Source organism: Bidens hawaiensis, unplaced genomic scaffold (assembly GCF_021521415.1).
Source record: "Bidens hawaiensis isolate Kalapana, Puna unplaced genomic scaffold, B.hawaiensis_p1.1 tig00419488_1, whole genome shotgun sequence".
In the NCBI taxonomy this organism is placed as follows: domain Eukaryota; kingdom Viridiplantae; phylum Streptophyta; class Magnoliopsida; order Asterales; family Asteraceae; genus Bidens; species Bidens hawaiensis.
In genome coordinates this window covers 176-62,925 of record NW_027504876.1, presented here as the reverse complement: position 1 = coordinate 62,925, position 62,750 = coordinate 176, and the positions used below count along the sequence as shown (strand labels likewise).

The following is a 62,750-nucleotide window of genomic DNA, read 5'->3' as shown; positions in this document are numbered from 1 at the left end:
TCAACCGAATGGCCGTAAGTTTAAATCATGCGTAATGCATGTGTGATGATTTTAGGATCGAGAAGAGCAAGTGTAGAATACATAGTGTGTACTTGTGTAGTTGTGTAGGTAATCGGTTCTTTCAATTAATTATGTCAAATCGAACGAACACTGCAATCGTTATTAGCAGAGTGAAACAACAAAACATCAATTGCCTACAACATCATTAAGGATAGATAGGTCGTTCAAGGAATGACCAATAAGTTAATGTCCGGTTCTATTATTTTTACCACAAACCAACAAAGTCTAAAAATAAATTAATAAATGATAAATCAAGTTAAGCAAACCTTGTTCAGTTTGTCCTTTCTAATGTGGTGTAGTGGTAGGAAGTTTGACTTTCTTAATAGAGACATAGGTTCAATTCTCACTGATAACACTTTGAGGGAACATTGGTGGCTTAATGAAGGACGGCTAGGATCTTTGTGATCTTCAGTTCGATCCTGAGGGCATCCGGGTTTTACCACCAGTGGGTCTTTGGGTGGGTGGGTTTTTCCCGGAACTGGATATAACTTGGAGACGCTTAAGGGCTCCGTACGGCTAGGTTGGGCCAGCTGACGGTGGCCTTTAGCCATTGAGTTACCCCGTACAAAATACCCAGACATTTTATGTTTGTTGGTCATTAAAAAAACAAACCTTATTCAGAAAAAGAAAAGAAAAAGAAATAAACAAAAATGGAAATCGGATAGACACGTGTTGATGTACTTATTTGCTATAGGTTGGACCCACCACACCCTAATAAAGGTACGGGGTAAGTTGGGTCAACACGGATGATGACGTGGAACGGACCCATTATTTCATTGGCCACTGGGACCCACTAAGTTCACTGTCACGGACTTGCCATCCTTATCAAAAGTTCAAAACCCTCAAGACATGAGTTGGCAATTGGCAATCTGCCTACAACCTTCTTTATTAAATAAAAAGTTATTTACTTCTTTTTAAGGAACATGTTTTTTTATCATTAACTATCATTTTTAAGTGTAGGAAACTTTTGTTACGAAGCGCTAGTGTCCTAACTTGTTGCATGTTTGTCTATACATGTTAGATCGCTCGCTATGGGGCGTCTAAGGGGGCAGTCTGGGGCGTGGTAGGAGGGGGCGTGGAAGGGAGGGGTGTGGATGGAACGGCTGGCGTGAAAGAGGGGAGAGTTGGTGGGCCACACTCCAACGGCTATTTTGACCGTGTATAAAAAAAATTCAATTTGACCATTTTCTATATAAATTCAAACAATTTTTCATTTTTACTCAAACAAATCTCAAATTTTCACACTATCATTTCACTCTCAAATTTCCACAACCATGAATCCGAGCTCACACTCAAACCCAAACCCGAAAACAAGCTCGAGCTCAAACCCGAACCCAAACCCAAACCCGAACCCGTGGGATCCGAGTCAAATGTGGTGGGCTAGTTTGCTCTCAACTACCAATGACCCTAATAACCCTTTCTATGCCAACCAACATCGATCCGTAATGCCTTCACCCATGCAACCGTTTACCCCTGACATGCTTTTTCGACCGCCAATGCCGTATATGTTTTTATTTTTATTTAAATTTAATTTAGTATTACTATATCATTATTTAATTTAATTTTTATTAAATTGTGATTGAGCTTCGATATCCCCACCATATAGGGGCGTTATAGATTTATAGGTTGGGGCTTCGATGCCCTCAGTGCCTACGTGACGCTGACGTGACACTGTGGAGGGGCTTTGATACCCCCCACCATAGTGAACAACCTTAAGAGATTTATATACTGTAATCAATATCATCAATATAAACTCATGTGGATTAGCATATACTTTTTTTTATAAGATCAATGAAGACTGATTATATTGTTAATTCGATAAAACATGACCAATAGTGTATGACTTGCTATTTTCTTAGATGTTTTATTCAAATTAAGTAATTTGAATATATTCATTCTAAAATAAGATAATATTGTGTTTAATGAATCATTCTATTTTATTATATTGTATCTTTATATAAAATAATTTTGTCACCGAATCATGTATAGAGATCCAACTACTTGCACTTTTTATTGAAACCCAATTTATTAACAGGATAGAGTGTAAACAAACACAGTTAAGTTAAGCAGAGTCTATGTGAAACTCGATTAGTTTAAAAGAGCTCAAACTCGACTTGTTAATAACGTTAATAACTTTTATTTAATAAATTTATCTATTGAGATACTATGCTCTTTTTATAAGTAGAAACTTCTAAAAGGAAGATTGAGATACAATTCTTGATATCTTGATGGCTTGATTGATCCTATATAGTTGTATTATTAGAAGAAGAAAAGGTAATCATGCCATATTTCCCAACCTAGGATTGTTGACAGAGTCTTTAATAATTGAAACATTTGAAGGGTTTTCAAAAGCTTGTCACAAAAAGATGGGCACCAATGCCCATGGTTGGGTGGTCTTTAAAGCACCTATGGTTTTTGAATTTTGGTAGGTCATTCAAGGTTGAGAACCATGTGTTTATATGGTCCTCAATGGGTTTGTAGCTTCCTACCAAGGACCATGTTTGTTTAGTAGGGAAACCTTTGAAACTTTTAACATGGATTAGGTTCTATTTATAGAATTCACAATTGTTGTACATTGCTAAATAATGAATCTAAAACTAAACTTAATTAATCAGACACATGTACCTTTGTAAATAAAGTTGTACCTTATCATACGAGAATACGAGATCGAACAATTAATAGATCAAAGCCTAAACAATCAAAATTAATAATATTGAAATTATATAATGTAATCAAATTTTTAAATATCCATGTAACACTAGAATTTTAACACTTTTGGTTTACTCGCGGCTGAAGCTATGAAGTTACTTAGCCGTGTTCAACGGGTCATGCATAGCAATGTTATGATTTCAAGATAAGCAAATGTAGTTTTTAAAATATTGAATTTTGCAATTCAAAAAGGGGTAGCGGCGCAGCTTGTTGCCTGCTTGCCTTCTGTTTCGATGTAATAAAAAACTTACGAATAAAATGGATGTATGTTTAAAACTAAAAAAAAAGATATAATATACTTTAAAAAAAGACATGATATACTTTAACAATAATGGTTAATAAACCCGTTAATTTAGTATGTAACTTTGGTTTTTCCCTTTCTGGTTAGAATTTTCTAACCGGTAAGAGTGTTTTTAATTCAAGTTGATGGTAAAAGAAAAAACGACAACTAGAGCAGCAACATCACGATATATTTAAGTAGCATTGTTTCTTTTTACCTATAAATTTGTCTTGTATATTGATAGGACTACACTTTCCAAATCACTTCTTTGCTCCACCATCTTTGCTACAATAATCCACCGGTAACAATTGCCATCACTCTACCAACATAAAGGTTATTCCAATTACCAAAAGAAACATTAAGCTTAGTCAAGTTTGTCTTTATACGATTAAGATACAGATAACCTATTATTTTAAATTTTATAGTATAAATATTTTACTATTTTGTTACTAACCTTTGACCTTGGGGCATAATTTGACTTGTGTTAAATTTCCGAAAAAATATATGTTTACGAATGATATTATGACATTAAGTTTTGGACCCACAGGTGATTAATAGTTGATTTGCCATTTTGTTATGTATTTTGAGACTTTTAGATTGTTTTATCTATTTCCATGTTTATTGTATTTCTTCTTAGGAATGCTAGTTATGTGTTGTTAGGTGTTTATATCGATTCTAGGAAATAACACATCGTCTAAGTCTATAGATAAGTTTGAAGATTATCTAAGTATGTAAGTATGCTTGTACATCCGGAGACGTATGGTTCTATCCTAGGAATCGGAATATCAACCAAGTACTTTCTTAGGTATCCTTACGAAACCATTTCTTTTTTATGATTTTATTAATTTTGTTTTTGATGCTATACTATTATGATATTTCTAGTTTCAAGTTATTCAAGTTTACATGAAAGGTACAAGTTACAAGTCTACATGTTAAGAGATATAACTTTATATGAATACAAGTTACAAATTTCTGGATTTTGTTATCGTTTCACTGAGCATCATACTCATACATGAGTTGGTTTTGGTGTTTCTGTGCATGTTAGGCTACCAAGACCATACTAGAGGGCTGCGAAGAGTGTTTGATAACTTGAGAGAGCCTTACATTCATTACTAAGTTAAGAGCATGCATTTGATTCAAATATTGTGAATTTGTGATGTTTTAATTATTAATGGAATGTCGTTTGATGTCTGATTTCAGTAGTAGTGATACATTAGCCCTAGCCGAGTTAGGGTATTACAATGCAATTCCTAAGTCCCTAACCGAACCATAATTTAAATCCAAGAAAAAGAAAATATAAAAAGGTGCAGAATAAATAATAAAAGTCAGTCATAATTCTCAAGTTTCGACAATGCTGAATACATCTAGTTATTTAATTACTAAGATGATGATGACGTCTCCTAATAGCATAATGTGTTTATTCCTACTAAAATTATGAGGATTCAAGCCCTATAAAGTTGACATTAGATTGATTTTACGAGTTATATATATATGTATCTTTGAAAGATTACGGATATACACATTTATAAGAAATAATTCCGTAATATTAAATTGATTTTACAACTTGTCTAACTAAGTTAAATGAAGTAAGAATTAAACCATGATTGAAACTTGAAAGCGATTGGAGTTCGATTGCTTTCATTTTAAGTTTGATATATCACATGACATGAGGATAAGAGAACTTGAACAATATTGGATGTCATATTCTTAAGATACAAAATGGAGTTGTATTCCACCATCCAAAGTGATAGGAATTTTTTGTGGGGTCTTATTTCTTTTAATTAATCTATTAGCATTATGTGTTTATCTAGGCCGACAAGTTAGTTCCCTTTTTTATTTTTAATAAACATTCCTTCACATAATAACATTCTTGTCTTTGAATTTTTAGAATGCTTTACATTTTACACACCAGTTATTCTGGAAGCTGTTGTATTTATGAAAAAAGTTCAATAGATTATGCATAATAACTTATCGACACTGAATAAAGCTTTGTTTTCACAGAACCGGTTTTGTCATTCATAAAGAGGTTGCGGCGCAATTTGTTGTCCGTTTATCTGTCTTATCTCCGTATTATAATTGGATCCTTGTGAAATATAAATAAAACTAGATTTTATCCCCCGTATTACGGGGGTTGTTTTACATTATTCGTTTTTAATATTTATATATGTATATTTAGATTTTAATTTTATTTATTATAAAAAAGTTAATAATTAATATACTTGAGGTTTGATGATAAAATTGTTTCACAAATAAATGATATGTTATAATCCGGTTTAAAAACTATCTAGGTTTGGTGATACCCATTACCCGTTTATTTTATTTATTATAAAATTGTTTATTAATTATAAATAATATATTTTTTAAATAAAATAGGATATTAATTTTTAGTAATCCCTATTTTATAGGATTTTCATATCAAATATTTGATGAGATTAATTTTTAATATAGTGAGATGTTATAACCAGTTTAAGAGCTATCTGGGTTTGGTGAGACCTTTACTCGTGAATTCGGGTCAAATGCGTGAAAAATCTTCATTTACAAATAAAACAATCTGATGGCTTGAGAGAATGGTTGTTTTACACTTTTTGTTTTTTAATATTTATTTTTTGGATTTTAATTTTCTTTATTGTAAGAAAGTTAATAATATACTAAGGGTTTGATGATAAAAGGGTTTCATAAATAAATGATATGCTATAACCCATTTAAAAGTTATCTGGAGTTTGTAACCCATGACCCGTTTATGTTTTTTACTATAAAATTGTTTATTAATTATAAATAATATCTTTTTCTTTTTAAATTGAATATTAAATTTTAATATATCTCTATTTTATAGGATTTTCATATCAAATAATTGGTAAGGTTAATTTTTAATTTAATGAGATGTTATAACCCGTTTAAGAGCTATTTGGTTTTGGTAAGACCCATACCCATGAATTTGGCTTAAATCAATGAGAGACCTTCATTTAGAAATCAAGCAATCTGGTGGCTTCCATAAAAGGATGAAATGACCACATCATGACACATAGGATTTTAGAATCTTCGTTTATATATATTATAGATATTATTCATTAAAGATGTATATCTTGAAATAAAATTTTCCGAGAAAATATAATTGTTTTAATTTTTATTAGAACATCAACTTAAATATTCATATGATCTACACATAATTCTATTCTATAGTCTATGATGTCACACCCTCAAAATCCACTAACGGAGTTTTACCGTCAGAGGGTGTGAACTAACAGGATCGGAATCATCAGTTATAATCAAACCATAAAACAAAGTTTCAAAACCATGAAAACGTTTACGAGTAATTAAATGCGGAAGCGTAAAACTATATAAAACAATGTTACGTCACGCCGGACGACTTAAAACCCAATGATCACAGTTTAAAATAAGTTTGCATAGTTAAAAATGTTTCAAGCAATGCATGTTCCTAAACCGCGCGCCCGCCTCGGCTACCTGAGAATAACATACTAAAAGTGTCAACACAAGGTTGGTGAGTTCACAAGTTTAAATAAAAATAAAGCGATTAGCGTTTGCGTTCAGCGTGTTGCGTTAAGCGTTTTGCGTTACAGCGTTTTGCGTTACAGCGTTTTGCGTTACAACGTTTTGCGTTACCAGATAGTGTTATGTCAATTATATATCTATAGGTAGCTAGCCTATAAAACAAGTATCACTAAGTGTTCGACACCGAAGCTGACTGTTTATCAATTTGCCTTGCCACCAGGTCATCCAGACCATGGTATGTGTTTAGCCAAGATTACACCCGCTCGACCTCCAGTCGAGTTTAGCGTTGGGTGGGGTTTGTCAAACCCAGTAGTACTACTCAACAGTGACTCGCTATTATCCAAATATTAACCGGTTCGATGTTATGAAGGACTTTAGTTTACGCGTTTGCCACTTAGTCTTTACAAGTGATATATAATCTATATTAACAAAATATTAAATGCGTTTTCGGAGTATGTTATCTCCTCCAAGTGAAAAACATTTAAAAACAGTTAAAAAGGGGAAAGTGAAACTCACCGTTTGCGAAGAAATTCCCAAATTAAATCACCAAGATGCGCGTCACAGAAAAACTCTCTCTAGCGTTCTAAAACAACAAAGAGATTTTTCTAAGTGTCGGAATATTATCGAGTCTCTAGACCCGGCACATAATACCTATGCACATAACATGTTTCGTGTTTCGTTTGTGGATCGTGTGTGACTTTAACAAGTGTAGTTGTGATACATTACATGTGTAAGCAAGTATTTTCGTGTAATGTATTCATAAAGTACATCACTAGCAATTACTCCCCGTAAGGGCAATTTGGTCAACACATAACAATTAACTAGTCATTATTCCCCACGAGGGTAATTTGGTCAAATCATGACAATCAATTAGCAATTATTCTCCGCAAGGGCAATTTGGTCAAAACATAACAATTATATAGCAAGTATCATGTTTCATGCATTTTCACCAAATTCAGCAGCTAGTTTCACCGAGACAGAAATTCTACTTGAAAGATTGTACTATCTCACCGATCATAGTATCACAATTAATTTACCAAAAATCATCACAAAAGCATATATGTCTTAGGTTTCCAGAGCATATTTTATTATATTTTTATTCCACATAGTTTTCTCACAATCATCAAATCATTACAGCAAACTCATAACAGTCAAATTCATGCGCAACAGAATGTTATTTGAAATTCCCGTTAAACAAAAAATCCAATAAATGCAAGACCACTTGGGTTAGGTTCCTAACTAAATAAGTCAACTTCCAGAAGTGGAACCAACCCAACTGGTCTTGTAGTTCATGAGATATAATATTTACAAAACAATCTAACAGCAGGTCTAACAGCTCAGCTTTGCACAACGTTTTTGTAAAATCATAAAAGTTAACTTTTACTTGTCCAAAAATTACAAATTTATATTCTTTAGAAACTAGACTCAACCTAGTTTACTGTAGTATCAATAACTTCAACCAATTTTCACATTTACACTTCGTTACAGTCACTTAAACATCAAATACACATTCTGTCCAGAAACTGTTTGCATCCAAACTCAACATATTAACTATCTATGAACTATCATGCATTCATATAACACCCTAGACTCCATAAACACCATCCATGCACATCAATTACACATTACATACATGATTAGGTTTTTTGTTTGAACTCAAATCATAGACACAACAATTAACGTGTAACAATATCAATACTAGTTATCATATCATTATCAAATCAACAACAATCATGTTAACTTCATACATACACATAATCGGCCATCTAGGGTTTGTGATTAACCCAACAAACATCAAAATCAAGTATAAAGGATGCATAAGATAATCGATTATACCTTCCTAGCACCTAATTCTTCAATCAAAAGCTTGAATTGATGGTTGTATGTGTGGTTATATGTGACGGCAGCCAATGGAAGATGGAGGGTGGGTTCCGATCGGGGTAGGAGGAAAAGAAAAGAAAAAGTGTGTTAGGGTTTGTTTATTGTTATTATTTATAGAATACTATGTTACACTTTGGCCCCTCCACTTCTAAGTATTACTTTTCCTAGCTTAAACTAACTTGTTTACATCTTGAGTTAACGTTTATAACCATGTTATCACATAACACATAAGTCTAACACATAATTATCACATAATTATTGTTTTGACATTTTTCGTTTATTCACCAATTGTTTGCGTCAACTCGTTTGCGTTTCGGTGCAATTCCCGAAAGACTACACATGTAGTAAGTGTTAAGCGTCATTTAAACTCTAGTTTAAATGTAATGAAGTGTGCGTTATAGATTCAGTGATCTTAAGTTTGAATTGACGGAGTTGAGTTAACGGAGTTAACCTGAAATTGACGATTGTCACATCATTCCCATGTTAAAGAATTTTTGTCCCGAAAATTTGAGTCAAGTCGTGATGAGTGTCTGAAAAAGTAAGAAAAATTTTCAGTTTGTCATATATGATGAGACTCGAACCCCCTCGACCTTAAGGAAGGGGTTAGGAATTGACACATCAGGATATCATTAGGCTAAATACTATTTGATTTTCATTTTATTCAAGAATGCAGATCTCTAGAAGACTGGTTGGTTAATAAGATTGTTAGAGGATTATAAGGATTTTCACAATCGCTAGTTACGTTTTACGGTGGGAAACAATGAACTAGCAAATGGTATTAGCGACTAATCTTACCAGCGACATTATAGGAATCTATTGGCTCATTGCATTTGAGGGCTGAGGCTGCCAAATATCATTTTCCACTTATGCATCTATGGAGTTTTTCTTTGAAAAACATAGGTTCATGCATCTCTTTAACGAAAAACATATCCACTGAATCTAGAAATTATTTATAAGATATAGGTCATAGGAAAATGGAAAATTGGATTTAATAATCCCAACTTTCTGTTATTGGCCGATAATAATTCCAATTTTGTTTATTCCCACCAGTGATCCCAAATTTAAAAATGTTAGCTCTCAATGGTCCCCCGTTAAAAAAAAACCTAACGGTATTAGATTTTTTTCGAATTTCAAACTGATTTTTTAGGAATTTTGATCGGAAGAATGATACGAGTCGATTGATGTAAAACTTATCTCGAAATGATACTCCAAACAACTTAATTTTTGTTAATTTTAAATTCACACACCCGATTTGAAGCACTAATCAAGCCATTTGAAGCATCATTTCGAGCTAAGTTTTACGTTAATCGACTCGTTCCTCCTTCCGATTAAAAGCCCTAATACATCAGTTTGAAATTCGGAAAAAACTTAACGGCGTTAGGTTTTTTTTAATGAGGGACCATTGAGAGCCAACTTTTTTAAATTTGGGACCACTGGTGGGAATAAACAAAGTTTGGATTATTATTAGCCAATAACAAAAAATTGGGATTATTAATAAGAAGATGAAACCGAACACAATGATATTATTATTATTATTTTTAATTTGCAGAAATGAGAAAGCCCAGCATCGAATTAATACATATGTGTGTATTTGTATAGATGTGTATAATATATTTTGTTTTTCCATTTTCAAATAGAAAACCCGATAAAACATAAATAATTATTTATTAAAACAAAATATTAGTAAGTCTTGAACTTATAAAACTATAAATCAAAAGATTGAGTGGCATTAAGTTAATCAAATCCACCATTTGCATCACACTCCACCCATTTTAGAAATACAATCAAATACTTTTGTTCGCTTGCCTTCTGTTTCAATGTAATCATAAACTAAAATCTTGATGCAACATCATTGTCTAATAATATAAAATTTTCTCACAATTTGACAAAAATATACACACGTATCATTCATTAAAATATTTAGCAATTATTTTCTTTTGGTTTTATTATACCAATTAATATGTTTACTAGAAAATGTCAAGTATTAAAAGTGAAATTTAGCTATATTCAAACTAAAACACACAACATTACATGAAATTTTCCCCATTTTGATGGATGTCACGAGAAAACTAATTAACTTTCAGTCTATAACTCTATTAACACAATCAAATTGAAAAATTTGTGTTAGTGAACCGAAGAGTAATTAACATCCAATATCAATGTTTATGCACCAAGTATCTCTAATCGGTGACCACATACGATTTAACCCGTTTTGGGGTTAATTAAAATTTTTGGCTTTCGCTAAGAGTATTATCAGCGTAAGAAATTTCTTTTACTTGATCGGAACCGACAACTAAATAAAATAAAGCCGGTGGAGTTATAAATAATTATATATATATATATATATATATATATATATATATATATATATATAAAACTAAAATTAAGACAGAAAAAGAATAGTTAGAAAACCATAAAACCAAACCCCATTATCTACGTTTAAGTGGATAGAATGCAAATGGGTAGTGTTTTAAAAAGTGGTATGTATCGGTCGGTTGAACCGGTTATATCGGATTCTGGTAAGGTAACCGATATTTAGAGCTTAATATTTTTGGACGGTTTGCTAGAATATCGTATCGTCATTTTTAAAAAAAAATACCGGTTTAAACCAGCAAACCAGTTTTAAACCAAGATATTTTTGATACTTTTTGGCGCCATATATTTTAATAATGATTTTTAACCTAGCGGATAAGGTTGAAACGAGTAATCATAGTAAACGACGAATCACTAATAAACAAATTTTGTATCCTGCAAATCCAAGATTGGTTTCTTTACATTGTTTGTAATTGATTAGGTTTCTATTTGACTTATAATTGTTCATGAGTGATATTTGATTCATGTTTGAGGTTTACTAATATACTTTTGAGTTAAGTCGTATTTATATGGAATTACAGGGTAAACTATTCAACCCGACTGAACCTCCCGGCACGTCTCGGTCCAACCGGTTATACCATTTTTAAACTATATCTGGTATGAGTAAAATTCCCGTTTTTAAAACATCTGGTTTAGCCCAACTTTTTGTATACTAAACCGTTTACTATAAAGCTCAAGCCCAGATTCAGTAAAACTCTTTAGGTAGCCCTTTTTGAATAAATTGAATGTTTGATGCATAATATTCACAAATTGCAGGGAATTAATACTTCAATTTTCATAAGTTAATGAATTATTTCAAAACTTTTTCTTAATATTTTGTCCTAAGCTTTTACCTGCTTATTAATTTTTCTATGTTTTAATCTTTTATCATCATGTTGTAAACCCCCTATGTTGAGATTATATACATCTTTTTAGTAGTTCGTTTTGTTTTATTTACAACTTACAAAACATAAATCCTACATTTTTGGTTCAAATGAAGAGGGTAAGATTTGAATCACGACACTTGGCCCTACTGGGTGTATAGTAGGTACTCCGCTCCCTTCATTGTAGGTCGAGGATTCAAATCATGTAGGAGGTATGCTAGGGGGATTTATGAGTAGTTTAATCGTTAAAAAAAGTTCCGAATTTATTACTTTATTTGCTACACATAGGAAGTATTTGCTAACATTTTTTAATAGTTTTCCCTTTTATTTCCATCGGTCGATTGAAAATATTTCTTTTGTCTCCTTGTGAGATTCACCTTAGATCTTCCCCGCATATAATATTTAAGGTTTTCTCCTTTAACCGAGTCAGGTTGCTTTAAATAATCCGGATCAATCGTCTTCAAATGTTAAGATGGAGAAGTTAAGGAAACAAGCACGTTTATGTTGGTCAAATGTTTTCTCTTTCTAATTATCTTGTTCTCTAATTTACTCATTATCATATTTTATATTTTACTAGAGTTAACTATTTATAAATATGAATTCCGTTAAAATTGAAGCATTTCTGCTTTCAAAACTCTTAAAACTACATAAATATTTTATGCATAATTTAATAAATATTTATCATACACCTTTGTTTTCTCTATTATTTGTAGATTCAGCCATTCCATTAGCAATACAAACCATATATATAAAAGGTTACATGGAATGGTTTAGTACAAGCATTCAAATACAAAAACTACATATAAATATTATTCTGCGCCCGTGTTACGTGACAAAACAATCATCCTAGAGCTTGCTGACAGATTCAAAATCTTTCCACTCGTGTTTTTTTTAGACCACATGTTGAGATATATTACGCAACACTTCAATACAAACGGGATTTATTAGATAATCACATGCCCTGAGAATACCCGTTTAGCAACGACATTGACCTGAATTCTGCATCTAGGTCACCCATAAAGCCTGAGTTCATCCCGCCTGAAAGCAGGGACCCCCTGAGTCTTCTAAGATAAAGCCGGTATTTTTGCACCAAATTCTTGCAGTTGTGAGGAAAAAGATCTTCAATGCATTACATAAAAAGTCAATAACGAACAAAATGTCTAATTTGAAAAATGTAAGTATTTTTCAGTATGTTTTTCCGTTATGTTATGGAATAAATAGTACTAAATTCAATAAGGGCTGCAAGGTCATTTGTTGATAGTCTGAGGGCTGTTTTGTATAGGGTGGTTAGTTTGTTTAAGTACTCAAACTAACCTAGCAAACTATTACAAAACAGCCCTCAACCTATCAACAAACGACCGAGCAGCGCTTATTGTATTTAGTACTATTTATTCCATAAGACATTAGCAACCCATTTCATTTAAAAAAAACAAAAATAACTTTTACTTGAAGGTGTATGGCAACGTTCTCTCTCGTTAACCCTGGGACATTCATCAGCTCCAATACCCTCTTCGGGACCACCCCTGCATTCACGCAAATTCAACAATGTGAAGGGTAAATCAATATTTTCACATCAACTCGTTAACAATTGAAAACGAGTAAAAAAAAATCATACTATCAATTCCAAGCTGATTAACCGCTCCAACAAACTGTTGATGAAGTTCAAGAGACCAAACAACCGAAGCCCTTGCTGACGGGTTATGCTTTCGAACCACGTATTGCCATATGTTACCCATATGTTACGCAACGCTTCAATACGAACGGGCTTTAGTAGATAATCACACGCCCCGTGTGTAACACCTCTCATAATTACACTCTCGCTGTCATCGGCCGACATCACTGTAACAAGGGTAAATTGGTCAAATCACATAGTCTTGATCTAGCTAATCATTAATCAAGAAACCAAAGAATCCAAATTTTATTAAAAAGTCAAAAATGGAATAATTGACTTACTGATAACAGGAAGATCCATTTCAAGCCCAATATGTTCAAGTAGTTTGAATCCATCCATATCAGGCATATGAACTTCAGTAAGCACAACATCAAAACCATTTTTATTTTCCCTTTAGTGATAAAGCTACTTCAGCTCTGTTACACTTAGTCACTGCAACATTTGACCAAAAAAAGTCAAAATTCAACAATTTCATATTTATTAATTTTCATCAAAAGTTTAAAACACAAAATATTACAACAAGATTTCAACAAATCAAAACTAGTCAACATGAATTAATAATTTAAAGCAATATGTATACATAAATAAATAAATAAATAAAATTAAGTTGAAATTTATCAAAGATGTGTGAAAATTTAATAACTCTGAATAATATCCTAAATCTAAATGGTGTTTTTTTCTTTTTTTTCAATTTTCTACCACAAAGTTTTAATCTTGATGGATTTTTATAGATAGAGCAGTATCTAGAGCATATAATAATAATAATAATAATAATAATAATAATAATAATAATAATAATAATAATAATAATAATAATAATAATAATAATAATGAAGAAGAGCAAAAATGTTAAAAAATGATGAAATCTAATTAAATGAAAATTGTAAATTAAGATAAAAAGGGTATACATATTTAGCAATTGAAGGCATAAATAACCAGTGAGTGTGTATTTAGTGTGTGTTTGCATGTACCTTCATAGTTACATTGTCTAAGCATATTTTCTAAGACCATAAGACGAGTTGAGTCACCATCAACTACAAGCACCCGTAGACCGGCCGGAAACTGATCAGGGACACCGCGGTCACCACCCGTGGAACTGGACATCATCTGTATGTTATTTTGGAAAATTCAGATTATCCAAAGAAGAAGAAAGAGAAGGCATGAAATTATAAGTTGGTTTTATTGAGATTTATATTAGCAAGCTCATGGCTAGTGTTACAATTTCTAAAAGTTTTTTTTATCTTTTACTTGCTGATTAGAAAGTAGGTCTCTTTATTGAGTGTGAATCCAGCTCATGTATGATGTTAACCTTTTCTTTTCTTTTTCTTTTAACGATATGCATGATTGAAAGGTTTGATTATTGTAATAAGTTTTGACGTACAATGTGCCCTACCTGGAACATGTGAGTAGTGTATATGTTATACGCCGGATGTGAGCGTATATTTTTGTAAGTTAGGGTTTTCTCAACCTCCAACTTGAGGGGAGATGTGAGCGAATATGTTATATGGTTTGAACATATACGGAGTATATGTTATACGTCGTATATGTTATACGCCATATATGTAATTTGCTTGTTTTCTTGTTTTGTAACTTTTCATTCTGATTGAAATAAATTTTTCTTTCTCTGCCTCTTTTCTTCTTTTTTTTTCTGTGTCATCGTCTTCAACGATTACAGAACAATAGTGTTCACATTTCAAAGCTGCTCTACTTCTTAGTTCTTACAATTAGCTCTGTCGTAAATGCATATAGTGGTGCGTTTAATCCATTACAATGGTGATATATAACACATTACGATATGTGTGTACATGCATATATGTAAATTATTGCTATTTTTCTCATGCCTGGAACCAAAATAAACTCTAATTCATCATCAAGACGGACATGAGAGTCGTCATTGTTAGCGACGGAAAGGCCAACGTTAATCTTTGGTAATACCGGGTTAGTTAACAATGATGTACCTCTGGGTAGCCCTTTGCTATTCTTTTTAGGCGATTGTCGGGATAGGAATCTTTTAGCGTCACACTCCCCTCATTAGGAAAACAAAAATCAAATATATTGTCTTTATGATCTTGAAAAATATTAGACCCAAAAAAAAAGTTTGACAAAAATAATTAATATAGGTGTAATTAATTTTTATAATTATTAACTATATAACTATTATACATTTGGTTAAAAGAGTTACATATTTATTAAATTGTTATGAATTACTTAAAATAAACAATAACAAATCTAGAAATTTGGTTCGCTTCGTTTTTTTCAGTTTTCATTACACGCAAAACCAATCCGTAAGTTCGGTTTTTACAAAAACATAAAATCGAACCGTCGGTTTATGTTTTGGTTCGGTTTTTTCGATGTTTACGGTTTTTTCACTGTTGCACACCCTGTTTACGCGTGTTGCCGAGTTTAACAAATGAAGAAAAGAAAAAAAAATAAGATAATAGAAATGTAATGCGAGGGAAAGATTTAAATCTCTAACCAAATTACCAAACTAAAAATTAGATTATTAACACTATATATATATTCTCTTAAACGTTTTGTTTTTTAAAATTATTCTTTTCAACCAAAACCGTTACCCTCCCGCTCTGTTTAGTTTCATTTCAACATTACACACAGTCGTCTTCCCCAAGTCGGCATCCCCTGTTTCAGCTCCAATCTTCCCCAAATTCATCGATTGAACACCTTCAATCTCAATAGCCACAAAAAGATTCAACCAATTCACACCAAACCCACTTCAATTTCCCAATTCTTCATCTCCCCTGTTTCAATTGTTTCAAATTTCCCAATTGCTCTGTTTTTAAACATGTCAGAAACAGAGTCTGTTGAAATCAGACAAGTATGGAGTGACAATCTTGAACAAGAATTCAAACTAATTCGAGAAATCGTTGATCAATTTCCCTACATTGCAATCGATACCGAGTACCCTGGTGTTGTGACTCAACCAAATAACGAATGCAAGAACATTAATGATATCACTTATCACAAATTAATGGTCAGTGTCAATTTAACGAGAGTGTTACAATTAGGATTAACATTGTCTGATAATAATGGAAATCTTCCCATTTGTGTGTCCGGGACAACCGGGACCGAAAAGCCCTGTATTTGGCAGTTCAATTTTAGAGAATTTAACATGAAAGAAGATATTTTGAAAGAAGATTCGATCGAGTTGTTGAAAAGATCCGGGATTGATTTCGAGAGATTTAGGGAAACGGGTGTTGATTTTTTTCGATTCGGGGAGCTTTTAATGTCGTCTGGAGTCGTGTTGAATGATAATATTTGTACGGTTAGTTTTCACGGCGGGTATGATTTCGGGTACTTGATTAAGTTATTGACTAAAAAAGAATTACCCGAATCTCAAACCGAGTTCTTTAAGTTGATAAAGATGTTCTTTCCTATGGTTTACGATGTAAAACATATGATCACGTTTAGTAATAGTCTTCATGGGGGTTTGAATAAAGTCGCGGGAGCCTTAAAGATTCAACGAATTGGGGATAGTCATCAGGCGGGGTCGGATAGTTTGCTGACTATTCGTGTGTTCAAGAAAGTTAAAGATTGTTACTTTGGCGGGTCTATAGAGAAGTGTGCGGGTGTTCTACACGGGTTAGGCGTGGAAACTAAGGTGCAAGATAAGTAGAAAATGTTCGAATTTTTTTCGGGTTAAAGTGTTGATGCATCTTAGTATTGGAAATTAGTGTTTGATAACAAGTTTTAAAGATTTTGGTATATTTTTGTCTAGGCTTTGTGTTTCTTGTAGGCTTGTTATTGTGATTATACAGTCTAATTGTGGATAACTTGATAAATGGATATTGGTTTATAACTGTTGTATTTGTGAGTTTATTGAAGATTTAATTGTGACAAGAATGTACAAATATTCAGTTGGGGTTGTTTCATGTTTATTGAAATTGTTTTTGTGTTTATTATGTTTTCATAATACTTATATGATGATTATTTATAAGCGAAATAAGTTATTGTGAATTCAACAATGTAAAGTAACTTCTCCCAAGCTGCATAAGGATAAGTTAATTATGTATGCATAAGGATTCTTGTTTTGAAATGCTATGTATCTTTGCTTGGAAGAGCTTTGAGGTCTTGCTTTTGGCTCAACATAATTATAAACATGTGGATCAACCTTTGGCTGAAATTGAATTAGCAATTCCATGATTTCCCCACCTTTGAGGGATGGCTATGAGTCGGATTTTGATATTAGCAACTCCGTGTTGTATTCTAAAACTGTATCCTAAACCCGATATTATAGGTTTCTGATTACTCAATACTCGTTGGGTATGTGAGTTACTCTTCTAGTATCAGGATCCCAATTATTCTTCGGTAGTTAGAACTTAAAAGTTACCAGTTAGAATTCTCGAAAAATGGTCTCAAAACCGACTTAAAATATCAAGTATTAAGTGCAATTCTAAACCTTTAATAGCTTCCAAGTTTCAAACAACTTCAGTATTCCAGTTATCATTTTTTTTATATAATATATCATATTAGATATTCGGTTTCAATACACGTAAACAGACATGTATTTCATACCCGAATATCATCAGTTTTCGATCCCTAACGTTTCGGATCCCGGGATACCTCGCCGGATTCATATTTTTAAAACATAAGGGGTTGTATAATATTATTTAATATATTATAAGGTTATATCTCATCCAAACCACCTTTTTTGATGGGCCAAAATCAAACAATTCACCAGGAAACAAACACAAACACAAACACATATCATCATTTCATGCAAAACTTTGATCTCTTATTCTCCGATGGCCAACTTTCAAACCCATCAAATTCCGGTGATCATCGTAACCATACGCTGTCATTTCGATTATTATTAAAAACCCATATTCATCTTCCTTGTAACACCCTTTTCAAATCATAAAAATACCAACCAGTTTAATGGCAAATGCCCATACAATAATATTAATCTCATTCTATTTCCTCATACCCTTTTCAGATTCAAACCTGAATTGCCCGAAAACCAACACGTCGGTTATCAATTTCACAACACAATTTAGGTACGAGGATCATTTAGTATCATAAATGACTGTTCTTTTAAGGTTCAAGAATTTGATATGATCAAAGGTGGTTCTGATGTGTATTGGTGGGGTGCTGTTGGTGATTCTTATCAGAATTTAACATCCGGGTTCGTCATATCTGATCAGAAATTAAACTCTATAACTTATAAAAATGAAAGCTTTACTGTTTCTTTATTGAGTAATGTTACATGGGATAATATTAAGGTTGTGTCCATTTGGAAGACATCTATGGATTCTGATTTTGGGCATGTGGTGTTGGAAGAGAAGATGGATGCTCCGTCGCCTGCTCCTGCCCCGGGTGACCATACTAATTTCACGGGTGATTCGGTTGTCAAGATTGACGGTGAGCCGACTATGTTTGAGAATTGTAAGGTTTTATCGGATAAGTATAGGATTAGATGGACAGTGAGATCAAGGAACAATGTGATTGATATTGGGCTCGAGGGGGCGGTTGATGTTAGGGATTATATGGCTTTCGGGTGGGCTGACCCGTTTAAGGATAATGATAATATGCTTGGTGCTGACGTGGCGGTCACGGGGTTTACTGAAATGGGATTGCCTTTTGTGGATGATTATCATATTACTAAGTATAGTGAGTGTAGTACTAACAAGAATGGTAAAGCCGAGGGCGTGTGTCCTGACACGATGTATGTTGATTCGGATGACCGTTATGATAAGGATTTGGTGAATAACACGATGTTGGTTTACGGGCATAGGAAAGATGGGGTATCGTTTATTCGGTTTCAGAGACCGTTGAAATCTATTGACAAAAAGTATGATTGGAACATTGATGTTAAAAAGAACATGACTTGTGTATGGGCTTTAGGGTTAATCAAGCCGCCCGACTCAAATGGGCCTTATTATTTTCCTGAAAACCATGGTAAGACGTACGGTCATGTCCACATTAACGTTTCTGAGAATGTAAACAATTGCGTGGGCCCGCTTGATACAAAAAACAAGCAAGATCAAGACCTTGTGATTGCGGATGAAAAGGAGCCACTTGTAGTGACTTCCGGGCCGGGCTTACATTACCCTAACCCTCCACACCCTTCAAAAGTTTTGTATATTAATAAAAAGGAATCTCCAGTTTTACGGGTCGAAAGAGGGGTCCCAATTAAGTTCTCAATCCAAGCGGGCCATAATGTGGCGTTTTACATCACATCAGACCCGCTTGGTGGGAATGTGACATCAAGAAACCGAGTTGAGACGGTTTATGCAGGTGGGCCTAAGGCCCATGGGGTGAAGTCCAAGCCCAAGGAGTTAATATGGGCCCCTGACCGGAACACTCCGGGTCAAGTGTACTATCAGTCTTTTTACACTGAAAAAATGGGTTGGAAAGTTCAAGTAGTCGATGGAGGTTTAACCGATATGTATAACAATAGTGTTCTTTTAGATGATCAACAAGTTTCATTCTTTTGGACACTTTCAAAGAAGTCAATATCGATTGCAGCCCGAGGGGAGAAGAAAAGTGGGTATCTTGCAATTGGGTTCGGGTCAAAGATGGTGAATAGTTTTGCTTATGTGGGTTGGGTTGATGTTAATGGGAAAGGCCATGTTAAAACATATTGGATTAATGGTAAAAATGCCCAAAGTTTGCATCCGATGAATGAACACTTGACGTATGTTAGATGCAAATCCGAAAGAGGAATAATCACTATGGAATTCACCCGCCCGTTGGATCCAAATTGCGAGGGAGATAAAAAGATCGAGTGTAAAAACATTGTGGAGCCCACTTCACCGTTCCCGGTTATTTGGGCCATGGGGGCTAAGTGGTCTCCTGACCACTTAACCAAAAATAATATGCATTCGGTCACAGGTAGCAAGCCCGTTAGGGTATCGCTTATATATGGCTCGGCTGAGGCCGAGGAGGATCTACGGCCCGTGCTGGCAGTGCACGGGTTTATGATGTTCCTCGTGTGGGGTATGTTTCTTCCGTGTGGGATCTTGGCCGCACGTTACATGAAACATGTGGACGGTGATGTTTGGTTCAAGATTCATGTCTACTCTCAATGGTCGGGTTTGACAATAACCTTTCTCGGGATTCTTTTTGCAGTTGCCGAGCTTCGGGGGTTACACATGGACTTGTTACACGTTAAAGTTGGGATCTTCACTGTAATCTTGGGTTGCATACAACCGATTAACGCATACCTAAGACCAAAAAAAGGTGACGGGCCTGAAAACCCGTCACCCCAACGAGTCATTTGGGAATATATACATTCTTATTGTGGAAGACTGGCGGTTTTTGTTGGAATTTTTGCTATTTTTAGTGGGATGAAACATTTAGGAGATAGATATGACGATGAAAACGTTAGGGGATTAATGCGGGCCTTTGTATTTTGGGTTTTGACGGGCGTTTTAGTTGTGTTATATTTGGAATATAGACGGAAACGATATATAAGAGAGAGGATTTTCTGGTTAGGCGATTGGGTTTTGGGTAATGATGATGAAGATGAAGAAACTAAACTTTTAAGGCGAGACCGGATACATGGAGTGAATGTGGAAAAACTTGCGTTTTCTTCTGAAAGATCGGAAATTCAGCTTGAGCCTTTGACGACATAAAGTTTTCAAAAACCGAGCAGTCTTTCAATAAACATACGGGCGGGTTTTCAAGAACAGGTGTATTTCAAGTGTATATCTTTTGAGTTTCTTGCGCCTTAGCACATTTTTTATGTGGCGGGTCACGTTAGTTCTCCGGTAATATACTGTTTTCGTACGGATGTTTTCTTTTATGGAGCAGTTTTTATTTCATTTTATAGGCATATATGATTATGTTCTTAATAAAGATTGCATTATTTGGAATGGTCATGTTCATGCCATATTTTGTTATAAATATAAAAGTACAGGGGATATAAGTGTAATAATAGATAGCTGCAACAATATTAACAGCCATGGGTAACCAAATTAACTACCTTGTACTTAACAGCAACCTGAATAATGGATGAACAGAGTTCTATACTTAAATATTAATAATTTTTTCTTTATAATTATGATTATAAGCATAAATAATGATATACACAATTGTTTTGAAGTTTTCGGTTTCAATGTAATCTCATATTTTTATCATTAAACTGGCCGAAACTCGACACCACATACAATAAGACCAGACATAGTTCCTTCGTAACTTGTGAATTTCAAATTCACAAGGATACGGTCATTTTTAAGTTGATGGTTTGAGTTAAATTTCCAGACACAAACCTCCATCCATCCATCTTCCCTTTGTTGTGGAACCCGAGTAATGTCATGTGTATTCCATGGGCTTGGGGGTATAAAGTAAAGAATTTCATACTCTTTGTTCCCTTGGTGGAGTACATCTCGTACTTTCACCGGGCAATGCAACCCGTGACATGTTTCTGAAAGCTTGAATACAAGGTAACACACATATTCTGTATCTTGTGACAACATTTGACTTTCAATCGTGCAATTGATACGAAATATTTGCTGTGGTAAAAGTTCAATCACCTCTTGGAATCTGCATTTATGATATATCAAGTGATTCGTTCATTACATACTTCTTAAAAATAAAGTAATTAGACTCAAGAAATGAAATTTTCTTCAACCGATATTTTTTTCAATAACACAGTAAAACAATGTTAAAAAATAACCCATGCACGATAATAAACAAGGCTATGTTTAATGTTTATCTTTTAAGTTTATTATTTTTAATTTGAATAATTCAGCTATAAACTTGGTCTTCTAGTTGAGTCCGAGTCTTATGGTTTGATCTGTTGTAATTCTCTCTATTTAAGAGAGTTTATTTTTCATTCCTATGTATGCAATCTGGCAGCTATTCAATATCAATCAAAAAACCTTGTTTCAATCAACTACCTGTTCTATTTGTTCAATATTGATACCATCAGATTGGTACTAGAGCACCAGATATTGATCAATTGTCCTCGTCAATAAACCCTAATCCTCATAAAAAAAAAAACCCTAACCCTTTTTTCATGGCCGAGCAAACCAACATCCTACCTTCAGGTCCAACTCCAATCCCTGTGTTCAAAGGAGAGGGATATGAGTATTGGAGCATCCGTATGAAGACGATACTACAATCACGTGATCTGTGGGATCTAGTACAAGACTGTGTTGGTGATTCTGAAAAAGATCAAGGCAAACTAAAGAATGCTCAAAAGAGGGATGCACATGCTATGGCAATAATACAAGAAGCAGTGCATGATTCTCTATTCTCTCGCGTTGCTGCAACCTCAACGGCTAAAGAGACGTGGGAGATTTTAAAGATGGAATTTCAAGGCGATTCACAAGTCAAGGGTATCAAACTTCAAGACCTTAGACGTGATTTTGAGAACCTCTTCATGAAAGAAGGAGATGCCATTGGAGACTATTTCGGATGTGTTATGGCACTTGTGAGCCAAAAGAGAGCCTATGGCGAAATCATTGCTGATCGAGTTGTTGTTGAGAAAATAATGCGTAGTCTTGCTCCCAAGTTTGATTATGTAGTACCATCGATTGAAATAAACAATGATCTTGCTTCTCTCACTCCTGTCAAACTCATAGGGTGTTTACAGTCTCAAGAAGAAAGGATAAACAGTAGAACGCCTGAGAAATCAAAAGGGAATGGCGAACATGCCCTACAAACGATGCATGACTCAAGCAAACAAAGAAGCAACTCCTTTAGAGGCAGGGGTCGCCTTTCTATGAGAGGAAGGGACCGTGGAAGATTTCAAGATTATTCTAAGATTCCATACTTTACACACTGCAACAAGCATGGCCACTATAAAAAGGACTGTTGGTACAACGATGATCCAACAGCAACGGTTGCTACAGAGAATGAATCTAATCAAGAAATGATGAGAGACTTTTCATGGCGGGCTCTAACAGATGCTGAATCAAGTAGTAATGATGTTCACCTTTCGTTCTTGGACTCAGGGGCATCTAATCATATGACAGGAGCTAAAGAGTGCTTCACTCAACTTGATGAAAGTTTCAAGATCAGTGTGAAGCTTGGTGACAAAAAGGAATTAGCTATTCAAGGAAAAGGGACAGTCAAGATCACGACTTCAAATGATAAAACTAAATTTCTAGATGACGTCTATCTTGACTCCTCTTGCATATTTATCTTGTCCCAAAAACACACCATCTTTGGATTGATAAATTTCTAGACCCAAGGAGCCCCAAATCAGTCATTTCAAACACATCTTTCATTCCACTCTTGAACTCTGGAATAAGGTTAGGGCATGGACTTGTGCAGATTATATAATCTACATACATACAAACACAAATGACCTTATGATTACCATAATCATAATACTACGTAGTCTTACTCCCACGTTTGATTATGTAGTACCTTTGATTGAAATAAACAATGATCTTGCTTCTCTCACTCCTGTTAAACTTGTGGGGTGTTTGCAGTCTCAAGAAGAAAGGATAAACAGTAGAACGCCTAAGAAATCAAAAGGGAATGACGAGCATGCCCTACAAACTATGCAGGAATCAAGCAAACAAAGAAACAACTCCTTTAGAGGTAGGGGTCGCCTTTCTATGAGAGGAAGGGGCCGTGGAAGATTTAAAGATTATTCTAAGATTCCATACTGTACTCATTGCAACAAGCATGGTCACTATAAAAATGACTGTTGGTACAATGATGATCCAGTAGCAACGGTTGCTACACAGAATGAATCTGATCAAGAAGATGATGAGAGACTTTTCATGGCGGGCTCTAACAGATGCTGAATCAAGTAGTAATGATGTTTATGTTTGTCTGTATGTAGATGATATAATCTGCATAAGTCCATGTCCTAACCTTATTGCAGAGTTCAAGAGTGGAATGAAAGATGTGTTTGAAATGACTGATTTGGGCCGCCTTAAGTTCTTGGGTCTAGAGACTTATCAATCCAAAGATGTTGTGTTTTTGGGACAAGAAAAATATGCGAGAAGCTTACCTAAAAACTTGATGTCATGATCTTCACAGTTTAGAAGAAAACTTGATGATAAATCAGAAAGGTGTATTTTCATAGGTTATTCAACCCAAAGTAAAGGTTACAGATTGTATAATCCTATTATTCAAAAGTTTATTACCAGGAGAGATGTTAAGTTTTTGAAAAGGAGAGATGGCAATTGACATGCCAATATCAATCCCAAACCTTTGAAGCCAACTTTATTAATCCATTCCCAATTCCTACAGATGAACCCTCTCAATCACACAACCACCCTATGCCTAAATCACCTCTACCTCACAATAGCCTAACTACAAACACTCTAAATAGCCTAAATACAAACTCTCCCTCTATACCAAATCCCAACCTAATAAATTCTTCAACAGCTTCTACTGCACCCTCACCTGTTCATGTTATACCTGAATCACAACAGGATAACACCTACACCCCAACCTATCCTCCTAAAACAAAAGGGTTGAATGAAGTATATGATAATGTTGAGAAGGTTAATGTTGATAAAGATTTCTACAGTTGTCATTTTGCTTTAAATGCAACTAATCCTATGCACTTTGAAGAAGCATTCAGTAAAAAAGAATGGTAGCATGCCATGACAGAAGAATTGGAAGCCATTAAAAGAAATATGACCTAGGATTTGGTAAAGATGCCACCTGGAAAGAATCTAGTGGATCTGAAGTGGTTATACAAGACTAAAATTGGCGATAATGGGCCTGTCCTACACCATAGGGCAAGGTAGTTGCAAATGGGTACTCTCAACAATAGGGTATAGACTGTTAGGAAACTTTTGCTCCAGTTGCACGATTTGAAACCATCAAAGTTGTCTTAAGTGTTACAGCTCAAGTGGGTTGGTACATACATCAACTAGATGTTAAGTCAAGCCTTCTTGAATGGTGATTTAATTGAAGAGATCTATGTTGAACAACCTCAAGATTTTGTTGTGGAAGACAAGGAAGATCATGTATACAGGCTAAAGAAGGCACTTTATGGCCTCAAACAAGCTCCAAGGGGCTTGGTATGGCAAGATAGATGGATATTTTATCTCAGAAGTGATAATGAACCTAACTTATATGTTAAGAATGATGGTAATCATAAGGTCATTTATGTTTGTCTGTATGCTGATGATACAATCTGCACAAGTCCATTTCCTAACCTTATTGTAGAGTTCAAGAGTGGAATGAAAGATGTGTTTGAAATGACTGATTTGGGGCTCCTTAAGTTCTTCTTGGGTCTAGAGATTTATAAATCCAAAGATGGTGTGTTTTTGGGACAAGAAAAATATGCAAGAAGCTTACTTGAAAAGTTTGGAATGGTCACATGTAATACCGAAGAGACCCCCATGAATACTAATGACAAGCTTGCTTTGGAAGATCAGGCTAATAAAGTAAATGAGGTAACTTATCAAAGCCATGTGGGAGGCCTGATCTACCTAACTCACACTAGACCAGATCTTGCCTATGCGGTGAGTGTGGTGGCTAGATTCATGCAGTCACCCTCAAAAATACACCTTGTATCTGCCTGGAGAATTCTAAGGTATGTAGCAGGAACCTTGCCATATGGTTTGTGGTATGAAAGAGGAGTCAAGATAGAGTTGATTGGCTATATAGACAGTGATTGGGCAGCATGTGCTGTTGATAGGAAAAGTGTTCCTGCTAATGTATTTACACTTGGTAATGGTGCAATATCATGGAGTTCTAAGAAGCAATCAACAGTGGCATTGTCTGGTACAGAGGCAGAATACATTGTTTCTACCACGGCTACTTGTCAGGCTATTTGGTTGAGAAGAGTCTTAAATGATCTTAGGTTTCCACCAGATCAAGAAACTGTGATGTTTTGTGACAATAAGTCTACAATCAACGTAAGTAAAAATCCTATCATGCATAGTCGTTCAAAACATATTGAGCTAAAGCATCATTTTATAAGAAAATGGTCAATCAAGAGCAGGTGAGACTTGAACATTGTAACACTAATGATCAGTTGACAGATGTTCTAACCAAGGCTGTGACTCGAGAAAAGTTTGTCTACTTCAGGCATTGGCTTGGATTAATGGAGCATGAGCATGGATCAAGGGAGGGTGTTAAAAAATGACCCATGCACGATAATAAACAAAGCTATGTTTAATGTTATCTTTTAAGTTTGTTATTTTTAATTTGAATAACTCAGCTATAAATTTGGTCTTCTAGTTGAGTCCGAGTCTTATGGTTTGATCCGTTGTAATTCTCTCTAGTTAAGAGAATTTATTTTTCATTCATGTATGCAATCTCGCAGCTATTCAATATCAATCAAAAAGCCTTGTTTCAATCAATTACTTGTTCTATTTGTTCAATATTGATACCATTAAATAGCATTTCAAATTATCAAAGCTGATTTTTCATTAGCAAGCTTGGAAATTGGAATATTTGGATAAGCATAGTTGACCAAATAATGGAGGTCAATAAGAAACATAAAGAAGTTAGTTAGAGTATTAACCTGGACTGAGATGATGGCTTTGAAGTAAAAAGCTTCACATTAGAGAAGTTGTGCAGAGCTTCCTTCACCGAAAGCATCAAATGCTTCTTCCCATTAACTTCACTTAGTGCAAACTGTTCATCAAAGATTTTGATTTCTTGAGAACTTATAGTTTTTTATTTTTTATTTTTTTTTTAATTTTCCTAAAGATGAATTTGTTAGAAATTGAAAAAATGAAAAAAAGTACCCTCTTATTCCCATAGTTAATAGATTTTTTAATTGTTTTTTCAAAATTAGTTGACAATGGTTGCTCCTGATCTACATTCAAGTTTGATTTCAAGACTTGTTGGACTTCCTGCACCTTATTGATTTCTTTTACCTGTACAAAAATTGTTGCACCATGTTATATAAACTAGTATATATCATAAAATATCTAACAAAGGAAATAGTACTAGAATCGAAAACAAAGTTCTTTTGCAACTTGCATCATCAATTGCTCGAAACTCAAGGCCTTCAACATAGATGGGACAATCACCACAATCATATGGTGAGAAGCTCTCTAGTATAAACTTAAAACCGGGATCTTCCTTGTTATTTAAGAATCTCCACAACTCAATCATCATCCAGTCGTTGTCTCTCCATGTTGCAAAATATGCATATAAGGTTTCACTCTCCTTTGTGTACTTAAGGTTCACATACATAGGTTTAGTTGAAAATTTTCTTGAATCAGAAAATTTGAAGACTAAATGGACCCCATAAACGGTAACTTGAGATAAAAGTTGAGGTCTTGTCTTGATTTTGATCATTAGATTCGATATATCTAACATCTCCGCTACTTTTTTGAACCTGCACACATTACAAGATTATAAAGCATAACTTAGTCACTGAGTTTTTTCACTGTTCCGCCGAAGTTCAAACTTTCTGAGATTAACACGTAATCTATGAGAAAACAAGTCACTAAATACTAATCTTGTGAGGTGCGTGACTACACACACACACTCACACACACACACAGAGACCTTGATTCTTGAACAACTTTCCATGTATGTAGACTACGATTTATATATGAAAACTTTGTTGATGATATCATTTCATTCCTTCCGCCACTACCTCCTAGTGAAAACAACTGTTATGCAAAACAAACAAATTAAACTCAATGTGTATAAAGAGTAAAAACATGTATGGTTTGGACATCCCTCATGATAATATATCGCAAGCATATTATCTCAAGATACGGTGTAATAAAACCGCTGGCACACAGCATATATAGGTGAAATCAAAACTAGTTTGACATGTTGACCCGGGAAATATGAGGTGAATTATTAAGTTAACACACACCAAAAAGGTGTAATCGTTTACTAATTTTTTTGAAAGGAAAAGAAACATGGAATGCAGAAAATACGAAGTCAAAAGAAATGAAATCTGAGAGATAGCATGCAAATACCACTTTGTCATCTTGAAGGAGGATTCCCTTAGAGAACATATTGTAAAGATCTTTCTTCTTTGTGGTATAGTAGACTCCTGAAGATTTTGACAATTTGATTATCTCCTCATAGTCTTTTGGCAATTTAGGACCCCATATTTCATAATCCTCCTGCATAATAATTAGATAATTAAAACTCATATTTTGATGCCATAAACCAAACATTTATCAACTATGGAATATCCAAAACAAGGACTCTAGACAAACTAGACACCTTACTTTTATCTTGTTTTTATTTATTGGTGCCTTTTGATTTACATATTATTCTAGTTTTGATGTACGGACACATTTGTACAATTATGAAAACTTACTTGAAATTCCAACGCCTTGATAAGTTGTTGCAACACCTCTTCTGCTCTTGGTCGTTTCTTTCTAACACTATCCAAGCATTGACTAGCAATCGCTTGAAATGCAGACAATGATTCCAGAGCAATTTGTTCCTTTATGCCATCAAACACGATCAAACCAAGTTTTCCTTCTTCATGGACGTGCTTAAGGATTGTTCTTACATGTTGCTGATCATAATCCTTAGCGCTGGGCACTAACAATTGCCCAGACAATATCTCAGTTAAAACTACTCCCAATGAGTAAATGTCAGATTTTTCAGTGAAGAAACCTGAAATCTCATATACAGGGTCAACATAGCCAATTGTGCCTACAAGCTTGCCTATGACTTCCTGGTCTATTGCAGTTATTGCCGATAACCCAAAATCAGATATTTTTGCGTTCCAATCAGCATTTAGTAGAATGTTGGCACTTTTGATGTCCCTATGTATCACCATCTCTTTTGTTGGAGCACCACCGTGAAGAAAAGCCAGCCCTCTCGCAACATCAATGCATATTTTGAGCCTTTTACTCCATGTGAGACTTACATCGTTAAGATGCATATCAAGACTTCTATTAGACGCATGCTCATAAACTATGATTTTTTCATCATTTTCGTTACAATAGCCTTCAAGACCTATGATATTTTCATGTTTATACTCAAAAAGAATTTCCAGCTCTGTCAAGAAATGATGTTCTCCCTGGCCTTGACTCCTATCCAGCCTTTTTGCAACAACTATGGTAAGTTGATTACCGCGTATAACTTCTCCCTTAAATACCCTTCCAAATCCTCCTCCTCCAATCATATTCTCGCGATGGAAGTTTTGTGTGGCCAATTTAATTTCTTCAAATGACATTTGAAGGGTGTCCTTATTGTTTTCCTGCGATTCATTAAACACTCAAATCAACTTTATATATAGTTCTTGAGTATATTAAGTTCGTTGTTGTGCTTATATATTTATTTGTTCGTGTGTTCAAACAAGATCCCCAAACTTTGCCAAACTTTTGGAAAAAAAGTCTAAAAGTATTTCTTCTCTCTTTCCAACTAATTCTATAAAGCACCAAGTGCTACTGCTTATGCAGTTCTCAACTTATAAAATAGGTAATGTAATGTGTGCGTATATGTAACTACATTTAATAAATGGCAAAACTACTTCCAAATAATATTAATATACAAAAAAAATAAATTAAATTATTGGTTAAGTTTCTAAATTATTAAGGAATTCTGAAATGACCCTCATCTTATATACATAAACATGAATTCATATACATATGCCTATACATATACATGGGTAAAGTTACAATGCAAAGAGAGTCAAAAATGAGAAGTGTGAGATGGATTATTGGCCACACAAAAAACCCCTAAAAAAATTTAAAAAAAAATAATAAAATAATCATAACTCAATATATAAATAAAATGCGAAAAAATTAAAAAACAAAAAATGTTTCCCCCGTCATTCCCGTTCCCAAAAAAAAACGCAAAAAGACATAATGCCGAGAAAAAAGACACAATGCCGAAAATGAACTACAATGATAAACAAAAAAAGACACAATAGATCGCAAAATATAACACAATGCCAAACAAAATATGACACAATGTTGACTAATATAACACAATATCAAGAAAAAAAGACAATGTCAAGAACAAAAGACACAATTAATGAGGAAAATAAACACAATGATAAACAAAAAGACATAATGATTTTTTTCACACAACATTTTTTTTGAGAACGAGGAAGACGGTGGAAACATTTTTGTGTTTTTACATTTTTTGTTTTTGTATTAAAATTTGAGTTATGATTTTTTTTATTAATTTTTCATTATTTTTTTGAGAGGTTTTTTTTGTGTGGCTACAAATCTTTCTCATCCTTCTCATTTTTGCCCCCCTTTGTAGAATAACTTGACCCACGTATGCATATAGAGAGGGTCGTTGACAACAAAACCAACCAATTTTAAGTTGCTAACTGAGAGAAATGCATAAACTTACTTGAAATGATAATGCTTTCTGAAGCTCCTCAAGGATATCATTCGCCAAGGGACGTTCGTCTTGAGTTATTGCCACACATCGATATGCAATTTCCAAAAATGTTCTCAAAGAATCTTGATTCGGTCCTTTATGTAGAGTAGACGCAAGCTCATCTACTTCTTCCATTATTTTAGGATCTACCATTTCATGTATTGTTTTCTCTTCAAAACGCCGTAGTGCAACCTGTCCAATTCCGTATTCATCCTCTGCGGTGTAAATTGGATCATTCGCAAGCTTCCCAAACAAGATCTCAAATAAAACAACCCCAAATGAGTAAATATCTATTGCTTTTTTCAACCTTCCAGTCTTCATATATTCTGGACACAAATACTCTTTTGTGCCTGCAATTTTTTCTGTATAGAGACTTTTTGATTGTTCACTGTTATGGTGGAATCTTGATAGTCCAAAGTCAGCAATCTTCGCCACCCAATTCTTTCCCAACAAAATGTTGCCACTTTTTATGTCACGATGAACTATCCTTTGTTCATCCTCCACCCTTGTGTGGAGATAGTTCAATCCACGTGCAACGTCAACGCAAATTTTTATACGTTGCACCCAAGTAAGGTTAGTCGAGTTGCTAGTGTTTCCCAAATAATTATCAAGACTACCATTAGAAGCATGCTCGTAGACAAGGATCATCTCCTTACCTTCATCACAAAAGCCAAGAAGAGGGACTATATTGTCATGCTTACAACTAGTAAGTAATTTAATTTCAGCTATGAACCCTTCTTTTCCATGCTTGTTGTCTCTTATACATTTGATAGCTACAGTTCTCCATTTCCTGGAAAGTTCCCCTTTGTCTTCTATTGGTAGCTCAAGTTCTGCTCTGTACACCTTCCCATAAGTGCCTGACCCAAGGTATCTTTTGGTAAAATTCTTGGTGGCCAACACTATATCAGTCAGTGGGATCTTTAAGTGTTCCAAGTTTTCTCCCTGCAACATGCATTTTAAGCAAAATAATAAAGAAGAGTCTTGCAACCATAACTATTGTTTCGTGATTAGTATAAATGCGTGAAAATAAAAAGTGTATTTCAAACTTATAAGTTCTTAATGTGGTATCAACATATAGGGAGTAGTTTGGTAAAAATAATTAATTTCCATTATCTACCTTTACTATTAAAGCAAAACTGTTCTTCCACATGCCATTCAACTAGAGTAGTCAACTAGGATGCTAACTAATACTATTACTATTTATATAATTACTAACAAAGTTACAAATGTAACTTTAAATGTTGTATTAAATGAGGGATTTTTAGATATTTATGAATTATAACATTTTATTTATCATTATTTATATCTTATGAATCCATAAGGTATATTATTACATATATTATTAAATTTAACTTTTTTGTTGTATTTTTTAACCACCCGTGTATTACACGGGCTATATCCTAGTATAAGAATAAGGGTGGAGCACAATTATAACGGGAAACGAAATTAATCTAATTAAGGTAACAAATAGCTAAAATTTCTATTGATAATATCTTACAAGTTTATGTTGAACAATATCAATTACTAAAAGAAGTTAATTTACCTTCCAGCGGTTGGATGATGTTCCTTGAACTTCACCAGAAGTAACTATTGGGTGCTCCTTTAATACCAATTGCATCGACGGGAAACAAATTAATAAGCAGATTAATTATTATTGTAAATGATGAAAGAAAAGAATAAGGATGGTCTTACGAGATTTTCCTGTTTCATTTGATATTTCAACGCGTTCTCAAGGTTTCTGAGTATCTGATCTATGTTGGGGCGTTGTGCTCGCTGCTCCTTTAAGCAGTTATATGCTGTTTCTGAGAAGATTTTAAAAGATTCTGGGTCCATTTGTTCCCGTAAAGCTGGATCGATTATATCATCAAGGTTTTCCTCATCATAATGGGATTTGGCCAATTGAGCCAATAAGTCCTGGTATGGAGTATGCAAGTACTGATCAAGTCTCTTCATCGTAAATAAGGGCTGTAGTGCAAAACCCTGCTCCTTTGAGGAGTATGATTTTCTTAGAATTGTGTTGGCAGGTGACGATGTCGGTTTGTAGGTATTTTTGATCTCTGTTAAGGATGTTGCACGGTGGGGCGACCTAATTCTGTTGATCTGCTCATCAGTTGATAACGAAGACAGCTGAGCAGTTGATAATAAAGACGGTCGTGCTTTGGTAATTTTAGAGGGCTCTATGTCTGTAGATTGTGAGGACCTTATGCAATTAGACAACGACAACCATACACGAGTAAACCACGATTTTTTTACGTTGGTAGGCGACAACGGTTGCGTTGTTGCTGGCACTGGGGGGCTAGATTGTTTATCTGATTTAGCGGAGGACGGCCCAGCCAGGCCAAATGAGGATGGCTGACCGTCAACAAATGAATGCGGCTGTCCGTCATGAAATGACCAATCATCCCAATCTCCAAACTTCGGTATTTTATTGGTAGGCGGAGGTGGTCTCGCATTGGTAAAGGAAGATGGCTGTTTGTCGGTAGATGGTGAGGGCGATAGGCAGTTATCCACATCCGCCTTTCCCTCTTTGTAATCTGTTTTAGCAAGTTGAAATGATCGATGCTCCTGCTCAACTGAAATAAACGCTTTCCTCCCGCACATGATTTCAAATAATACAACTCCAAAAGAATAAACATCCGACTTATGGGTTACAAATCCAGTCTTTTCATATGTTGGGTCCACGTATCCTATCGTGCCAATAATTTCAGCAAGGAGAAGACGATGTCTTCGCTCAGTTGTATTTCTCACGGCATGTTCGAAACCCGATAATTTGGGTTCCCAATTGTCATCCAATAGAACCTTTGAACTCTTGATATTACGATGTATGACACTGTAATTGCGTCCAGCATCATAATGGATGTAATTCATTGCTCGTGCAATACCGACACATATTTTCAATCGCTGCAACCATGTGAGAACCGAGCCTTTTAGATATTTATCAAGACTTTCGTGGGACTCGTGTTTGTTTATGATGATCTTCTTGCCTTTTTCATCACAATACCCAACAAAGGAAACCAGGTTTCTATGCTTGAGACCAGAAAGCGTCATGATCTCCGTCCAAAACTCAAGATCTCCTTGGCCATAATCATAGTGCAACATCCTTGCAACGATATCCGTCTGTTGTCCTGCCAACATGAGGTTTCCTTTATAAACCTTACCAAATCCACCTCGTCCTATGAGATTTTCATCAGCAAAATCGTTGGTGGCCTCTCGTATCTCTTTAAGTGAGATCTTTAAGTGTTCATACTCTTCGTGTGAAGACATTAAAAGGGTGATTCGACTACAAGTAAATGGTATGAATGGGATCAATTATCAAAGCATCTATATATTAACTGTTGGCCTAGACGGATCAAACAAACAAACATGAGATATTGGGGTGACAACTCACTTCAACTCTTTTTATATAATCAAATGAACTTCACGGACTTACAAAGAAAAGAGACTTCTTGACACAAAAAACAATAACTTAGACTCCTTATTTATAGTCTTATTTAACTTGCTCTCCAAGCCAATTACTAAACTTCCTCTCCAAGACGAAACATTTCCTAAACCTATTATAATTCAATTAACTAAAATAAAGCATAACAAAACAAACCCTTCACTTTATTAATAATTCAAGATTAACCTGTATTCGCCCTCTTAATCTTGAATTTTTCTTGTTGTTTTTATTCCTTCTTTTCAACTAGCTATGGCATATTTGTTTCACCGATTCTTCAAACTTAGCATTCGTTCCTTCAATACTTAACTTTGAAGCCATATCGCCATATTCTTTCTCAACTCGATTCTTCTCATCAATTCGTTTTGATCAATACTTTCACAGCCTCCAAATAAATCATCTGGATTGTTCCAAACCAAATTTCCATCACTTTCATAATTGGTTTCACATCATGTAACATCCTTAAACTTTCGGGCCAAACTTGACAAATACAAAAGTAAAAGGACTTGAAATGGAAATTCTGAAATTCAAGACCCATCGCGCTACGTGATGGATCAAGAATCAACCCATCGCAATACGCAATGGGCATTTCATAACCAGATGGGCGGTGTCGCGCTACGCGACCACCTTAAATCTCGGGTCATCGCGATACGCAATGACTAGGCGAAGTAATCGTGGCAGGTGTTCAACCACGAGTCAACACGGGATAGGCCACGTGTCACCATGTGGAGGCCTACATGTCAACGCAACACACCTAGTGGGCGGCGTCACGCTACGCGACTGGTTAAAATATTTAAAGGCAGTTAGTGACGTCATCGCACTACACGATGGGGCTTATTTGAGCCCATCGCGATACACGACCAGACCCAAATTTTCTCCTATAAATAGGGAGATCAGGCTATGCATTTTGGTATCCCAAATCACTTCACATAACACACGCGCACACACACTAAGGTTTTACCTCGGAAGGCGTACCACAAACCCGCAAGTTGAAATTCCGACGATCTAAGCCCGATATATGACGTAGAGTAGAACTACTGCCCGACTAAGCTTGAGCATTCCACTCCAAGTACCTACATAAGGTAATGGTTCCGCTTAAGTATTTTATTATATTGGCTTAGACCCTTTTCGGAGGTGTAGCCCATACCTTGATCATTCATAAAGTTAAATATAACCTTTCATAAGCCAAAAATATAGTTAAAATGTTTTTTCTTTATATATAGAAATAAAAAGTTTTATATGCGGGACATATAGTTAAATTGACGTTTCTTCTTGAAGAAGAAACTTAGTACATACGTTTCTTCATGAAGAAGAAACGTGCCATATAAATGATAAATAAACAAAAAGGACTAAAGTTTTCAAGCGTTTTATATAAATGATTTATCAAGGTAAATGCTATGCAAATAGACTAAAGGTCTAAAGCTAGATCGTTGATCTAGTTATTTACAAAATGTTATTCTTGTACTATAGGTCTAAAGTAACGTTCAAGCATAAATCACCGAGCGAGACACACTGATCATAACAAAGGTGAATACGCTAGCTAAACTTTAATAACTCTTTTAACGAGTCCTACAAATGTTTGCATGGGATTATGTCACTAAAACTTTATAAACAAAGGTAATCGCTGTCCCTCAGACTATTGTATACGTTTGTCTTGATCCTTTCATATGTGTGTAGACGGTGGTCACACCGCACCATGTCTGGTTATTCCTCCCCCACATTTGCCGAATCTAAGTAATATTCGAGTGAGGAATGATCTTGTGTATTTTGGTAGTTGGTAAGTTCTTGAACGCTGTGGTGTTTCCTGAGCGATATTGATTTGAGCTAGATTTTATAATAGTTCTTCAGAATTTCAGCTCTTAGTTATTTCTTTTGCCATGACGGGTCGGGCCATAAGATACCTGTGGGTAATAATTAAGTATATAAAATGTTTTAGTGTCAACGTGCTCACCAACATGTGTTACTGACGTATTTTATAAACTGTTTAACACGGTAATAAGAAATAGATGATAGGAGACAATGTTTAGCAATTAGACGATCTATGGCTAAAATAATGTAAATTATGGTTTTATAAGTTGAACACTTACTACTTATCGGGTGTTTAATTCCCGACTTTTGGAATGTGATAATATTTTAATCAAGACTTCCGTTTTACAACCTTAAACTTTAATAAATTTACAAAACAAGTACCAACTATTGGTCACACTTCTAGGCCCCCAAGTTGGGGTGTGACACATCATGACTTTCTTTTTTTCTTGTCTTTTTTAACTTCAAAGCTAATAGGATTACAACGTAACTCAAGCTTGATGTTGTACATTCTATTCAGTTTCTCTTCTCTAAACCTTCATCAACACTCTTCCTTTCTTATCATGTGGCCTCAATATCCCATTGGCTATTTCAATCTTACATCCTTCTTCATCCAACTATCACAAGCTAAGAAGATTGGTATTTAACTTAGGCATATAGAAAACATCACATAACGTTTTCTTTTCACCAGTCTTACTTATCACAGTCACATTACCTTTACAGTTGATTTCAATCACGGATCCATCAACAAACTTCACTTGACCCGAAATTCATTCATCCAAGGTAGTGAAAAGCTCTTTCTTTCTATACATATGATGACTTGCGCCATTATCTAAGTACCACGTTCTTTCACTCTTTTCAAATACACCATGGATAACCCTGCCTTCATTCACACATACTTTCTTTGTCAGAAAAATTGTCATGTATAAAGCAGGATCAACATCATCTCATTTCTTTGTCAAATTCACTTTTTCATTCCCCTTTCTCGGTTCTTTACATTCGTTCGAGTAGTGCCCAATCTTATCACAGTTGTAGCACGTTATGTACTTCCTTTTGTCTTGCCATTTTTCAGGGTAGTTTTTTCGGTATCCACCCCGTTAATCATTCTCACGTTCACCATTCCATCTTGGATCCCCCTTTCCTCGCCCGTTGTATCTTCCACAACCTTTACCACATCCTCGGTAATTTCTAACTTTCTTTTTCTTTTCGGTTTGAGTGAATAAGAGCCGACTTTGGGTTGAACATCCATTCATATTCTTTAACTTATTTCTTTATTTATATGCCTTTACACGTCTAACCACATCTTCAAATGCCATTGTTTCAATGTTTGCGAGTAGCTCCATCGAAGAAATAATAGGTAAATACTTATCCGGCATAGAGTTCAAGAATTTTGTTACCAAAACCTCTTCAAGTACTGTCCCCAAGCTCTTGTACTTTGATTGTACTCCACCCAACATCGCTATATATTCATTAATACTTTCTGTCTCCCCATCTTTAATCCATCTAACTCGGTTCTTAGCATTTGAACACGAGCTTTCTGAGTTCTCTGCACCAAGATAACCGACTCTTAGTTCTTCCCAGACATCTTTCAGTTCAAAATACTTTGCCATCTGAAGCATCACATCTTCATGCAGGGTTTGAAAGGTAACACCTAAGGCCATAAACTTCTTTCTTTATTCAATTCAATTCCTACCCCCTTTTCCTTATTAATCGCATCTTGCAAACCGTTTGCACCCAAAACAATTTTCACCATAACCGTCCATGATGCGTAATTGGTCAAAGTTAACTTCGATGCTTGCAAAACAAAACCATCTATCGATTCTTTCATTGCTCCTGAGCTCCCTGCATTTCCTTCTTTGTCACCAGGCATGGCTCCTTGTATCTTTTTAGTCGTAACTCCAAGTGGTGGTTTCAAACGGTGACGAAGATTTTTATTACACTAGAATTTCCATCGCAAAACAAACGCCACCCACAACCACTTTTGGTACGTCATCCACAACAACAAAGAAAAATAAATTAATTGTTTACTTCACTGTATCGAAACAATAACAAAACAAATCAATTGTTTTCACTTTGATGGAACAATCACAAATATATATCACACGATTCCAAAGCAAGATCCAATCCTTTTGCAAATCCAATCGCTAGGCACCGCTTCGAAAAGTAAAACCTCCTGGCTGCTATGAATTGTTCATATGGGCTAACAATCATGTGTTCATCGAGTCTAAGCTCTGATACCAATTGTTGGACCAGACAGATCAAACAATCAAATCAAACAAACGAACATAAGATATCGGGGGTGACAACCCTCGACTTTTTTTATGTAATCAAACGAACTTACAAAGAAAGTTAATCATATGATTAGTTATAAAGTACTGCCTGATAAAAAAACGCCAAGGCAATTGTTAGATTATCGCTATCTAAGGATGTTGCGTTAAACATCCTGAAGGGAACCACTGACTGACACGTAGTATTACAACTCAACAAAAGAATTTTAGGTTTAAGTAAATAGAAAGTATAAACAATAAACACAAGACTTTGCGCGGTTCGGTCCTAGCGGGGGACCTACATCCACGGACCACATCCAACTAGGTTATATCATTGATAAGGTGAAAAGATTACAATTACAACAAGATATATATATATATATATATATATATATATATTAGGATTGGGGTTTCCTTATTTGCCAACAAGAAACATAAATACAGACCTAATTAATTTAATAAATACCCACCCAATAGCTACTCCATGTAATCTAAAACTCTTCTTGTCCAAACAAACGAACTTATTTATTATTTTGAACGGAAACTTTTTATTTATTGATTCCTCATAGCACTAATAAAATGTAGAGGTGCACAAACCGGTTTAAAACTCAAAACCGGTTTGGGTTAAAACCGGCTCGTTCTGGTCAACAAAAGTCAAAACCAGTTTACGATCGGTTTCTGTTCGGTTTGAAACCGGTTTCTTACCATGTTACGATTGGTTTCGGTTCGGGTTTTGATCAGTTTCGGTTCGGTTAACTGGTTTGAAACCGGTTTTGATGGAGAAAAATACAAACCGGTTCCGAACCTACGGTGTCAATAGGTTCCAAACCGGTTTTCACAAAATCGGTTTCAAAATTGTTCGGTTTCAGTTCAGTTTTCGAGTCGGTTCGGTTAACCGGTTTATTTGCCCAACTCCAGTAAAAAGAACCCAATCATGTTTGCAACATATATAGGAATCAATAAATAAGTTTCCGTTCTTAACCAACATAAGAATTTATAATTATATAAAGGAATCACCAATCCTATTTATCACGCTCACCTTTAATAAACAGAGATGAAATCACGACAAGAATGTCACCTAGCTCTCTGCTTCTGCGGCTGTAGGAAGTTGACTCAATCAAAATCAACTCCGCATAGATGCTTTGACTTTGCAAATATCTCCAAAAACAAAACTTTTATATTGGATGTGGTGAACAATAGCATGCAAACCCAACACAGATCACCAAAGCATCCGGTCAAAAATACAAGTTAATCGGCGGTGTTAAATAGTGAACAGATAGAGAGGCTGTTCTTCCTTTAGTCTTGTGGCGGCAATTAGGTACAGAACACCGGAAAACGTTGACCAGATGACCACGGCAAAATCAGGACAGCAGAGTTGTCGGTTGATGTTAATTGTTATGTGAAAAAGAACAAGAACTGAAGTTGGAAGAAATAGGCACTCGATGTTGTGAATTTGAGAGACGAAAGGTCGCAGTACCAAGAATTAGACAAAAATGATGGTTTTAACATAAATCCTTTAATTGATCTAATTATATTTTAATTGATCTGATATTTTATCAAGTGGCACCACTATTTTTTTTCTTTAATTTTTAATTATTTTATTAAAATAAATCATTTAAAGCCTTTCATAACTTATCCCTTTATCACATCAAAACATCAAATTATAACATATTTTTTCTCTTAATATTTAATTTTAACAAAAAAAAATGTTTCTTAATGATATTTTTTTACAATATTTGTTTTAAAATTTTAATATAACATTCCATTCTTTCTTACAATTTAATGACTTATACAAAATAATAGTCTTAATAATTCAGATTAAATAGTGAATGTTTTAAATTTTATACTTAATCTTATTTTTAATTTAAACTATAAACCACACTTAACATTTTAATTTTGAAAACCATTCATGATTTTTATAATTTTTCACTTTCCAACTATAATTATAACTTCAGTTATATTCTAATAATAATAATAATCATAATAATAATAACAATAATAGCATGCTCAAAAGCTTAGAAACAATTTTTTTTATAATCTTACTATCCTATGTTCTTTATTCAAATTGGTTTATTTTACATAAAAAGAAAAACAAATGTTAACAACGATAATTTTCATTGTCGGTCATGTAATGTTACAAGTCCATATGCATCAAACTAGATAAATACCTTTCAGAAAAAATACATGTTAATATGACCAAAATATCTAACTGTCGCTGCTATTCAAAACCTATAATTATTTCATGTTGTTTGAGATGTTTTGTTGCTTTGAAAAAATGAAGTTGTCTTTTATATTTAAGATAATGTTTTTTATGTTTTAAAATATTTTTTCAGTTTTTGTGAACTAGCAATGTTTTAAACTCTTAGTTTATGGTGTTTTGCTTATATATATATATATATATATATATATATATATATTTGAATGTTACACACAATTATTAATTTATATTTTTTTATAATATAATATATTTATTTAAACTCTGTGTATTGTTTATTTAAGTATTTGTATGAGTTGTATCAATCTTTTTTTTAAACATTGTTCTTCTTAAAAATATAAATCTCTATATCAAAAAAATATTAGTGCTAAATGATTTATGTTTTTAGTAACAGCTGTGTGTTATTAGTAAGAAAAGTTAATTAAATAAATTTTAAGCATTATATACAACGAAAGTTTTTAGAGATTTATGTTGCACTTTCTAGATTAAAATTAGAGATGGAGTCAATCTTCTAATATTCAATTAAGAGGGTAACTACAAATGCTGTATACAAAAATTTTTTAGAGATTAATGAAAATTTACCATCTAATTTTCTTTTTCTTCTTTTATTTTATGAAAATTTTATTGTATTCTACGTTGTAATACATATCCATATTCATTCATCTAATACCAAATTAGTATAAGTATTTCACATTGTTTTGATCTTTTGTTAATATAGTTTACCCAACCCGTGTAGACACGGGTATTTAACCTAGTACTATATAGATAAAAACGGATGATGTTCGTTTGGTGCTCCTGAACTTTTGCCACGTCATCTTATTTAAAAAACATATACACCTTTGTTATTATTAATATATTTTTTTCTTACTCGGTTTATGTTTTTATTAAGTTTTGATAACGTTGATATTGACTGAATTCACGTCGGTTCACCACGCACTTTTTTTTGTCATTCTTTGTTTTTTTAAATATTTTTATGTTATTTTTTGGGCTTACCTAATTATGTTTAAAATTTAGTGTGATACCGTCAATACTCGATACTGACCAAATATGGGTTGCTACATCACATAACAGGTTTTAATACCTTGTTATATACAAAACCCAAAAAATATATACATACAAATAATAAATATATGCATAAACGAATAAACTAATATTTGATAATTAAATAATCAATATATACGTCGTACTTGATTACTTGAAAACACTACACATATAAACTCTTTTAAGTTAAATCAGTCAAGCTCGAGACTTAAGGAGTGTGGGCTCAACTTGACTCGTTTACACCGACTAAATGATTTTATGGGCCTCTCGCGAAAGTGGGCCTGGGTCCGTCGCCCTCCCCTTGAGATGGGCCAGGTAGTTTACTATAATATAAGGCCGTTGCTGTAAATATTCTTGGTAACCTAAATCGTCAACATAATCAACACAAAATAATCACCTCGGAGAAACTCACAACAGTAGGAAAACCAACTTCCCATCTCTTCTCCAATATGGAAGAAACTCACAACTGTGAACGCTTCTGCTACAGGAACAACAACCGGTCATCTGCCGAAACATTGTTTTTTCTTCCTACTGTTTTTGGTTGAGTTCGTTAATCATATTGGAGCAAGAAATCTCTTTATGATCGAATGATTTATCGCTTCGTCTGAAACAAAGATGCTTCTCTGCTTTGTAATCTGATTTGTCGCCACAAGACAAGTCAGCATGCTAGGTGTTTTCTTTGTTTCACTTGGAATACTCTTGTTTCATTGCTTCGCTTCCATGTTTGAACTGTGAACGATAGTTCTTTTTTGTTTTTTTATGCCAAAGTTGTTTTTGTCGTTTGGGCTCCACCAGTTTCGTTTGGGCCTATCCTCTGCTTGAATTGGAACCACAGTTTCGGTGGGCTGCCACATTCAAACGAAAGTTATTTTGAATTTCTTTGACACCAAATTAATACACTATTCACATGAAAGTTTTTTATATTTGGACGAAAGTTTTTATATTTTCCCTCATGTGAGAAGCGCATGACTAGATTTAACGGGTGGAATGGATGACGGTTAAATGAAATAGCAAGAATGCTAGAAGACTCTTGGAAAAAAAAGAGACAAGGGTAATGTATGTTCTTAAAAAGCATGGATCATAATTTGTTAATGCATAAAGAACAAAACTTGTAACGCATTTTTAATTTTTAGTACTCAAGGATGGTTTCTATATGCATGTGTTTGTGTATACAACTATTTTATCAGACGATGGGAAATTTGAATAACTAAACTTCTTTAATTAAAGTTATATAAGTAAATCAGTTTATTGTATAAGCTACGGTGGAGATTTAGGTCTGTTTTCACATCCACTTCTACGAAGACAATTTTTTTTTAAAAGAAAAATAAGGAAATTTTGGAAACATACATCAGCATCAACTGAATCCTAAAGTGAACAAATTTAAAAATCGCATGTGACAAGTTTCCAAAGGTACCCATTCAATCAAAACGGCAACCTTTTGATAATTTAGATGCGTTATGAATATATTGAGATAATTAAGTTTAAATCATGTAACTATGATCCTCAAATCCACATATACTAAATGACAAATCAATATAGTCTGATCGAACAAGTCAAGTCAACATATTTATTCACGTGTGAGTCAAGTCAACAAGTCAACCACACATTTCTTCACGCGTACATCTGAACTAGTGGGCCAGTTAGCACATTTGAGGGGCCAGCATCATTATAAAAGTATGGGGTGGTTTCTATTCATTATGAGTGGCCTCAAAAAGAATTTAAATCTAAATTAACAAATATAAAAGTTAAAAACTTATCCAAATATAAAAGTTCTTGGAAGAGTCTCTTATTTTGTTTGTTTTTTCTGTATAACGTATGGGGTGGTTTTTGTTCTTTGTTTCTTTGCTAGTGTCTTGCTTGTAACGGTAGTTGTTTTATTAATAAAGTTTTGATTGGTTGTTAAAGAAAAACTTAATAAAACCGTTTTTTTTCATATAAATTTAGTGTTAAATTTCATAAACTATTTCTTCTAATGTATCTTTTTAATTAATAAAATATCAGATTTTATTAGTATATTTATATAACATTAAACATACTTTTAGTAGCTCTAGGTCTGAAAGAATTTCTATTGACAACAATAAGAACAATAAAAGTAACTTTATAGCTCAAAAAGTAAGAAGAAACATCAACATGTGAACAACTTTATAAACAACATTCATTGCATATATATTCATGTCATTAAATGCCAGTATTTTGTATTGTCATAGGTGAACGAACTTCTTACTTGTTTTAGTATCTAGTAAAAAAGTTATACACTAGAAGAAGTCAAGAAACTAGGCTATGGTGACGACAGAAATCATTGTTATAGACCCTAAACGTCACCGCCACAAGTATCCCGACGACATATCGTTGCCATAGAGGTCTCGCCATAGCTTTGTTGGCATGCCATGTATTTTTATGTGGTTCCTAATCTACTTATATTAACCACCTATACTTTGCACCTTACAAAATTTGAATATTCCACATCTTTAATAGAGGAAACACCCTATCACCAAAATGTCCCTTAAGGACAACATGCCACATGATAAAAGCGGAGAAACTTGAGATTTCACAAGCACGAGATGGATGCTTTCGGACCAAAGTTTGTGTCATGTCGAAATGCATAAATTCAAAGACTTTGGGCTATTTGAACCTCTTGCCTTCACTCTCTACGTGAGTAGGAGTTGAAAGTCCTATCCAATTTTTTAAAGCATTTTTATTTAAAACACAACACTAAAAAAATGAATCAATTCATTTTATCTCAATTTTAGAAATGGATACAGTTTTAAAAGAATTTTATCCATTTTCTTAATCGACATTTTAAAACACTTATCTTGAAAACACTTCTACAACAACAATAATATTTTCAGTTTTAAATTTATATAAGAAATAAATCCATTTTAAAGTAAGGAAAGCTCAAATCTCATGCGGTCTTTACACACCATATATCAATTTTAAATCATTCTTAGCCTAGCCCATTCTCGATAAATGCATGTGTGAGTTTTATAAATTATATGATGAGTGGTTACAAGTAAATGAGAGAACAATTGCTTTGTGAGAAAGTTAAATTTGGGTTTACATTTATAACTTTTTAATATAAAAGATGATAAAAATATATTAAGTATTATTTACTTGAAAATAATAGAAAAAAGTAGTAGTTTATGCTTTTATGTTGGTAAAAATAAAAAAGAACCAAGGAAGCTTTAAGATGAGTAGCGATGGTAAGAAATTAAATATAAGGAACCAAATTTCAATGTTAAATAATGAAATTTCCACGTAATGATGTAAGAACGTGTGGGTCATCATGTTGGGTAGATGTGTATGTTAACCCCTTTCACATTGTAGCATATATAACTTTATTTTTTTTTATAATAATAAACATATAAGAATAATAGAACATAAAAAATTGCTAAAGTAATAAGAAATTTCATGTAACAAGGTAAGGAACGAGTGGTCTGGTCATTGTGTATATGTTAGTAATATATTAAAACAACATAATTTTTACACATGGCATTATTCTATTGTCTTCATCTATATGTCACCTAGATATCATGTGTGTAATTTCTATTTATGTCTATTCCTCCTTTAAATTCTATAAAAAAACATGGACCTATATTCATTTTTTATAACCCGTGACCCGATTTTCATGATATATGATCCGCTTTGTTTTCTAATTCAATCTTCATATTAAACCCACATTATAAACCCTATCCATCAGTCAATCTTCTTCTTCTTCTTCTTCACATGCCGATCGACTTCCTTGAATGACCTTCATCATCAGCGGCGATCTTCAATAGTCAAGTCCGATCACCATCTATCTAATTACGACTACTCAATTTTCTAAGGTATGATCGATTCGATTTCATCAATATTATGTACCCTGAATATTTGATTTCGATCAGATTATAATTATAAACACCAAATAGATTTGGATATCCATATTATGAACCCTACATATTCGACTTCGATCTCATCTTAACTATAAGTACTGAATTGATTCATATTAATTGATAGTTTGAGCCCTAAATTGTGGATATGATGATTGTTATGTTCTTCTTTATTTTATTTTTTTTCTTTTACATAATTTGTAATTTTAGGATTTTATATGATAATATTGAGATATGCAAGTTTCTTGATAATTTTGGGTGAAAAACTATCTATAATATGAAATGGAACTTTATTATGATTAAACATATAATTATATATGTTGACCAATAATTATATCTAAAATTTAAATTTAGTTATGTACTTTAGTATTTTGACCAAAAATATACTTTCTATATATGCAAATCCATTTGAATTTAATTTTTTTGCAAAATATGCTGACCATTAATTAATCTACTAGTTATGACATTTTTAAAATTTTTCAAATTTTCTAAAATGGAATTTTTCAAAAATATTTTGACTATTAATTAATTACTAGTTATGACAAAAATAAAATTTTAAAAACGGAATTTTTCAAATTTTCACACTATTTGTCAAAGGTTTTGTATGCTTTCCTTATGTACAAAAATCAAATATTTATTTTGTATTAATTATATTTAATTGTGTTTTGACCTTACTTAAAATGTTTTTTCACAAAACACTTCGAAAACTATTACATATCGGAAATTTCGATCAATCAGAATATACAATCCTTTAATTAAGGTTTGTATTCTTAATAAAAAAAGTTCCAAAAATAAGTCGCATTCATTTCAATATATAAGGCATCAATAAGTCTTTCATTTTCTCACCGCCCCCTCCATTTCAAACTATCTGTGCACTAAAATTAATCCTCCTTATACAACATCCATGGTTTATTATTTCATATTATGTTAGTACGATTTCATATACATTGTACTGACTAGAATTTGTTTATATCAGTTGACAAATATGACCATTGTACAATCGGTAGCTGTTGCTTTGTAACATCCCGAAATTTCAAGATAATATTAATTATATTACTTAATAATAGAGGGAAAGTTTACTCGGGTTATCAGGAAATAAATAAAAGAATAGGAGTTGGTATGGGTTGGGCTAGTGTCGGGTAATGGACGTTGGTTATGGATTTGGATTAATTGAGATGGGTTAAATGAGAATGGGATTTCAGGGATATAAATACCCCCAAAATCCCAAAATATCTTCATTTTCACCAAACTCCCTGACACACACACACCACACACATACCGCCGCCGGACCGAAGGCAGATCCGGGCAGATCCGGCAGACCCGAGTGAAAGAGAGAGCGAGTAGTGGTGATAAGCAAATAAACGAGATCCAAACAAGCTCAAAAAGGTATGATTCTTGACCTTTAAGGTTTAAAGATCCAAGCTTTTTAGCGTATAAGCGATCAAAAATGGTCGGGAAGCGTAGTGGGTGATATTGAACCATAGCAAGGGTGTTAAAATCGCTCAAAATGCTGAAAAGAAACCGAACAACGGCTGTCTGGGTAACTTCGCCTTCATCTGGGCAACTTCGCCTTCAACGCGATGAACTTCGCCTGCAAGCTAAGTTCGCCTGATGAACTTCGCCTGCAAGCTAAGTTCGTCTGATGGCAACTTCGCTGAAAAGTTAAGTTCGCCTAAGGTTTAACTTCGCCTGAAGCTAAGTTCGCCTGAGGTTTAACTTCGCCTAAAGCCAAGTTCGCCTGAGGTTTAACTTCGCCTAAAGTTAAGTTCGCTTAGAAAATAAATTAAAAACCTAATGGAAAATGTGTTAAGACAGTTAATGTAAATAAAATTTTTCCAAGCTGACCTGGCAGCTCGACCCCAGCCAGGGGCTCTGCCCCTTGGACCCTGCTAGGGGCTGCCGCCCCTAGACCCCGCTGCCAGGGGCGCTGCCCCCAGACCCCCGTTCGTTGTGGGTAGTAGTTAGGACTGAAAAGATGATATGAATAGTGATAGTTGTTTGATACGTGTAACTTGTACAGTCAGCCGAGCTCAGATAGAGAAGGGATTTACAGCTATCAGAAAAAGAAGCAGAATTCAGGTGAGTTTCTAGCCCCATTTATGTGTTACGTTTTCGGGGCTGTGTGCATACTCAATATGTTTGTTAATACACTTATCCTAAGAGATAAGTGTATGCCTTATATGGATAATGTGAAATATATGAATGATTGCTTGATGGTACGTGAACGATCTTCGGATATTGCACGTACTGTCAGGTTGCAGCGCTAAGAATAAGGTAAGTATGTTATGTATGTTTATGTGTATGAACATGATAGAGATAATAGAAGAAAGAAATGATAACGTATGGTTGTATGGTTACGAAGAGGGTTCCGAGCCCTAGTAATACTCGAGGAATGTAGGGCGTAATGCTCTTTATAACGTAAGATATGAAAGTAAGATAATACAAAAGAAAGTAAGAAAGTATGAACGAAAGGATATAATTTTATGTGTATGCCGTGTATGGTATATGTGATCGATACGATTGATTGCTTGACGGTACGTGAACGATCTTCGGATATTGCACGTATCGTCAAGGGAAGTGACTAGCTCCTTACATGGATATTAGATAATAAAGTATAGTGTTCCTTTTATGGAAGGTATAGTGTTCCTTTTATGGATAGTAAAGTGTTCCTTCTATGGATAGTATAGTGTTCCTCCTATGGAAATTATATATGGTAGGGTAATGGTTCTTTTAATAAATATTACGTGACGATCCTCCTATGGATATTTATACAAGGTTAAGGTAGTAGTATGTGTCTTCGGATACGGGAAGTAATATATGGGAATAGATTGTATGTTGCCTGATTAACTAGAACTCACTCAGCGTAGCTGACTTTTAGTATGCACGCAGGTGAGCTGATTATAGAGTTAGCATGAGGATGACACACGGCATGGATTGAACGGCTGGCATCTGAAGAAAGAAGTAAAGATGTTTTAAATATAAAGTTTTGTGTTATGGTATCAAAGAAAAGATTTAATGTTTTGTAACAAATGATTGATGTTTTATATTCCGCGAAAAGTTTTAATAAACTCTGATTTGAAGAACTGTGTTTATGAGTAAATCCGACGTTAAAGTAGGGCTACCGGGTTCGGAGCCTTACATGCTTGTAGTGAATCAATACTACTTTCTTTTATAGTGATGATATCATGCAAGTATGCAATTTTAGCATCAAACTTACTGAAAATTAAAATAATAGTACAATAATAATTAGATTTGTAATTCATTCAAGATGTTTTTGGTGGAAATAAACATAATTGGGTTTATAAGTTTATAAGAGATCTGATTTCTATGTTCTCGAAGTAGATATGTTGCATGAGATTTGATTTTCCATTGATATAATTAATTTTAATCATGTCTCTTTGTGTGGGACAAGTGATACGTGTCAAAGGTAAAATATGAAACTCAAAATTACGGGCTATTTTGGGTAAATTCGAAACTTATTATTCCTTTCATTCATAAATGATCTCTTATTTACTAGCAGTTACTAATGAATTGATATTTGTTTTTCTTTATGCTACTGATTTGCTTGCTTTCCATATGAAGGTTATTTAAGTTTGTTTATGGAGGTTAGTAAGGTTTGTTTATTTCTGTTGATATTATTTGCATAAATCATATTATTGTTTGTGCTTTTGCACGTAACTGTTGATTAGTATATTTCTGAGGGGTGACATTAAGGTGTATGTAGACTGCAAAAGGCCTCAAAGGATCTGCTAGGATAGATGAGATGCAACATAGTCAGGGCATACATGTCAATATCACATAAATGGGTACCAATATAGATATGCACATTGGTTGTTGCAAGCCAGGTGTCAATATCACATAAAATCATGATCCATGCATTTTTTAAATCCTTTCCGAAATATATATCATCAATACTCTCATAAATAACCACATATAACCACATAATTGTTTGCGCATACTTCGTTCTCCTCTAAACATATCAAGGTAATCGTTATTTTATTTTCTATGCATATATCATTTCCTTTTAATAATGCTTGATTTCTTGAATTCAAAAATGAAGGTTTTAGCTTTATTATCTTCTAATATTTTATATTTTCATTTTTGAGTCTTTGGTTATCGATTCAAATAATTCGAGATGAGCTAAAGGGTTGAAAATAAAGAGTTTTGAGGTAAGGGGCATTTGGGCCATTCTATAATATATGAAAATAAAAAGTTTTGAGGTAAGGAACATTTTGGCCATTCTATAAGCTAATTTTGACTTTTTGGTATTTTTTTTTTCAACTTTGACTTTTGTATAGATTTGGCATTTTTGGTCAATTTTCACTTTTTAGTCAGGTTTGGCTTTTTCACTAGCAAGGTTGACCATTCTTGAAGGTAAGGCTGAGGGGTGTGGGGGGCTCCAACGGGGGCGCGAGTGGGGGCTCCAGCCAATAATATTGTGACGTATGGCAGAGAGAGAAACTGGATAAGATGGGTGTTGGAGCCCCCGTTGGAGCCCCTGGCCCTGGTGTGGAGGGGCGCGAGCAGGGGCTTCAGCGGATTTTTTTTTTATTTTTTTATAAATATATTCAAAAAAGGTATTATTAAAAAAAACTCATAAATTATTAAAAAAACACACATTAAAAAAAACATTAATATCTAAAAATAAAATAAAAATTAAAGTACTAAAAAAACATTATTCTTATTCTTCGGCTTGGTCTTCTTCGATCAACCTCTTTCGGATACGTTCCTTTTGCTTTTCCATCAGCATTTGATCGACCGGATTTAGGTTACTGAAGTCTCTTGTAAGGAAGTCCAAATCTCTCATTCGACTTTTTTCCTTTTTGTCATTAGAGACCACCTCCATGGTTTTGTTGAATTTATTGAGGGATTCAACAAGATCGACGATGTTTACGGCTCCCCCCTCAGCCGGTTTTTTTGTGACATCTGCCCCGATCCGACCCGACCCAGGTACCCGTTTCTCTGACCCGATCTCTCTTTTATTATTTAATATTTATACTTGTAATTTATTTTTAATAATAATATATATTTCCTGCCCGCCTCTTTCTCCCTCTCTCTTTCCGCCTTCTCTTCCCTCTTGTCCTTTGGTTCTTTCCGCCTAAGGATGTCTGCAGCTCCACGCGCCAGACTCCTTACATGGAAGCCTGCGTGAAGACATCTTGTTCCTGCGATGCGTGAAGAGAACTCTTCTCGCAGCGCGCTAAGAATGCATGTTCTTCCCGCAATGCGCTAAGAATGTATGTTCTTCCCGCGATGCGCTTAGAATTCTTGTTCTTCATGCAGCACGCTAAGGATGTGATTCTTCCCGCAGTGCGCTAAGGATTGTTGTGCCAGCCTTCGCGCTCGCGCACTCAGCCTTCCCGCGCTTAACCCTTGTATCTTCTGTTTAAATCTAGCCGTTTGCTTTTGTGTTGTCTTATCTTTTGAGCTGTTGACCTAATCTGCTTTATGTCTGAAAAGTTACTTTCGGCGCAGCATGCGCACCAACCCCATTGGTTGACAGATAAAGTGACTGACATTATCTTTTGAGATCTGCTTTTTCCATGCTTGACCAGTAACTTTATCTGTCCTCTCCCATGCCTTTTTCTGAATCCTGTCAGCCTTTTCCTCTTTTTCCCTGCTACCATATCTTTTGATATCTTTTGCTTTTGGATTCTTATGCTTTTTGATATCTTTTGCTTTTTAAGATCTTTTTCCCTTTTCTAGGGATTATGTCTCCTAGGGTTTTTCTATAAATAATAATAATATTTCATAACACATCACACACAAAACACTTAATCTCTCCTGTTCTCTTGCTCCTTGCTCTCTCTGTCGTCTTCCTCTCTGCCTCCGTCTTCCTCCTTGTTCTTCCTGCTTTTCCGGTAATATATATTATATATAATAGTTTACTTATTAATTATGCTAACTTATAATCAAGACTTAAAACCAATCATTAAAACAATAATCTTGTTTATAGGTTAACTTGTGCTTGTTTAAAGTTGGTTCTTGCTTTATCTATCATCGCATCTTTATCAAGTGAGTAATCTCGTACCTAATCCCTTTTTGCTTTTAAATATTTTGGGATGTTCATGTGTTCATACAAAACTTGAGTCTTAAACTTGTTTATGAACTTTAGTCGCGCAGTATCCCATGTGTTGAGGACGTTTACTTGGCTGTTTATTTGTATGTGTGTATCATTAACCGCTTTGTTCGGCCTATTCCGCAGTTCCGTTGGTACCATTAGTTGAACACGGGAGACCTATCGTTTACGGTTTTCTTTGTTTACACTTGCACAGATGTTTTCTCGTTTTTATGCTCAATTGGGAGCATGGATTGAACTATGATCTATGAACTATCTTAGGCTTGATCACAATCTGATTACACCCTTGTTAAACTCTAGACATACACGTGTTGCGCGCAGATTTACTGTGATTATCTATGATTATCTATTAAACTTGATTTCTCACCAACACGCAAGTGTTTGACGTTTATTTTAACACATGTTCAGGTTTGCAGTAGCTGTTTTGGAGCTTGTGGACACGTAGGACGTTTTTACTTTTGGACCTAGAATTAAAATGTATCAAGACAAGTTAATGTTGTTTGAATGTTATAATTTAAAATATATTGATTTATGTTTGATTTATGTTCTTTATTTTCCCCGCCGCGCGTGCGCGATAAAATGTGTATTAATAAATATTGACACCAATAGTGTCGCGAGTAATGAAGCAATATGTGGCGCCCCGATGTATAATCCGCCTTTGGTCGGGGTGTTACAGATTGGTATCAGAGCTCGTTGACTTTAGGATAGGTGGTTAGACGTAACGGCCTAGAATACCTAAGAGTCCCTTCTCGCGCATGAGAGAAATCTCATGTTTGCGCGCTTATTGTTAATTACTCGTTATTTATGAATATGCTCGCGCTTGCGCAGTATATGATTTTATGTTTTATTTCGCGATATTTCGATTTTTGTTGAATTTCGATTTTATTGATTTTACTTACATATTCGTTTGTTGGGGTTGAAAATCCGAAAAGTCATGGTGATACATGAATAGTTGATTTTCAATTTCCATTTACGATTATGTTCTGAGGTTGGAGACTTGAAAAGTCATGGTGATACATGAATTGTCAACCTCCAATACTCATTTTCTTGTATATTTTATATTGAAGATTGGAAAGTCATGGTGATACATGAATCGTCAATCTCCAATACCCGTTTACTAGCTATTTTAAATTGAGAACTCGGAAAGTCACGGTGATACGTGAATTGTCGATTCTTGATTCGAATTTGTTACCTTTATTAAAGTTTGCATTTAGGATCATTTATTTTACTTTAACTTTTGATAGTATCTAACTCTGCGAAACCAAGCTTTATAAAGTTAAACTTTGCGATAAAAACCAAGATATTAACTAAAATTAAAACTTTTATAGAATGCCTCCGCTATCTCGCCGATTTCAGAGAAGAGAAGCCTCGCGCGTGCGTAGACAGCAACGTTCCCAGGAAATGGCCGCCGCAATAGCCCAAGCTTTGAGCCAAAACAATGCTAATACCTCCAGTTATAACATTAAGTCCTTTAATGCGGGTAACCCTCCGAAGTTCACAGGTCTTGAAGGAGCCACCGTGATGCTCCAATGGCTTGAGAAGATTGAAAACACTTTCCTCCATACCCAATGCCCCTCAGACAGACGAACCCTATATGCTTCCAGTGTCCTGGAATCCAGAGCGCTTACATGGTGGAATGGAGTAGCTCATGCGCGTGGCGCAGAGGCTGCTTCTAGCATGACATGGGAGGAATTCAAGGAAATTCTTACGCGAGAATTCTGCCCTCCCAACGAAGTTAAGCGCCTGGAGGAGGAATTTTGGAATCTTAAGCAATACAGCGGTGAAGCGCGCGAGTACGCGACGCGCTTCCACGAGCTAAGCTTACTGGTCCCTCACCTTGTTACCCCTTCCCGCCGAGCAATCGAGAAATTCCTTGGGGGTCTCCCCATGGAAATTCAAGATTCTGTATGGGCCAGAAACCCAGTAACCCTCTCTGACGCCATCGAATTGGCCGCTGTGCTCAGCGACAACCATGTCAGAACAGGAACCTTGTTCCTGCGGGGAACTGAGAAGACCAAACCCACCAAGACTGTCCCTGAACCAACAGAAACCAAACCAGAACCCTCAAACCATAACCAGAAACGTAGGCGCAGACAAGCCTATGCGCTTACCAACCCGCCCATTGTCCAGCAACCAATTTATCAACCAGTTTACGCGCCTAACCCACTGTCAACCTACCCAGCACCTCCTGTAGTCCACAACTATGCCTTAACCAATCCAGCACTTCCTGCCCCGCCAACTAAGAAACCTTACACAGGAAACCAACCCTTTTGCCCAACCTGTAGACTTCATCACCCACCTCAAGTCCCGTGTCGACAATGTAACCGATGTGGCCGCGTAGGTCACTCCGTTGAGTACTGTAGAACCCCTCCCTCCAATCCGATTGCGCCAACACCACCAGCCTACCCGCAGAACCCACAGCCAACTTACCAAAACCCACGACCCAGATCGTGCTTTAACTGCGGTGATCCAAGTCATTTCCGGAACGCGTGCCCAAGGCTACAAGTTCAGATTACACAAGCGAATCCGGTGAACCAGATTTCAAACCAAGTGACGCGTGGACGAGCTTTTAACATAACCGCGCACCAAGCGCAAGCGAATAACGACGTAGTTAATGGTACATTTTTGCTTAACGGATTTTATGCATCTATGCTTTTTGATACTGGCGCCGATCGAAGTTTTATCTCTCGCGCCTTTGAGCAGAAGCTTGCGCGACCGCGCGATGACTTAAAAGAAGATTTTTCAATTGAATTGGCTAATGGCGAAACTGTTTTAATAAACTCGGTAATTAAAGATTGCACGCTTAACCTTAACGAAAACGATTTTCTAATCGACCTCATCCCCATGCCTCTTGGAAGCTTTGATGTTATTATTGGTATGGACTGGCTCTCGAAGAATCGCGCCGAAGTTATTTGCGCCAAGAAGTTGATTCGCATACCTCGGGAAAATGGTGATCTTCATATCTACGGCGAAAAACCCTCCAGTGGTCTTAAACTTATGTCTTGCGCCGAAGCCCAAAGACTCATGCGGAAGAAGTGTATTGCATTTCTAGCCCATGTGGTTAAACCCGATGAAGGAAAGAAGCTTCGCGATATCCCTGTTGTGCGTGATTTTCCTGAAGTTTTTCCTGATGATCTTCCTGGTATCCCTCCCGCTCGTGAAGTCGAGTTCCGTATTGATCTTGTCCCTGGTGCTTCCCCCGTGGCTAAATCTCCTTATCGTCTTGCACCCGCTGAGATGCAAGAATTGGCCAGCCAACTTCAAGAGTTGACTGCTAAAGGATTCATTCGCCCTAGCTCTTCGCCCTGGGGTGCTCCGGTGTTGTTCGTTAAAAAGAAAGATGGATCGTTTCGCATGTGTATTGATTACCGCGAGTTGAACAAACTCACCATTAAGAACCGGTATCCCTTACCGCGTATTGACGACCTCTTTGATCAACTCCAAGGTGCCTCCTGTTTCTCGAAGATTGATCTCCGCTCTGGTTATCACCAGTTGCGTATCCGCGATGAAGATGTTCCGAAGACTGCTTTTCGAACTCGTTATGGCCATTTTGAATTCTTGGTCATGTCCTTCGGTCTAACCAACGCACCCGCCGTTTTCATGGATCTTATGAATCGGGTGTGTAGGCCTTTCTTGGATAAATTCGTGATCGTGTTTATCGATGATGTTCTGGTGTATTCTAAGACCAAGGCCGAGCACGAGCAACATCTTCGGTTGGTATTGCAAAAGCTTAGAGCCGAGCAACTCTATGCTAAGCTTTCCAAGTGTGAATTTTGGTCTGATGAAGTACAGTTTCTTGGTCATGTTGTAAACAAGATGGGTATTCATGTCGACCCATCCAAGATTGAAGCAATCAAGAACTGGATTACGCCATCCTCTCCTTCCGAGATCCGTTCTTTTCTGGGCTTAGCTGGTTATTACCGGCGCTTCATTTCGAACTTCTCGAAGATCGCTTTGCCTTTAACAGCTCTGACGCACAAAGGTAAACCGTATATTTGGGGCTCGAAGCAAGAAGAAGCCTTTCTAACGCTCAAGCGTTTGTTGTGTGAAGCTCCTGTTCTTGCACTACCTGAGGGTAATGATGATTTTGTCGTGTATTGCGATGCATCCAACCAAGGTCTCGGTTGTGTTCTTATGCAACGAGGCAAGGTTATCGCTTACGCATCAAGGCAACTCAAGGTTCATGAAAGGAATTATACAACTCACGACCTCGAGCTTGGTGCAGTTGTTTTTACCTTGAAGATCTGGAGACACTACCTTTATGGTACTAAGTGTATCCTCTACACTGACCATAAAAGCCTTCAGCATATCTTTGATCAAAAGGAACTTAACATGAGGCAACGCCGATGGAACGAACTCATCAGCGATTACGATTGTGAGATCCGGTATCATCCTGGTAAGGCTAATGTGGTAGCCGATGCGCTCAGCCGAAAACCCTGCCAACTTAACTGTATCTTGCCGCGCACCCAGCTTCACTTCGCGCCGATTCAAAGCAACCTTGAATCGCGTATTCGTGACGCGCAGCGCGCATCCATCAGTAATGGTAACCTTCGCGCCGAGTTAGCGTGTGGCGCGGAAGCACTCTTTGTCCCTAATCTGAGTGGAATTCTCTGCTATCTCAATCGCATCTGGATCCCTTGTGATGAGAATCTTCGCGCTGATATCCTGAGTGAAGCGCACAAATCTCGGTATTCTATTCATCCTGGCACTGATAAGATGTACAAGGATTTGCGCATTACTTATTGGTGGCCCGGTATGAAAAAGGATATTGCTGTGTTCGTAGCTAAATGTCTGACTTGTTCTAAAGTGAAAGCTGAACACCAACGCCCATCTGGTTTGCTCGAACAACCAGAAATTCCTACGTGGAAATGGGAAGGTATAGCAATGGACTTTATTACCAAGTTACCTTTGACAGCAAGCAAACATGATAGCATTTGGGTAATAGTGGATCGATTGACTAAGTCTGCTCACTTTCTGCCCATTCGTGAAAACTACCGTGTTGAGCAACTCGCGCAGCTTTATGTCAAGGAAATCGTCTGCCGCCATGGTACTCCTTTGAGCATCATATCCGATCGCGATGGCCGTTTTATATCTCGCTTTTGGAAATCTCTCCAATCTGCGCTAGGAACTCGCTTGGACATGAGTACGGCATATCATCCTCAGACTGACGGTCAGTCTGAGCGAACTATTCAAACTCTTGAGGATATGCTCCGATCTTGTGTTCTTGATTTTGGAGGTAATTGGGATTCACACCTGCCTTTGATCGAGTTTTCTTATAACAACAGCTATCATTCCAGTATCGGTATGGCCCCATTTGAAGCACTTTACGGTCGTAAATGCCGCTCCCCGATTTGTTGGAGCGAAGTGGGTGAAACTCAAATCACAGGACCCGAACTTGTTCAAGAGACAACCGATAAAATCGCCAAGATCCGTGATCATTTGCTGACTGCCAGAAGCCGACAGAAGAGTTACGCAGATCGTAGGCGAAAGCCTCTCGAATTTCAAGTTGGTGATCTTGTTCTCCTCAAAGTGTCGCCTTGGAAAGGTGTTGTCCGCTTTGGGAAGAAGGGTAAGCTTGCTCCTCGTTATGTTGGTCCATTCAAGATCCTCGCGCGTGTGGGAAAAGTTGCCTACAGACTTGACCTGCCGCTCGCGCTCGGTAATGTGCATCCAACGTTCCATGTTTCCAATCTCAAGAAGTGTTTAGCTGACGAGAACCTTCACATTGCACTTGATGAAGTTCAAGTTGATGAATCCATGCATTTAATTGAGAAGCCTGTTGAGATTATGGATCGCGAGGTTAAGCAAACCAAGCGCAGTCGTATCCCTATCGTGAAAGTTCGCTGGGAGTCCAAGCGCGGAGCCGAGTTTACATGGGAAAGGGAAGATCAAATGAAGATCAAGTACCCGCACCTGTTCTCTGCGCAACCTACTTCGAGATAAATTTCGGGACGAAATTTCTTAAAGTAGGGGAGACTGTGACATCTGCCCCGATCCGACCCGACCCAGGTACCCGTTTCTCTGACCCGATCTCTCTTTTATTATTTAATATTTATACTTGTAATTTATTTTTAATAATAATATATATTTCCTGCCCGCCTCTTTCTCCCTCTCTCTTTCCGCCTTCTCTTCCCTCTTGTCCTTTGGTTCTTTCCGCCTAAGGATGTCTGCAGCTCCACGCGCCAGACTCCTTACATGGAAGCCTGCGTGAAGACATCTTGTTCCTGCGATGCGTGAAGAGAACTCTTCTCGCAGCGCGCTAAGAATGCATGTTCTTCCCGCAATGCGCTAAGAATGTATGTTCTTCCCGCGATGCGCTTAGAATTCTTGTTCTTCATGCAGCACGCTAAGGATGTGATTCTTCCCGCAGTGCGCTAAGGATTGTTGTGCCAGCCTTCGCGCTCGCGCACTCAGCCTTCCCGCGCTTAACCCTTGTATCTTCTGTTTAAATCTAGCCGTTTGCTTTTGTGTTGTCTTATCTTTTGAGCTGTTGACCTAATCTGCTTTATGTCTGAAAAGTTACTTTCGGCGCAGCATGCGCACCAACCCCATTGGTTGACAGATAAAGTGACTGACATTATCTTTTGAGATCTGCTTTTTCCATGCTTGACCAGTAACTTTATCTGTCCTCTCCCATGCCTTTTTCTGAATCCTGTCAGCCTTTTCCTCTTTTTCCCTGCTACCATATCTTTTGATATCTTTTGCTTTTGGATTCTTATGCTTTTTGATATCTTTTGCTTTTTAAGATCTTTTTCCCTTTTCTAGGGATTATGTCTCCTAGGGTTTTTCTATAAATAATAATAATATTTCATAACACATCACACACAAAACACTTAATCTCTCCTGTTCTCTTGCTCCTTGCTCTCTCTGCCGTCTTCCTCTCTGCCTCCGTCTTCCTCCTTGTTCTTCCTGCTTTTCCGGTAATATATATTATATATAATAGTTTACTTATTAATTATGCTAACTTATAATCAAGACTTAAAACCAATCATTAAAACAATAATCTTGTTTATAGGTTAACTTGTGCTTGTTTAAAGTTGGTTCTTGCTTTATCTATCATCGCATCTTTATCAAGTGAGTAATCTCGTACCTAATCCCTTTTTGCTTTTAAATATTTTGGGATGTTCATGTGTTCATACAAAACTTGAGTCTTAAACTTGTTTATGAACTTTAGTCGCGCAGTATCCCATGTGTTGAGGACGTTTACTTGGCTGTTTATTTGTATGTATGTATCATTAACCGCTTTGTTCGGCCTATTCCGCAGTTCCGTTGGTACCATTAGTTGAACACGGGAGACCTATCGTTTACGGTTTTCTTTGTTTACACTTGCACAGATGTTTTCTCGTTTTTATGCTCAATTGGGAGCATGGATTGAACTATGATCTATGAACTATCTTAGGCTTGATCACAATCTGATTACACCCTTGTTAAACTCTAGACATACACGTGTTGCGCGCAGATTTACTGTGATTATCTATGATTATCTATTAAACTTGATTTCTCACCAACACGCAAGTGTTTGACGTTTATTTTAACACATGTTCAGGTTTGCAGTAGCTGTTTTGGAGCTTGTGGACACGTAGGACGTTTTTACTTTTGGACCTAGAATTAAAATGTATCAAGACAAGTTAATGTTGTTTGAATGTTATAATTTAAAATATATTGATTTATGTTTGATTTATGTTCTTTATTTTCCCCGCCGCGCTGTGCGCGATAAAATGTGTATTAATAAATATTGACACCAATAGTGTCGCGAGTAATGAAGCAATATGTGGCGCCCCGATGTATAATCCGCCTTTGGTCGGGGTGTTACATTTTTCCCCTTGGCGTCCCGTCCCAATGGCCGCCTCCTCGGCGGTGAAGACGTTTCCTCCCCCGCAATGTTTAGGTCGAATCCAACGCGGCAATCCGACGCGGCAGAAGTGCTATACGCTCCAGACGAACTAGTTTTAGTCCGTTTCGGCCCTACTTCCGCATCATGGTCGGGCGCCACCAGCTCAACCCACTTGGCACACCTTTTCAACCTCTCCCACAACTTTACATCGTCCCACGTCTTCACCGTCCCATACCTCCGCAGACACTCCTGCTTCCACTCTTCGACAGTGAAATTGTAAACCGCCAAATCATCACTGCCACTTGGTCTCATACGACCGGCGTTCCTGTTGAAAAGATTAGTAAACAAGCCGACAAATTTTCTGATTTCGGACCACCGACCCGAAATCATATCGGCGTTCCGCTTTGTACTCCCAACGAGCGAATAGAACGTCTCCCTAACCTTTGTCCAAAAGACCTTGCTCTTTTGGTAGTCGGCAGCAAAATGCATAAATAAATTTGTAAGTCATTTAACTTTTTTATTTAACTTTTTTATTAAAAATCATTTTTAAAAACGTTAAAACAATTACCGCAACGCCGATCCTCAGAAATGACTATCCAAGCCCGACACAGGGCTTCCTTCTCATCCGATGACCACGGAGTGGTTTTACGATTCGTCCTCGGAGTCGAAGCAGAACCCGACCCGTCCGTTGCAACATGTTTTTTCCGGTGGACGCGTCTTCTTTGTCCCGCAGCTTCACCGTGTGATTCTTGTGTCTCCGGAACAACAAAATTAGGAGACGGTTGTATGTTGGATGGTTGAAAGCCTGATGTTTCTTGCGACCCCGTAAAAAACATCGATTGGTCTGGTGACGACCATAAATCGTCGTAACTATAACCAGAATCTAGGTTCGGGTACCAATTTCCAGCCATGTTTTTAAAAAAAGGTTTGGAAGATGGGTTGATTTTGGGTTTTTTTTGTAGTTGTGGTAATGGTTTTATATGATTTTGGGTGTGGTATGTGATTTTGGGTGTGGTAATTGGTATAGGTTTATATATAAGAAAAACTGATTTTATGTTAATAAAAATATCCAAGCCCAACGGCTCATTTATCCTCCCAACGGCTCTTTCACGCTTTCCCACGTCCCTTTACGCCTCAGCCTTCCCGCAACCTGCCTTGCGCCCGCCTTGGTTCCCGTGCTCGCGCCCCTCTCGCGCCTCGGTGGTGTGGTGCTCGCGCCTGGGGGCGCGAGCGGAGGGGCTCTCGCGCCCCCGCTGAAGCCCCACACCCCTCAGCCTAATATGCTTTGTAAATTTTAGATCTTAGACTCCATCCATGTTAAAACATTAATTAGAGAATGTAAGTTATTCTTTTAATTATTTACTTTTTGTATTATAGCTAATGTTTATTTTTTTTCTAATGCATGTGTGCTTTGAATTTAAATAATGCTATTTTTTTTTCTGTTTTAGTTAATGTGTATGAGAACAAACATTTTGGATGTTGATTTCATTAGATAATTAAGTTTTAATTAATATGGATTTTTTTGTACTCATGGCATAAGTTATAAAGATGTTTTAACTTTTTATTTATCTCTATTAGTTTTTGTATGTTTTTATATTTGAATTAAAATAACAGTGTAATATCTTGTATGGCATTTTCATTTCATTAAATTTATAATATACATATATATATGATGTTTTAATTATTTTCCACCCGTGTATAACACGGGTACTATCCTAGTATACACTATAACATCATGTAGATGTGCACATTCAACATATCTTCACAAAAATTATATATCTAACGATGTCGGGAACTGGACCTCCATCACTCTCAACCGCATTGGGTGGGCGTGCACCTCTACGTCCAATTCCAACAACACTGTCGGTAGCAAACCGGTATCATTCCAATACTCCATAGAAGATCGTAACAAACCTCCATCCATTCAAGATGTGGATCCCCGTGCCAAAAGATCAAATGTCGAGATTGTTAAAAGAATCCGGAACCACCGCTGCTAAGACAAAATCGGTTGGAGATGCTACTCGTACTCATGTTGACAGCAATTGATTCTGCGTTTTAATTTCTAAGTGATTTCATCGTCATGTTCTTGGTCTTTAACAAGTTTCGTTAAGTGTGTTAATCTTGTGTTTTTATTTTGGATAAGTGAGTATGTAACATTTGTTTCTAAAGTCTCCATCATTATTGGGGTTGACTTTTGGGCATTATCAACTTGTGTCTGAAAATTGATTATTTATAGGAGTTTTGATCTTTTCAAATCTTATTTACTAGTTGAGGATTATATTATTGTACTAGGATAATAACTCGTGTGTAACAGAAAACATATTAAGAAACAATATAAAATGTGAAAAACAAATTCAATCAATACAAATATTTGACATAAGTTTTTTACCAGCAGATATTACAAAAGATGTTAAACTATGTAATTCAATCAATACAAATATTTGACATAAGTTTTTTACCAGCAGATATTACAAAAGATGTTAAACTATGTCTATAACATAAAAAGAAAATACTTTATAAATAAATAATTCAGTAAATCAGGAAAAATATAACATAAATGAACCATTATACCTGAAAAAAATTAAAAAACACATTAGTAACAGATTTTGTAATATTATTTGAAAACTATGCTTACAAATACATATCATGTTTAAACTTATATTTTCACCCGTGTAGAGTTTTCGTTCAAAAACATTTTAAAACAAAAAAATGTTAGTTATATATGAGGCGAAGAATCTGGTTACAAACGATGGGGGGCGTTATGATTTTTGAACGAAGCATGTGCATTTTAAAAAAGAAACGATGAACAATTTAAACCTAGTAAATTTAATAAGTTTTTTAATTCTAACAATAATTAGAATAATTAATATCATAATTATATTAATAAGTTACAAAAATATAAAAGTCAATATCATTGATTAAAGTGTTATTGTGAATATGTGAAAAATAGATTTATGAAAGGTTGATGACATGGAAGCCTATGTAAACAACCTAGGTGAAGGACATGTGAACAAAATTATGTTGCTTTAATATATTAATTAGATTGTTGTTTGGATTATATTCGTTTAATCATTTTGTGATCATAGCTTTTAAAAACGAAAAGACAAATATCAAGTCTCCCATATAACAAAAATTCGCCGATAAAAAAAAACGGTTGCTAAAAACTTTGTGAGAAATAGAGCACATGTTTGGCACAATCTTAAGTCAATTAGATCTTGAATTTTAATATTCCAATTTTGACTTTAAAAAGAAGTGAAATATATATTTTTTTTAGTATTAGCCTCATATAATCCAAACTATGACCGATGACAAATATAAGTCCCAACTTTCTAAATGGCAAAATATAAGGCCCAACTCAGCCGTACGGAGCCCTTAAGCGCCTCCAAATTATCTCCAGTTTCGGGGAAAACTCACACGTTCGAAAGCCCACTGGTGGTAAAACCCGGATGCCCTTAGGATCGAACCAGAGATCACAAAGATCTAATATTTCTTCATTGAGCCACCAATGTCACCCCAAAGTATTATAAGTGAGAATTAAACTTGGGTATCCATTGAGAAACCCAAACTTTCTATCGCTACACCATATTAGAAAGGACGGATCGTGATATTCTATCAGAAAATGTTAATGCTTTTTTGATACTATGTAG

The 62,750-nt window shown here is 35.5% G+C and overlaps 2 protein-coding genes, 1 long non-coding RNA gene and 2 pseudogenes across 3 annotated transcripts; 2 read left to right on the top strand and 3 right to left on the bottom strand.

The window, feature by feature from the left end:
- Positions 1–13,013: 13,013 nt before the first annotated feature.
- LOC143609049 (two-component response regulator ARR2-like) lies at positions 13,014–14,501 on the bottom strand. Its single transcript, XM_077083915.1, has 4 exons — positions 14,320–14,501; positions 13,630–13,780; positions 13,292–13,515; positions 13,014–13,199 (listed from the first exon to the last, which is right to left on the bottom strand). Exons 2-4 carry the CDS (start codon positions 13,694–13,696, stop codon positions 13,170–13,172), a joined length of 321 nt encoding a protein of 106 aa, XP_076940030.1. The 5' UTR covers positions 13,697–13,780; positions 14,320–14,501; the 3' UTR covers positions 13,014–13,169.
- Positions 14,502–16,063: 1,562 nt separating this feature from the next.
- LOC143609047 (putative CCR4-associated factor 1 homolog 10 pseudogene) lies at positions 16,064–17,101 on the top strand (annotated as a pseudogene).
- A 1,118-nt stretch (positions 17,102–18,219) lies between these two features.
- Positions 18,220–20,940, top strand: LOC143609046 (cytochrome b561, DM13 and DOMON domain-containing protein At5g54830 pseudogene; annotated as a pseudogene).
- Positions 20,941–21,409: 469 nt separating this feature from the next.
- On the bottom strand, positions 21,410–27,121 carry LOC143609043 (uncharacterized). The gene is made up of 3 exons (XR_013149364.1): positions 26,983–27,121; positions 26,757–26,869; positions 21,410–21,850 (listed from the first exon to the last, which is right to left on the bottom strand). It is a non-coding gene; the product is annotated as an uncharacterized LOC143609043 (long non-coding RNA).
- Positions 27,122–27,157: 36 nt separating this feature from the next.
- Positions 27,158–33,823, bottom strand: LOC143609052 (uncharacterized). Its single transcript, XM_077083919.1, has 7 exons — positions 32,252–33,823; positions 32,103–32,159; positions 30,530–31,501; positions 28,530–29,423; positions 28,180–28,329; positions 27,755–27,861; positions 27,158–27,581 (listed from the first exon to the last, which is right to left on the bottom strand). Exons 1-7 carry the CDS (start codon positions 33,821–33,823, stop codon positions 27,158–27,160), a joined length of 4,176 nt encoding a protein of 1,391 aa, XP_076940034.1.
- Positions 33,824–62,750: the final 28,927 nt, after the last annotated feature.

Excerpts from the sequence above, each read along its gene's own strand:
- LOC143609049 (XM_077083915.1), bottom strand. The coding sequence starts at position 13,696 with ATGCCTGATATGGATGGATTCAAACTACTTGAACATATTGGGCTTGAA. Across the intron at positions 13,516-13,629 it reads AATGGATCTTCCTGTTATCA|TGATGTCGGCCGATGACAGC; the intron begins GTAAGTCAATTA and ends CCCTTGTTACAG. Across the intron at positions 13,200-13,291 it reads TAATCAGCTTGGAATTGATA|GGGTGGTCCCGAAGAGGGTA; the intron begins GTATGATTTTTT and ends GCGTGAATGCAG.
- LOC143609052 (XM_077083919.1), bottom strand. The coding sequence starts at position 33,823 with ATGTCTTCACACGAAGAGTATGAACACTTAAAGATCTCACTTAAAGAG. Across the intron at positions 32,160-32,251 it reads AAATGAAACAGGAAAATCTC|GAGCACCCAATAGTTACTTC; the intron begins GTAAGACCATCC and ends TTGGTATTAAAG. Across the intron at positions 29,424-30,529 it reads AGAAAGCATTATCATTTCAA|GAAAACAATAAGGACACCCT; the intron begins GTAAGTTTATGC and ends AATGAATCGCAG.